At 32.1% G+C, this 72,089-nt stretch overlaps 2 protein-coding genes across 5 annotated transcripts; both read left to right on the forward strand.

Moving 5' to 3' along the window:
• The first annotated feature begins 357 nt into the window (after positions 1-357).
• Positions 358-32,864, forward strand: LOC127721325 (uncharacterized). 3 transcript variants are annotated; one of them, XM_052228061.1, is made up of 8 exons: positions 358-425; positions 18,703-18,837; positions 20,386-20,473; positions 20,798-20,838; positions 21,610-21,927; positions 22,933-23,250; positions 23,708-23,746; positions 24,465-32,864. In XM_052228061.1, exons 4-8 carry the CDS (start codon positions 20,820-20,822, stop codon positions 29,591-29,593), a joined length of 5,823 nt encoding a protein of 1,940 aa, XP_052084021.1. In that variant the 5' UTR covers positions 358-425; positions 18,703-18,837; positions 20,386-20,473; positions 20,798-20,819; the 3' UTR covers positions 29,594-32,864. The 3 variants fall into 3 exon arrangements, with proteins under 3 accessions (XP_052084021.1, XP_052084020.1, XP_052084022.1); XM_052228060.1 differs by lacking the exon at positions 358-425 and adding an exon at positions 6,585-6,603; XM_052228062.1 differs by lacking the exons at positions 358-425; positions 24,465-32,864 and adding an exon at positions 6,585-6,603 and having other exon boundaries at positions 23,708-24,318.
• Positions 32,865-43,005: 10,141 nt separating this feature from the next.
• On the forward strand, positions 43,006-47,484 carry LOC127721333 (zinc finger protein 239-like). Of its 2 annotated transcripts, none has more exons than XM_052228085.1 (2): positions 43,006-43,050; positions 45,212-47,484. In XM_052228085.1, the coding sequence occupies exon 2, from the start codon at positions 45,243-45,245 to the stop codon at positions 46,164-46,166; it is 924 nt and encodes a 307-aa protein (XP_052084045.1). In that variant the 5' UTR covers positions 43,006-43,050; positions 45,212-45,242; the 3' UTR covers positions 46,167-47,484. The 2 variants fall into 2 exon arrangements, with proteins under 2 accessions (XP_052084045.1, XP_052084046.1); XM_052228086.1 differs by having other exon boundaries at positions 43,013-43,050; positions 45,219-47,484.
• Positions 47,485-72,089: the final 24,605 nt, after the last annotated feature.

Below are 72,089 nucleotides of genomic sequence, written 5' to 3' on the forward strand. Positions count from 1 at the left end.
TGGAAAGTCAAAGAAGACATGACTTGTTCAATGCCAAAAATAAATGTATCGACAGACAGTAGGACAGTTAGGAGTTTAACCTCTTTATAGATCAAAATGAACGTGGGTGTGTCTTTATACATACATGTTTGTAAACCCTCAATCCTCATATTCGATATTCATTTTTTACTTGTACAAATTAATTGTCGAAACATGAAATTGATGTTTATTTAAAGAAGACACAGAAAAGATCAAACATAAAGAATGGACATTAACTACCTTATTGATAAAAACACAAACACATTTTTATTTCATTGTCATTTATACAAAAGACATCCCTTTAAATGTATCATGTATGTAACTTAAACAATCTACAAAGTTTAAACTTTAAATATGTATTTAGTTAAGCGCCATGTTAATTTATGGAAAACTTTTAGAATTATAAGGTAAGTAATGCAAACACTGATTTGTTTTCAAACATTTTGTGAATGTAGAAAATAAATAAATGTAGTTTGAGACATTGCAGTAGTACATCAGGATAGATTAATCTAGTCAATATGCATGCATATTCATAATCAACTACCGAAACAGGTTAATGTACGAAGGTATGGTATTCGGCCCTATCTTGTTGTTAATGAATATGTTAAAAGAAATTTAATAGTAACGTATTCATATGTTAAATGATGAGAATCACCTAGTAAATAAAAGATATTGATATATTGTATTTTCAATCATTTTAGGTCAATGTAGTTTGGGAAATTTCAGTGATTAATCAGAATAGGTGAATCTAGTTAATATCTAATAATACTAATGATCAAGTATCAAAGGGAGTTAATGTATAAAGGTATATCATTTGGCCTTATTCAGCCTTATTCTGTTGTTAATGATGAATAAATTAAAAGAAATTTAATAATAACGTATTCATATCTTATGTGATATGAATCACCCATATGAAAATATGGATATATTGGCTGATTGCGAATAAGACAACTATTTATCTTGTCCTTTTAAACACATTTATACTACTAAAATACCGAAGTCAAATATGTTAGCCGGCATGACGTAAAAACTAGGAATCAAAGATTTCAACTTAATATATCACTTATATAGGACAGAGTTGTTAATTAAAAATTACATCATTTCAGGCCCTTTTGCTTTCCACATAATTAATATTACCAATGATTAGCATGTTCTTGGTCGAATCCGATACCAATAACCATAGTATATGTTACATGTAGTTTCTGGTTGTATGAATGTATGCATATATGTGTGCGCTGTATCTTCCTCCTTTATTAGGAGCACCACCATTGGTTATGGTGTAAATGAAGGACATTTAAAACACAGCCTGGCCGTTACAGGTCGGGTCTTATTACAATAAAGTTAACCTTCCACAAAACAATAAGTACAATTCAATAAAACATAGGAACACACACTTACCTGATTCGCTCACTCTCCTCAAAAATAAAAATAAAATGCAAAATATAAAAACAATTAAATAGAAAATAAGGGATAGTTTCACCCCGGATGCCGCACAAATGTCATTGCAACGAACGGGAAATCGGTAAGGACATACTGTAGTAAGGAAACCAGGACGGGTTCAATCAAAAAGATTTTTAAAGCAGAGAAAAAAATGATTTTATCAGATGACATTACGAATACTAAAAATCAGGCTAAAAATAAAGCGTAGGTATTTCAATTCATTCATGGACCCAGGATGTTGTGGTAGTGGTCGAGTTATTAATGAAACCTAGAACCATCTACAACTATTTTTGGATTTCAAGTGGTACTTTATGGAAGATAAATCTAGGCAAGATATATTTATGTATGTGGCGGGGTTAAACATGTTTGTAAACCCTCAATCCTCATATTCGATATTAATTTTTTACTTGGACAAATCAATTGTCGAAACATGAAATTAATGTTTATTTAAAGAATACCCAGTAAAGATCAAACATAAAGTCTTGACTTTAACTACCTTTAGTTATTGATGTAATCACAAACACATTTTTATTTCATGGTCATTTATTCAAAAGACATTCCTTTAAATGTATCATGTATGTAACCTAAAACAATCTACAAAGTTTAAACCTTAAATATGTATTTAGTTAAGCCCTATTTTAGTTTATGGAAAACTTTTACAATTATAAGGTAAGTAATGCAAACACTGATTTGTTTTCAAACATTTTGTGAATGTTGAAAAATAAATACATGCAGTTTGAGACATTGCAGTAGTACATCAGGATAGATTAATCTAGTCAATATGCATGCATATTCATAATCAACTACCGAAACAGGTTAATGTACGAAGGTATGGCATTCGGCCCTATCCTGTTGTTAATGAATATAATAAATTTTATAGTAACGTATTCATATGTTAAATGATGAGAATCACCTAGTAAATAAAATATATTGTAAGATTGCCATGAAACAACTATTTACCTCATCCTTTTAAACATATTTTTAACGAAACCTGAAATCATCTACACAGTTTAAAATTTAAATGTGAATTTCGTTGAGCGCTATATTGTTTTATGGGGGATTTTTAAAAGTGAAGGGTAAGTAATGCAAACACTGATTTGTACTTAAACGTTTTCTGATTGTAGAAAAAAATCAATGTAGTTTTATGATTTTCAGTGGTACACAATGGAAGATGAATCTAGGCACGACATATTAATGTATCATTAACTTCTGAACCCATCCTTAAAACAAAAATCTTCGTTTAAATATTCAAATTACCTTTCAATTTCGTCCATTGTCTAAATTTCTGTAGACATCAATCGGCCACATTCTTGTATTATCAAATCATATCAAAAGAGATATAAGAAAACTGATAGAAATCACCTATATAAAATAAGGTGATATGATATGATTGCCAATAGGAAAACTATCTAACAGAGTTCAACTATAGCTCATCGTACAGCCTTCAACAATGAGTAATATCCATACCGGATATACAGCCAGAAAAGGCCGTGACATGACATAATGACCGGATTAATAACATAACATTTTACGAAAAACATACATGACAGGCCATGGAACGGTCACATAAAGAATGTTGCGGGGTTAAACATGTTTGTGAAAAGTAAAGAATAACAAAAATACCGAACTCCAAGGGAAATTCAAAACGGACAGTCCTTTATAAAATGGCAAAATCAAAAGCTCATACACATCAAACGAATGGAAGACAACTGTTATATTCCTGACTTGGTACAGGCATTTTCTAATGTAGAAAATGGTTTTATAGCTAGCTAAACCATTCACGTGTATGACAGGTGAGCGTTTAAACATCTCCATAACTTTTAACAACTGTTCGGTCTATTCAAAATGAGACGTAACAAGAATATATCATGAGGTTAGAGTTTTTATTTTCAAGGGAAACGCGAGATATTAAATTTACATCAGTGTTTACAATATTATAATATTTTCTTAAATAAAACATAATTAAATATAATTGTCTGTTGTTCAGATTGTGAATTAGTTTGAAGTTTTTGCATGTACACGGGTAAAAGTAATGAGTGCAGCCCCCAAACAGGGATAATACAATCAGTTTAAACATTGAAATCCGTGTTTTGTTCCATATTATAGATTATGTAGCATATTTATTTTTCATTTGTACATGATGTGATTGTCGAAACATAAAATTAATGTTTATTTCGGTTATTTTAACCTTTATCCAGTTGATTGAACAAAGAAAAAACAGTAGATTATCAAACATGAAAAATTGTCTGCAACTTCCAAATAAATATAAACACAAACACATTTTTATTTCTTTGTCATTTATACAAAAGACATCCATTTAAATCCATCATGAATGAAACCGTAAAACCTCTTCAAAGTTTAAACTTTAAATGTGTATTTCGTTAATGCGCCATGTTGTTTTATGGAAAACTTTAAAAATTTAACGGTAAGTAATGCAAACACTGATTTTCTGAATGTACAACAATAAGTAAATGTAGTTTGAGACATTTCAGTAGTACATCAGGATAGATTTATCTAGTCAATATTCATTCATATTCATGATCAACTACCGAAACAGGTTAATGTACGAAAATGAAAATGTTTAAATAAATTTAAAAATAACGCATTCATTTCTTAAATGATGGGAATCACCTAAATAAAAGATATTGAGATATGGGCTGAGTGCCATAACAAAACTATTTACCTTGTCCTTTTAAACATATTATTAGTGAAACCTGAAACTATCTACACAGTTTAAACTTTAAATGTGTAAGTTGTTGAGCGCAATGTTGGTTTATTGAGGACTTTGAAAGTAAAGGGTAAGTAAGGCAAAAACTGATTTGTATTCAAACGTTTTCTGATTGTAGAAAAAATTATCAAAGTAGTTTTAGGATTTTTTAGTGGTACATTATAGAAGACGAATCTAGGCACGACATATTAATGTATTACTAATTTCTGACCCCATGATTAAAACAAAAAATGTACGTTTAGATATTCTAAATGCCATTCAATTTTGTCAATTGTCTAAATTTCTGTAGACATCAGTCGGCCATATTCTTTTATTATCAAATCATATCAAAAGAGATATAAGAAAAACTAGAACACATCCGCTACATCGCGGTTTCGTGACTAAATTACAGTACCTAAACCTTATTCATATTGTCATCTGATAAAGTCTTGCTGATTAAAAGGTGAACAGTTTTCTCTGTTTAAAAATCTTTTTGTTTGAACCCGTCCTGGTGTTCTTACAAAAACTGGAACCTACATGTGACATTGATTAAATTTAGTAGTGTCAATTCCTGTATAATAAGGAAGTTCAAATGTGATAACGACCGTGTACATAGCAAATCCCAAATACACCGTTTGATGGTGCGCCTGACAGAGGCGGAATGTACAGATTAGGTAACAGGTGACATATATTAATGGTATGGGTGTCGGATTCGACCCAGAAGCTGTTAATTATTGGTAATATTAATCACGTGGAAAGCAAAAGGGCCTGGAATGGTGTAATTTTTAATCAACACCATTGTCCTATATTAGTTATATATAAAGTTGAATTCATGGATTTATCGTTTTACTTCATGCCGGCTAAAAAATTGGACCTCGTTATTGTAATAGTATAAATGATAGAAATCACCTATTTAAAAATAAGGTGATATGGTATGATTGCCAATATGATAACTACTTGTATCCAACAGAGTTTAACTATTGCTCATCGTACAGCCTTCATCAATAAGTAATATCCATACCAGATATACAGCCACAAATGGCCGTTGCATGACGTAATGACCTGATTAATAATACAACATTTAAGGAAAATCATACATAGCAGACAATAACAAATGACAACTACTTATTAACCGGCCCCGGAACAGTCACATTTATCGTTTCACTTCATGCCGGCTAACAAATTGGACCTCGTTATTTAAGTAGTATAAATGATAGATATCTTCCACATGAAGAGAAAGTCTGGGAACCAGATCCTCGATTAATAAATACAGGGGGTTGGGTTCATTAGAACAATTGAAACAAAAAGGTAGGGCCTAAATTCCCACGTTATTCGGGTAATTTTAACCTATTGCATTTGTATTTAGATCATGTTATTTTGATTGATCAATTTTAATATAGTTAACACAGATTTAAATCTACTAATTAATATGTCGCGTTTCCCAAGACCCAAACCTCATGCAATATTCTTGTTACGTTCTATTTTGAATCGGCCGAAGAACTATCGAAAGTTATGGAGAAGGTTGAGAGCTTATAAACATGGTTAATCCCGCCACATTTTTTAATGTGACTGTACCGGGGCCGGTAAATCAGTGCCTGTCATTTGTCATTGTCTGCTATGTATGATATTCCTTAATTGGTGTATTATTAATCAGGCCATTACGTCATGGAAAGGCCTTTTGTGGCTGTATATCTGGTATAGATATTACTCATTGATGGAAACTGTACGATGAGCAATAGTTCAACTCTGTTGGATAGAAGTGGTTTTCATAATGGCAATCATACCATATCACCTTATTTTTAAATAGGTGATATCTATCATTTATACTACTAAAATAACGAGGTCCAATTTGTTAGCCGGCATGAAGTAAAACTATAAATCCATGAATTCAACTTTATATATAAACGGGTCATAATCAAGGTAAATAATTGTGTGATGGCACAAACCATTAAATTTATGCTTCGACAATAACATCTTGTACAAGTAAAAAATGGATATCGAATATGACGATTGAGCGTTCATAAACAAGTTTGACCCCTCGAAACATAAATATGTTTGGCTTAGATTTATCTTCCATAATGTACCACTTGAAATCCAAAAATAGTCGTAGATGGTTCTAGATTTCATTAATAACTCAAACACTTTCGCGAAATCCCGGGTCCATGAATAAATTGAAATACCTTACTATACTTTTAGCCTGGATTTTTAGTATTCGTAATTTCATCTGATAAAATTATGCTGATTATAAGGTGCATAGTTTTCTCTGCTTCATAAATCTTTTTGTTTGAACCTGTCCTTGTTTTCGTACTACAGCATGTTCTTGCAGGTTTTCCGTTCGTTGTCATGAATTTTGAGTTGCATCCGGAGTGAAATATTCCTTATTTTGTATTTAATTTATTTAATATTTTGCATTTTTTTTAGGAGAGTGAGTGAATCAGGTAAGTGTGTGTTCGTATATTTTATTGAATTGTACTTATTGTTTTTTGGAAGCTTACCTTTCTTGTAGTAAGACCCGCCATGGATTGGCTGGGAAACTGTGTAGGCAAAAAGTAAGTCCCGCCACGGCCAGGCTGGGAAACTGTGTCAGCAAATGCTCAATACAATGTGTTAAATATCCTTCATTTACACCATAACCCTAGTGGTGCTCCTAATAAAGGAGGAAGATACAGAATACACAAATATGCAAACATTCATACATACATACAATCGGAAACTACATGTGATATATACTACACTACAAAAGTCTAAAAGTCTGAAAAGACCAGTTTTTGTCTTAATTTGCATGAACTTTTACTCGACATTCTCCAAAAGTATGACTTGTGTCTTAATTTTTCTTGACAAATTCTCATTTATATTAAATTTGTATGAAATTTACTCGACATATTCTCGACATTCTGAATATGGTCTTAAAATTTCTTGACAAATTCTTGACATTTGAATACTGTCTTGAAATTTCTCGACATATTCTCGACATTCTTATTTTTTCTCAGTATGGCTTGACATATTCTGAGCATTTTGAATCGTGTCTTAAATTTACTTGACAGTTCTGAGTTTTACAAATCATGACCAATATTCATGATATAACTTTAATCTTTATTTCTCTTTATATGATATACTGTTGTTTCAAGTTACACTTTTTTACAACAAAAATAAAAGTTGGGCATGTAAAATAATTGAAAATTTGGGTATATAAATATTTTTACAAATGCAAATATGGCTATGAATTCAAATCTAAAGTATAAAATAATTCAAATGTGGGTGTGTTGATATAAAACAATTTCAATGTGGGTTTTTAAATAATTACAAATTTTGATTCCTAAATCTTATAAATTAAATGATTCAAACCAATCATACTGTAGACATATCTCATTCTACATTCCTAATATTCAATGCTGATATGGTAATTAATTAATATACCAAAATGTGGTTTATATAAATAGCAAATTATGATGATATACAAATCATTCATTTAACAGAAGAAAAATTAGTGTTATGTTATCTGTTGGAATATATTAAGTATTACACATGGACAGGATGTTCCCCATAAAATTAAGGTATTCCACACCCCAGAGTACACGCAACTGTCAAATAGAAGTTATTGCTTTACCTGTAATCAGCCATACAACTTATCAGTTGACCGACCATGCCACTACAATTTAAAAAGTTTGTTGATAGATGAAAATGAAAATCATCATTTTGATGAAAAAAAATTGAATTGAAATGGATTTTCTTCATCAAAATTATGAAGTTAATTATTTAAACATAAAAACAAATTGAATAATTCCCAAAGATTAAAAGAAAATTATTATCTACTCCAGGAATAATAAAAAAAATGTATTTATAATGGGTCCCATCAATGATTTCTATAGAAATCATCGGTCTTATGAAATGGTTCTCAAACAGACATGCATAATATAGATCTAAACATTTTTTTCTTTTCAGGAAGGAGTTATCACAAATATTTATTTTTGATAAAAAATTATAAAATTCAACACTCACATTTGAATAAAAAATGTTTTTGGGTTGTTCTAAAAAATGAATAAGGTTTTTGAATCAAGATGGGAACAAATTCTTTGACCTAAACGAAAGCCCCCCCCCCCCTCTTTTTTTAGCCACACAAACCCAAAAGATGAATTGTGGGGTCCAAAAGAGATACAAGACACCTATTTTAGTAAAGCAAATTTGACTGGCAGTTTTGCGAACGACAAAAATCTAAATGCTGTTTGTCAATACCTTCGACTTATATTCCAAGTGAAAACAATTACTTAAATGTTTAATAAAAATAAATCAAAATTAAACTACATGGGGGATTATTCAGGGTATTCCAACTTAGTTGCACCAAATGGGTATCTTACTATACCAAATTAGTCCTTGATTCTTCAAAGTTTAGTTTAGCCATAATAAAAAGGAGTATACAACAGCAATAGAATGTCATAAACAGTGCAGAATAAGTCTGTTCACATTTCAGGCAAAATTTATACTGTTGAGATAGTGTCAAGACATATTTAAGACTGTCAAGAATGTGTCGAGACATATTCAGACATTATTTAGAATGTCAAGAAAATGTCGAGACATATTCAGACATTATTAAGAATGTCAAGAATATGTCAAGACAGATCGAGACAAATTTAAGACAGTCAAGAATTGTTCGAGACTAATCCAGACTCTTATCAGATGATACAGGAAGTGTCGAGAAATTTTAAGACAATGTTCATACTGTCAAGACACTTGTCAAGAAAAATCAAGAACCTTATTAGACAAATTCATACTATGTCAAGAATTTTTAAAAATTATTCAGACAAATTAAGAATGTCGAGTAAAAATTCATGCAAATTCAGACAAAAACTGGTCTTTTCAGACTTTTTGACTTTTGTAGTGCTATTGGTATTGGTATCGGATTCGACCCGGAATATGCTAATTACTGGTAATATTAATCATGTGGAAAACAAAAGGGTCTGAAATGGTGAAATTTTTAATTAACAACACTGTCCTATATTAGTGATATATGAAGTTGAAATCTTTGATTCGTAGTATTTACGTCATGCCGGCTAGCACATTTGATCTCGGTATTTTAGTAGTATTGATGTATTTTAAAGGACAAGATAATACATGTAGTTGTTTATTCGCAATCAGCCCATATATCCATATTTTTTATATAAGTGATTCATATCACTTAAGATATGAATACGTTATTATTAAATTTCTTTTAACTTATTCATCATTTACAGCGAATAAGGGCGAATGATATACCTTCGTACATTAAGTTCCTTCGATACTTGATCATTAGTATTAATAGATATTGACTAGAATCACCCATCCGGATTTATCGCTGAATTTCCAAAACTGCATTGACCTAAAACGTTTTTAAAAAGTAGGTTTTGAATTACTCACAACTAAATCCTAAACGTCCTCAATAAAACATAATGGTATTCAAAGGAATACATATTTAAAAGTTTTAACTTTGTAATACATGTACGTTCCAGGTTTCATTAATAATATGCTTAAAAGGATGTCTTTTGAATAAAGGGACACAGACATACAGGTATTTGTCCTTTTATTGATACGGAAGTTGTAAACTATTTTACTTTTTGATATTTTTTTCACCTCACTAGATGAAAGTAAAAATAATCGAATAAAGATGTATGTTTCAATACTCACATCATGTAAAATGCTTCAATTTGTGAGCCATTCAAGGCGGAATACAGTCGACCAAAGATAAATAAAAAAGTAGCTAGTGTTATTGTTTAAACATTAAAACTTCGGTAACAACCATGAGTAATAGAAAGATGTATGTTGGAATTAATTTTCACTGTTGTAACTTGAAATGCAAAGCAACTGCATGTATTCATTATTTCAACATAAACAAGGAAATAGACTACAATGAGCATATTACCCTGAAGTTCTGAAATTGTTTATCATTTTCGCATCATTTCTAATATTTTCGATTGTATCCTTTGTTCACCCTTCCAGAGCACCTGAGACCAACCCATGTATTGAATGGGGTTCGTGTTGCTCGGTCATTAGTTTTCTATGTTGCGGGTTTTTTTGTTTGTCTTTTGGTCTTGTGTAGCCATGGTCTTGTCCGTTTATTTTCGACTTATGAATTTGAATGTCATTTTGGTATATTTCGCCTGTCTTTAACTGTTTGTACAATGTTGATTAAATATATCTGAGTTTATACAACGTTGATAGTAAATATATTGTTAATACCTTAAAGCAATTGTAAAAGATCTCCACAGAAAAAAAAATATTTTGCTGTATTATAATAATGTTTAAAATAATGACTTTTGAGTAAGGACAGTGAAACAAACACTTGTTTATGTTTAAGTTAATTCCGAAGTAATAGTTCATTCTGTGTGTTGAATATGTAGTGTCGTACAAAAATACCGTTATGTTTTGACTTGACAACTACTTCAAATGCAATTGATTTGTGGAATAGAACTCCTGATTCAAAGTCCCGTTCTTTATTGTGTTAAATTCTGTAATTTCAAGCTTCCATAGTAACTTTGTCCACTCTTCAAATTTCTTTATAGAAATAAAGAGTTATTTTCTTATTTTCATATGGACGTTTTCCCCTTTTGAATATTTCCATTTGCATTCTCTTTAAAAGTGTGTACACCTTGAAATAATTCTAAAGGAAGTAATGCGATATTGGATGTAAACTTAGTAAATCAGCTGATGTCTTTGTTGGGATTGGATCGTAGTAATACAATGTACATTCAATATGTCATTATTCATTGCAGTTTTACAACAATATCCGCAGTTTTTTAGAGGTAAATCTTGGCTGAATTTCTGTCGCAGATACATGTAGTATCCATTCAGTGATATTCATCTTCTGTTTGAACTGAATTGAATTCTTTTTGTAATATTGAACAGATGTACGGAACTTGGATGTCTTCTTCCATCTTGGATTTTGAAATAGTAGATAACAATCGGTCATGATCTTCAATGAAATGTACAAATACTGAGGGTACTATGTAATTCATGTGTGAGACTTTTCATGCTTATTACGTTAATATAGAAAATTGTGTTTTATCATATGTTACGGCTGTATTTTACAAAAAGGAGAACAGTTTTGTCTGATTCATTTTTTCAACTATGCCATATAAGGAGAGATTACTCAGAATAGTCACATTCATAATAGAATGCGTTGTGATTTTACCAAATAGATGGTATCATGTAGCAAGAAAACGACTCGGGTAACATTTTGTTATTGTTCTTATCTGAAAGGATATAGAGGTATTTCCGCATCATTATTTAAAAATTCTATGGTGAACTTTTTTTGTTCACTCAAAATTAGGATTATCATGCAGACACCATACAAAATATGAAAAGTTTGCACAACTTGTACCGTGGAAAACAATCACCTAGACAAATTATTGTTATTACATTTTTAAAAAAACAACATGATATGAACCACATTTTGACAAATCTATGGATTTTAATTTAGACACCCATTAATCTACCTCATTATTATTCAATTATGAATATCCCATTGTTTGCTGCATTTTACTATAAACATTTCAAACAGAAGAGTTACTCAGATAGTTTCTACAATAATATTGCGGTTTTATAGAATGAAAAGATCAGGACACTGAAATGGTTAAAATTGCGTATTCATAATATTATTTATATATTCGTCGTTATAATTTAAAAACAAGTACAAATGTATAGAATTAGAGGGATATGGTCAGAATTTGAATAAGGCCCCTATTAAATAGTGGGTGCGGTTTACAGTTAACTACGACAGAAACTCGTAGCATAATCAAATTCATTCGCAGTTTGTATGGATTGCTATCTAAGACTCATCTAAGAAATGCATAAAATTGGTGTTCGATGTAATGAGCAAAGAGAAAAAAAGTTGCTTATGAATGAAACATTGTTTTCATTTTAATTTATCTAATATAATTGCTTGAAATATAGAATCATGTTTTGTTTCCGAAAATACTTATAATCGAGCACACACTTACTAATTAAATAACCTAGACCTAAATGTACATACATGGAAATTCATTCGAGCCGTACCGTTTCATTTTTCATAGAAGATTCTGCATTTAATATTTATCTAAACATTAGGGTTGTTTCCTACCGAAATACTACCTAAAGCGCAAATAAATATTCTTTCAATCCATCTACAAGAAAGAGGTGTGTATAGAATGACTTACAACATGAATATGGATGAATTTATTCCAGATCTTTTTACAGTAATTGTTCTACTGTTAATAATAACGTTTGATACGTGAGTAGAGCTGGTCAGCTTCATCTTAAGATTTTGATTTTAGTTTATTGGGAACAGCATGAGGAAAATGAAAAGAAAACGAGGTTTGATTCACCATTTTCCACATAAAGAAATGCATGTACCAAGTCAGGAATATTGTTCCTTTCCTTTCGTTTGATGTGTTTCAGCTTTTGATTCTGCCATTTGATAATGGAATTTCTGTCTTGAATTTCACATGAATTGCAGTAATTAATTTTATTTTGCTTTTGTCTATTGAAAATGAAGATAGTGAATGTCAAAAATAACTGCCCTCTCCTACATTATTTCTCATAACTGGATAGGTTTTTGGACTTTCTCTATAATATAAAGTGTCAGTTATTACATTTCAAAACTATAACTTATTTGACTTGTGCTGAAAATTCAATATACCTGTAATTGCATATTAGAGCGTACTGGTGTGAGGAAGTTTTGTAGTACAAAAACAGCTGATTGTGATCTTTGCAAGAAGGCAAATATACCCCCTTTCTACATAGTGACATCTCCTGGTATCTATGATGAGTTTATAGACATATATCTTTGAAAATAAGTGTGTGATGTCAGGATAAGCGTCTTGTGCTATGTTTGAATCACCCGCATGTACAGTCACAATCAGGCCAAATTTCACAATTGGGAATAAGACATAAAAGACAATTTCACAGTTAACATGATTTTACGGGTATCTCAAAATCAAAGACCATGCAATATGTCTATAGAAAATTGAGACATATTCTTAATGATGACCGTAAAACTAGTATATACAAGTCAATGTAATTAAATCTCATCATTCTTCATTTTTTTTTATTAAGCAAATCATTATAAAAAGGTTACATAACTTTATAAGCAATACATCTTATTACACATGTTTTTTTTTCTTTTTGGCTGACCACATGTCATTACGTTGTCTTATTTCATTTTTATCACAATATTATTTGCATCCATTCTCAAATTTTATTTACAAATTATGTGCATTCAAATATAATCTTATTGAAATAAAAAAAAAAAAAATGAAATAGAAGGTAGAAATAATGATGGATCATTGTTCTATTTATCTATCTTTTTAAATTTATATATTAACCATCACAAAAAGTACTGTGGATTCATTTATTTTCGTGGGTACCAATTTTCGTGGATTTAGGAAAACTTGCCTTTTCTTGGATATGTGAGTTCGTGGTTTTGCCAAAGTCTGCATACAACCTGATAGAAATTTTTTTTTAGTTGAACATTTAATTTCGTGGTTCACCTTTACTTACGAAAATCACGAAAATTTGTATCCAACGAATAATAAAGAATCCACAGTATTACTTCAATAGTTACAAAATGAACATCGGTCGAAACTCTGCTATAAAATTAAGGAATCAAAAACTAAATCAATTATTTACACTACAAATCTATAAAATAAAAAATGTATATAATAATATACAAAAACGCATATTGCTCAAACAAAGATTCTGATAACAAGGTATATTAAAGAAATTCCGGTTTTAAGCGAGGTTATTGAGTTAAAAGATTATGTTAAAAAATGTATAAAAAGTTAATGAACAAAGGAATCTTTGAATCTGTCATTTTCGTTGACCAAAGATACAACTATTGACATGTACATATATTTTCATAATATTCTTTATAAAAAAACAAAAAAGTTTGTTCCCTTAATTTATCACACTGTCCTATAGGTAAAGTCTTAGTTTAAGATACTCATGTAAGATAAATCCAATAATAATAAAAATAAGTTGACAAAATTAATAAAAACGGTCACGTCAATGTTAAAGTAATATCTATCTTTATACATACTATTAATACTAAATAAAAGATAGAAACACTTTTGCTATTAGATATAACGAATTTTTAAAGATTGAATTCAAATAACTACAATTTCTGTTCTAAAAGAAAACATACATCCTATACAAATATAACAACACCAAAAAACAATAAAAAAGACAATAAACAATGAAATAAACAACTGTAATTTGAAAAATATTAATTGTTAATCGTTAAAATGTCAAACTGGCCTAAAAGAAAGGCGTTCTGTTTATACAAGTGACTATAATGCATTATCACCAACGGTCTCATAACTATTTAAATAGAAAGATATCTATTGATTGTTTTAACGACAATTTTGTGAAATTAGGCTGTTTTATAAAATGTTGAATTATTAAGTTACTAAGGTTCTTCTAGCATAATTTGGAACATAATTTTCCGAAAGTTTGGAATAAGTTTATAAAAACATTTATTTATTAGGTTTTCAATGCTCTTTAATTTCTTATTTGGTCTGGTATTCCAACGGTTTTAGTTTAAGCCATTGATGTGAACTTCAGTAGACGGCTTGCCAGCCAAAGTTTTGTAGTGAATTATACGACAACAATGTTACAGCATTACCTCTTTTCATATAAGGGTTAAAAAATTAGATCAAAGATACCAAACTTAATGATACATTCGTTCGTTGCAAAGTGAAGAAAAGTCAGAAAAACATGGTTATCGTTTAATGTTTTTGAGCTTTTGATTTTGCCATTTAATTTGGGACTTTCCGCTTTGAGTTTCCCTTGGAGTTCAGTATTTTTGTGATTTTACTTTTTGATAATTGATATATTAAAGATGCAAAGTTGATCTTCGATGCAGAATTTTTTTAATAGTTGTTATTGGCTTTTAGCTAGCTGTCAGTAACTGCGAGTACTCTCAGATCTGTTCTTAGTGTCTTTTTGTTGTTGCGATGTACAAGTACCCGTCAACGTCTACTCTGTGTTTTTATTAGATGTATGTCTATTTGTATTCATATGATGAATTAAGCCTTTTCAATCTGATTTTTATAGTTTGTTCTTATGTTGTACTGTTACACAACTGTCCCATGTAAGGGGGAGGATTGGGTGCCTGCTAACATGTTTAACCCCACCAGATTCTAGATGTGCCTATCCCAAGCCAGGAGCCTGTAATTTAGTGGTTGTCGTTTGTTGCTGTGTTACATATAGTTTTTCGCTCAATATGGTGTACATGACTTAGGCCGTTAGTTTTCTCGTTTGAATTTATTTACATTTGTCATTTCGGTTCCTTTTATAGCTGACTAAGCGTTTAGGGCTTTGTTCATTGTTGACGGATGTATGGTGACCTAAAGTTGTAAATTTCTGTGTCATTTGGTCTCTTGTTGAGAGTTGTCTCATTGAAAATCATACCACATCTTTTTTTCAATATATGTTGTCATAACATATTCTCCAGCTGTTATACAGTTGAACAGGAATGAAAATATTCTATCAGCATATTGTTTTAAAAAAGAAGAGTGTTTCGTATCAGTTGAAAATATAATAATGACACCCTTAGTAATATTTCATGTGAATATCTGAACACGATTTTAACATACCTGATTTCAGATCTTTTCAATTAATCATTAAATCGATTGAATTGGTGACACATATTGAAAGCTTGTTGTGTGTTGATGATGTTTGAAGATCTTATTGTAATTGACGTGATATGTCATATATATTTCACCAACTTATAATAATATCAAATGTTTCTCCCAACACTAGGCACATACATCCAAAACATTCCATTTTCTCTAATGTCGATCAGTTTGTTATGATTCAAGGCTAAAAGCAGATGTAGAGCACTACCAAACAATAAAAACAAAAAACAATAGAAACATAAAAGTCAGTAAACAAAGTCAACGATTCTTTATAATAAGAAGTATCAGTATAAAATGGCGATAAGAGTGTTAAACAGTATTACTGTTTGAATAAAAGATGCGAATCTTTTGGAATATTAATGCCCTTTATAAATATTCAAAAGTGTTTCATGTATCTGTCCCCGGGGTTGTACTTGGTTTAAATGTACGAGGACTCTGTATAAGATTTAAAATGTGCTTAAGTAGTGGTATTCGAACATCATTGCATAATTCAAGTCTTTTTAAAATTGAAATGGGAGATTTCTTATTCATCTGATTTATGTATAAACAAAATTAATTCACCTAGTACGTATTTAACTTATGAAAATACATTTAGATATAACTAGGACGGATGCAAATACTTATGATGTATCCAGAACGGAAAAACAACTAAATACATTAGTTAAACTTTATAGTACAAAATATCGTTTTCTACATTTGAAAAAACTGATATATTCCGTCGACTGTTATATAGACTGTTGAACAAAAAGACTTACGGAAGGATTCCTTAACGTAAACACCAATTCTTCATAAAATTGGTTTATGACAAAAAAAAGTTACATTTTAATTTTCATTTCTGTGAAATCTTATATGATAAATTGAATGGCAAGTCCGTTAAAATTGAAGTTATTTTTTGTTTATTTATCCCATAATGCAGACATTTTTACAAGTGATTTCGAGAAAGTGGTCCCTTTTCGATAAATGTATTGTTCATTATTAATTTTTGTACAGGTCAATCAGTATAATTTTACAAATTAATCCTACACCTGTAAATCATGCATACTGAAGAAAAGGAAAAAAGAATAACAAAGAGTATAATTTATTCATACTAATTATTTTCAGATAATGACCTTTAAAAATTGTCTCTTCATGCTAATTGTAGCGTGTTTATATAAGCATAACATTGTCTAAAGTGTAAGAAAACACTTTTAAAATTGTGCTTTGAAATCGTTTCCGTTGACTTTCGGTGTCCTACATTTATATCTACCATAAAGAAAACTCAAAGACAAAACATATATCAAAACATTTTGAGCTTTCGCTATAACAAAAGTATGACGATCATGACATGTAATAAGGTTAAGAATGGGGTAAGCATTATCTTTTTTTATATAACAATGTACTAGGGTTGACAAAATAGATTAAAGAACAAAATGATACATTCGTTCGTTTAATTTAATATTAGTATACAAAATATAATAAGGCAACCCGCCATAATGTTTCATATGAATATCTGTACACAATTTTAGTATATCTGATTCTTTTATTTAATCATTTAGTCGATTGAATGGATTACACATATTAGATGCAGAAGAATGTCTTGATTTTTGTTGATGACATTTGAGGTTTAATTGTAATTGAGGTCATATGTGGAATCTATTTCCCCAATTTTAAATATCAAATGTTCCCCTCACACTATGCGTATACATCCCGAACATTCAATTTTTATCTAATATCGAGCAGCTAGTAAGGATCCAAGGCTGGCAGAACATGTTTGAGCACTGCCAAAAAACAAAAACAAGAGAAACATAAATGAAAATAAAGTCAATGCTTTTTTTGTTAAAAGGAATATTAGTATAAAATAGCAACAGGATTGTTAAACATGATTACTATTTGAAATATAAAAGATGCGATTCGTTAGGAATATTTATGCCCTCAATAAAGTTCAGAGGTGTTTCGTGTATCTGTTCCTCGGATTCTACTGGTTTTAAATGTACAAATTTGAAGACTATATATAGGATTTGAATTCTGATGAAGTGAGTATTCGAACATCAATGTTAAATACAAATCTTTTGAATTTTGAAAAGGGAGTTTCCTTATTCATCTGATTATATATCAAAATAAATACAGCTTATACGTATTTTTAAATGTTATGAGCATAAAATAAAAATATAACAAGGAGGGATGCAAATACTTATGATTTATACAGAACGAAACTAACAACTCAATACATTAGATTAACCTTCATCGTACAAAGCATTGCTTTCTACATTTTGTCACAACTAATATATCGTCGACTGTTAAATACTTGAACTGTTTTCCGTACATATTAAATTAGATTTGTAGTATGTAAAATATGAAATAAAAAATCTATCAATCTGTCGATTATATTTATATAGACTCAGCTTTCAATATAGTAGATGTATTCCTATCATGTTAAAAAGTAGATATTTTACGAGTAAAGATCAACTAATGATACCCTTGCAAAACTTAATCATAAATTAATGTCATTTTAAAAAATGAGGTACTAAGAACTGGGTACTAGACAGATTGATACCTATGCCATTTGAAAAATCACGAAAGTTCCAAACCGGGGTATATTTATATTGAGGTTTAAAGTTTCTCAGCCCCTCTTCTTATATAGTCAATGTAATAAAAAAAAATAGTTTAAAATAAAGTGCCTCTTATAAATCAATATATAACATGAAAACCTGTCTTAGTCCTTTACTATGTATCGCTTTACACAAGTTTAACATACATTCCTAAGTTCTGTTGAATTAACCATTTAATGGATTGAATGTGCTACTTTTATCAAAATCAATGTTTGTTTTATTGTTTATATGGGACATTGGTATTTAAATGATTTCCCCCCAAAAAATATCAATCTATAAAAAAAAATGTTTTTCTCCACTCTAGGGCTATCTATCCCGACATTCCACTTAGTTTTTTTATGTCGACCAGTTGCATATCAAAGGTTAGATGAAAATGTTGGACACTGCCAAAAGCCACAAAAAGAGGGAATTACCAAGGCAAATATAGTTATAGAATCAGGTAATGATTTCATAATAATTATGATAGTATTAGTGTTAGACTTATTCTTCCATAAACCGCAAATGACATTCTGATCTTTCTCAGATCTTGGCAAGAATGATAAAAATTACTATTAAAAGAAGTAAGTTCTATGAGGTTTGTGGGTTGTTAAATGTAATAATACGTGGACTCTTGATAGTATTTTAACTGTGACAAACAAGTGATATTTGAACAGTTTTCTGATTATTTGATAATATATACAACATATGAAACAACAATACGTATTAAAGAGGTGAACAGAAAATTAAATATAACAAGGACGGATGTAAAAACTTACGTTTTATCCAGAACGGAAAAAAACAACTTAGTTCATAAATTTCACCTTTCTCCTTACAATGTTTTGTTTTCTACTTTTTTAGATCGAACATTTTCTATCGTCTGTTATATTTAGGTATTCAGTTATTTTTTATTATATTCCGCACAATGATATAATGATATACTATGAACACTGCAAAATGAAACAATGAACTGTCTGATTTAGGCCGGACGATAAGTAGGACGGAAGACAATACGAACAGCCTCCCCATAAATAATACATAATCAAAAAGGTGGTTTCCTAATGATAAACAAATCCATAATATTCTTTATTTCTGTGTTATCTAATAAATTGAATACAACATTTATATAACTTTTCTTTGCGTTTAGCCCCAAAGCAGTGTATAGCTATAGGATACACCAAACGGAAAAAGCTTTGTAACAATCAGAATTTTTAGAACAAAGATAATGTTTCTGTTGAAATGTGACTATTGTGCATTATTATCATTGAAAAAATAAACATACAAAATAAAAATGGCGGTGTTCCTTAAGTTGCAGACAGATAAAACGTTTACTTTTGCCTGAACATATTTGATGTCCATTTAATTTGTTTTTAAATCAGAAGGAATCTATACATGTTATATAGTTTATAACAAGAGAACTGATTAAGACTTTAGGGTATTGTGTTTTGTGCTAGGGGCCGTCTTAAATTTACAGTGAAATGAGAGTTTGTTATGCTCCGTGTTGAAGGCCTCACAGTGATTTTGAGATAAACAACAGCAATAAAAGCGCCGTTTCTTTGCTTTGTGTGTGATTTTTGTTGTTGCTGTGCATGTATTGATTTTTGTGTCATGAATGGATACTCCATATCCTTTGTTTTTCTATTTTATTGAACAAAAGGTAACTTTGAGACGGTATTTTCTCGTGGAGGGTCACTAATCTTTGTACTGGAAAGTAAATTTCGACTGGAATTATTTGAATCTTCAATAAGCAATATATCATTGGTTTTGATTTCTAAGTATATGATAATGAAACCATACTTTAAGTTAATTGAAAGTGAGCCACATTTAAAGACGTCGCACATTATGTTTTTAACTGGCGCTACAAGACCCAGTGTTTTTATTAGCATACACATGCGATATAACCATGAATTATTATAGTTTTTTCACTCGACGATATAACAAAAGATCAAAGTTTTAATATTTGTAAACTTTTGCAAAGTTGGACATATATGGATTTGGCTTTTTGTTTTAGGTCCAATTTAGTAATAAGCTGCTCACATATTTAAATAGTCACACATCCTTGTCAATAAAAGATATGGATTTAAGCGTTTCTGATAAAGGTAAATCCAGAAAAGCACAACTGTTACACAGTATTATTTTCATGATAATTCTTACAAATAAGCAGGAACATATAGCAAGTATCATTTTTTAAGCGGACTCAGAAAGCCATGATTAAGTTAATCGTCACTACATAGGATGGATAATTCTTAACATTGAAAGAAAATTGTATTTTCACAAGATTTTTTCATATTCATAAATTTTTCGATTTGAAATATATCACTAGATGTTAACTACGGTTTAGAAAAGAAATGTTGAAATATATTGAAAACCATTAATATTTTTAAATACGCTATACACGTATGACTTCACGTAATTTGTTGTAGAACGACTGTAGCAGCAAAGACCATGGAGGCTAACGATAGAAGTAAGTTCACATATTTCGTCTACAAAAGACTCATCAGTGACGATCGATTCAAAAAGATAAATTGTAAATTGCAAATTGCAAAAAGTTAAAGTAGTTAACGATGTTAATAACTGTTGCATATGTTTTCATCACGTGATATTATTGATGACCGAATAGTAACCACATAGTTTTCCTGCTTTTTTTGAAATTGTACTGACATTTATCATTAATTGAATCAATTTAATTCACCTTTTATACATAAGAAAATGCCTGTACCAAGTCAGGAATATGACAGTTGTTATCCATTCGTTTGAGGTGTTTGAGCTTTTGATTTTGCCATTTGCTTAGGGACTTTCCGTTTAGAATTTTCTTCGGAGTTCGGTATTTGTTATTTTACTTTTTACAGCGACCAATAAAAAACCGCATTCTGAACCTTTTTGATAAATTAGTGACATCACACAATAACTGTGCTGCCCTAACATAACAAATCTATATTATGCTATGCATTCATGATTGGAATAATTTTCAAAGAATTAAAGATTTTTTACCATAACTGCCATCTGAAGAAACATATGTGATCTCAAGACTTTAGAAATAAGTTATTCTTGACTTAGGTATAGGACTTATCAGACAAACTATGACGAAAAAAGGGACTCCAATTTGATTCATATTTCATCGTCCTTACAAATGTTTTACCTATATGCCTATAAGGTACGATATGTAAAAAAATTGTGACTATTGCCAATTTTTTCTAATACAGCACTTATTATTAATCACCAATTTTTATTCCAGGCGCTTACCAAGAATTCAAAGTTGACCTTATACAGTCAACAATTCTTGATACGGATGTGTTAGATAACTTGATTTCTAAATGCGTTCTTACTCTTGACGACAGAGAGGAGATTGATAGCCTTTCAGACCAATCAAATCGTAACCAGAAACTCTTAGAAATAGTGATGCATCGACCATACAACACCTTTACTATATTTGTTGACGCGATGAAAAATTCTGATCAAAAGTGTCACACTTCTCTTGTTGAAAGGATGGAGGCCATAGTCTTGGACAAAGACTTGACTCTTAGGAATGCACAACTCACAGATGAAACAACAGGTAATGTACCATATTTTAAATGAGTGAAAAAAAGTACTTTTTGTCATGTCAAAGGCTTTCATATTTTACTAGATTGTATGGATGGTGCTCATTGTCGTGTTACTGAGCTAACACTAGCTTTTGATTGTTCAAAGTACGACCACTCCAAAGTTTATGGATAAACACTAAGTTCTATGCTGAGCCATTCACCGTTTTTAGATTTTTTCATGTCTTACGCTTTTTTTTTATAATAACCCAATAATAAATTGACTTAGACAGATTTGTAACAACATTTTTACAATTTGGTGTTTAATGCTCTTTAAATTCGTTATTATTTCCGTATAACAGCTGTTTTGTTTCAAGAACCAATGATTATTCTTATATAATATCACTTAATAACAGTGACTTATAGTTGCTTAGCTCCAGTTCTGTTAGTTTTTTGTAAGAATATGACAGGCGATCGTAACTACATTGAACGATGCTTATTATATTGAACAAGTGTTGTAATAAACTTTTAAGATATATCTTCTCATTCAGGTCAAAACAGTATGTTTGAAAGATTGAATGTATTTTTACTGATATCCAGTGTACGTGCTTATGTTTGACCTATTGCAGTGTATTTGTTTAGATCGTTTGATGAACACTTTCTTTGGTTAAATTTGAACCTTTAACTGATGTTTTTGATAGTTTAAAGCTGCAACTTATGTTTCACGAATTGTAAAAACGGGAAAAGATTTTTGTTTTTATTAAACAACAATTTATAATCACTTGAAGCTCAATTGCAGTGTAGTTACCCCGACCCACGAAATTAATAGTATAGATAATATCATTTTATTTTAAATCGATACTCGTATATGGCGGAGTGGCGACCATAGTTTGTTTTATGTTTTGCAAGATACATATGCTAAATTATTGTCGTAATCAACATATTGACATCTGCGTTAAATTTTTAAAAGCAAGCACATACTGTGCTTTCGTAAATATTTGCTTTCAATTACGCTTATATTGTAATCTTATATCTTTCAGGTAATAAAGATGCTGTTAGATTAATCAGATGGTATAAAACTATAGTTCGTGAAATTAACATCAACAAAACTGGAATTCTTGACAAACTTTTTGCAAGAGATGTTATAGATCGTGAAGTTAATGAAAAACTTTCATCAGAAAAGATGACTTCGTATGAGAAAAATAGAAGACTTTTAGGAACAATTGTTAGAAAAGATATTTCGTCTGCCTTTCCAATTTTCCTTGAAGTTCTGAGAGAAGATAGCTGTTATAAGGATTATGCCAACAAAATAGAAGAAACACATGTTACAGAGAAAGACTTAGAATTGTTGAGTATTGGTAGGTTATAAATATTTTGAATATGTATCATAATAAGATAGTATTTGTGAAAATATTTATGTTCAATATTACTTCATAACTTCCTAATATCTACAATAAGTGAGGTATGGTTATATCCACGTTTTTGATGAGTGGTTATTTATATAGTAAATTGATAGAAATAATGTATACCTACATCTCTCTTTTCGACGTTTTGGAATCTAAAGCATTCTGGTTAATAAGTTCAAAAGAGTAATCGAAACGTTTTGATTGGTTAAAAAAGGTCTTGAAAATGGACATTTCACCAATGACGTTACGTGTTTTTCCTTTCGGGGTACAAACAATGAAATCATCCACAGTCCTTTAGCTTCTGAAACGCCGAATTTCGTTTACATTCGTACTTTTTATTATAGTGTATAGTTGGTAACTGCTTATATACAAGTATATAAATATATCTAATAATTCTATTATTTTAAAGGAAACAGAATTAGAGAACGGAAAAGAAATGGAATGAGTGGTAAATATATATTTTGTACCATTATTAATAAAATCAATACAATGTCAACTGAGAGGAAAAACTGTGTTTGAAGATATGGAAAGATGATAGAGTTTGGTTTGACCTTGTTTAATTTATTGACTACTTATCAACTAATTGAGATTTATGAAATACTTCAATTAAACTGCTACCAACCTGCACAACAGACAAACCTTTTAATAGGTCATCATACAGTGTTAAACGTTTGACTTGTTTCTTACAGTTTTATTCTAAATTATTGAATCGCTTAGACAAATACACATAGTAAATATACGTACTAAATTAATAAAGCCATTTTGTTTTGTCATTCATGTCAAGGAAAGTAATAAACAGTTATAGTTACATAGCATACAGGCTATCCTGAACAAAACTGGTCGCATTTTGAAAATTTTCTAGTGGATAACGGGTTTCTTCATGCATGTCAAGTAGAATAATGAAAACAGTTATTTTAACATAAAATGGCCGCCATTTTAAATTTCCAGTGCTTAACGGGATTGTCCAAATAGGTAGACCTAAATGAGTCTCTATCTAAATATTGGTGCTTGTACAACAATGTGAACGATTTTTTTTCCTTATCTGTCTGTTCAAATATATGTTTATTTTCTTAAGTATACATTATAAATGACACTTTCGCTGTTTATCTACAATTAAAAATATAAACAAGTAACTAAACTATAATTTTATTTCAAAATCTGCTAAGATCTTATGGTCGATCAAATAGAGAAATGGAAGATTGAGAGCAATATCTATGTCCAAACCAGAGCGACTAATCATGTGCTTACAAGTATCAACAGCAACAACTGTGTAAGTGTTATAGGACCAGCTGGAAGTGGGAAAACTGCAATAGCTAGACACGTAGCTCTCCAAATGGAAAGACTTGGATACACAATACTAACTGTGACTGATGCAAAAGAGATAAAAGATCAATACAAATCAGACAGAAAAACGTTGTACGTTGTTGACGATTTGTGTGGAAATTTTACAGCCAGCCAAAGTCGGATAGAAGAATGGAAGAAATCAATGAACGACATTAAGGGTATTCTAGAAAATGGTAATTGTAAGTTGATTATAACATGTAGACTTCAAGTTTTTCAAGATAAAGGGTTTACAAATTTAGAAATCTTCAAAACATGCGTATGTAACCTAAGGTCACAGAGTTTATCTTTAACATCTAAGGAAAAGGAAAATATGACGGCAAAGTATTTTAAGGAACATGCAGTAGAAGCATTGGAAAGTTTGAGTGAATATGAGTTTCTACCATTTTTATGTAAATTATATTATGTACAGAGAAACAATCCACAATTTAATGTCCAACTATTTTTGGATGATCCATTTTCATTTTACAAAAAAGAGTTGCCAAGCATGTATAATGACTGTGCAGAAGGTAGGTACAAATACTGTGCTCTGCTTTTGTTAGTTATATTCAACAACATGTTAAAAGAGAAACATCTTACAGGTAAGGATCCTAAAGTTAAAGAGATAATTGAAGTCATTATAGAAGTATGTGAAATAGACGAACATATTACAGGTAGGAAACTAAAGTCCCAACTTGAAATACTGACTGGGACGTTTGTGACTTATGATGCAAGCATCTACAAAACCATCCATGACAAGCTGTTTGATTTCTTGGCTGTTTATTTTGGAACACAAGAAGAACTTATAAGCATATTGATAAAGTATGCTGAACCTAGATTTGTTCGTGAAAGATTTGTTGTTACAAACGACAACGAAAGTGAACATCATTTAATACCTATATCTGATGACAAATTGCAAATGTACATGAAACGGGTTTTTGATGATATGGTATGTTCATGTGATGTAAATACCAACATAATAGAAAACATGAATTTAAAGAACACCAAACTATGCACTATGCTCCATGACTTTATGAGAAATCTTAACAATCACGAAATAATTGCCTTATTGAAGACAGCGAGCACAAATTTCTTAAATGTAATGTTTGTCATGAGAGAAACAGACATCAAAGACAAGGTTGAAAATAGGTTTCGGAAATATCAAAGTTTTAGTATTATTTTACCTGATGATTTATTACAGGAATACATTAAAAGGTGGTTTGGTGATTTGACAAAGACTATTACCACGGAGGCACATTTTGAGGATAATAGGCTTTTAAAAAGTGTTACTTTCCGTAAAGCTTTAAATTCCTTTATGAGACAAATAAACCCAGATAGCGTTGCTTCTATCATTCAAACTGGAAGTAAGGATTTCCTCAACACAATGTTTGTCATTACAGAACATGATATCGAAAACTTTCCAGAGAAACAATATGAACGCTTTGGTATTGTTATTCCTGAGAGAATGTTACAGCATTACATTAATAGGTGGTTTGACGATCTGACAAGATGCAGCAGGCTTTTTTTACTGGATGAAATGTTAATTGGGATGAATACTTCCATGTATTTCACTTTTGCTAAAATAGTGATGTTTGATTCATTCATCTTCAAAGAAAATAGACTATTGATGAATCTTTCATTTCGTGATGCCGTACGTACTTCCATGAGACAACTTACCACGGACAAAATTACTTCACTCATTAATACAGCAGGAGACACTTTTCTCAATACAATGTTTGTCATGACAGAGGATGATATCATTGACAACGCTAAGAACCGATATAAAATGTTTGGTATTGTAATCCCTGATGACTTGCTTCAGCAATACATTGAACAGTATTTTAATCGCCTGACAAACACAAATTGGATGATGCCAATCATTAATAAAAATAGAGCTTTTCAAAATGTTGATGGTCGCACGGCCCTGCGTAAATATATGAAACAACTAACCAAAGAGAAAATTGCTTCACTCATTCAGAATGCAGCGCATACTTTTTTCATTGCAATGTTTGTCATGACAGAGGAGGATATCAAAGACAACGCTGAGAACCGATATGAATGTTTTGGTATTGTTATTCCTTATGATCTATTACAGCAGTACATTCAGAGGTGGTTTGATCACTTGACCAACGCAACATTTTTCGACGATGTCATACATAAAAATAGACTATTTTTTAATGTTTCATTTCGTTGTGCTCTACGTAACTTCATGAGGCTATTACCTACAGAAAAAATCGCTTCAATCATTCAGACATCAAAGGATAACTTGTTTAATCAAATGTTTGTCATGACAGAGGCTGACATCAAAGACAACTCTGAGAACAGACATGAATGTTTTGGTATTGTGATTCCTAATGAAGTTTTACAGCAATACATTCAGAGATGGCTTGATGATTTGACTAAAACGAAATCGATAGAAACCACTTTTGATGAAAATAGAACAATGAAAAATGACATATTTCGTAAATATATACGTAACCACTTGAGACAACTAACATTAGACAAAATTGCTTTAATCATTCAGAATTCAAGTGCTGATTTTATAAATAAAATGTTTGTCATGACAGAGGAGGACATACATGACAACGCTGGGAAGCGATATAAATGTGTAGGTATTGTTATTCCTGATAATTTACTACAACATTACTTTGAGAGATGGTTAAAATGTTTGGCTAAAACCAGTGAGTTAGAGAAATGCATAGATGAAAATAGAGCATTGGAAAATGTTGCATTTCGTGCTGCCTTAAATGACCATTTGAGACAACTTAGCATTGCAAATATAGCTTCTCTAATTGGGGATGCAAATGACGATTTTCTCAACAGAATGTTTGTCATGACAGATGATAACATCAGAAACGACACTGAGAACCGATATGAATGTTTTGGCATTGTTGTTCCTTATGATCTACTGCAGCAGTACATTGACAGATGGTTGAAATGTTTGACTGACACCAGTGATTTAGAGAAATGCATGGATAGAAATAGACTATTTAAGAATTCTACTTTCTGTACTGCCGTGTGTAACTACATGAGACAACTGAACACAGAAACAATCGCTTCACTTATTTGGGACGCAGAGGTTGAGTTTCTCAATAAAATGTTTGTCATGACAAAGGATGACATAAAACACATCGCTGAGAATCAATATGAATGTTTTAGTTTTGTTATTCCTGCTTATTTACTTCAGCATTACACTGAGAAATGGTTAACATGTTTGACTAAAACAAGTGAGTTAGAGAAATGCATAGATGCAAATAGACCATTTAAGAACAATACATTTCGTACTACCTTGTGTAACTACATAAGACAACTGAACACAGAAACAATCGCTTCACTCATTTTGAACGCAGAGGATGAGTTTCTCAATAAAATGTTTGTCATGACAGAGGATGACATAAAACACAACGCTGAAAACCACTATGAATGTTTTGGTATTGTTATTCCTGATAATTTACTTCAGCATTACATTGAGATATGGTTAAAACGTTTGACTAAAACCAGTAAGTTAGAGAAATGCATACATGAAAATAGACCATTGAAAAATGATACATTTCGTACTTCCTTATGTGATCACATGAGACAGTTAAATACAGAAAAGATCGCTCCTCTAATTTGGGACGCCAATGATGATTTTCTCAACAAAATGTTTGTCATGACAGAGGATGACATCAGAGCCAACACTGAGAACCGATATGAATGTTTTGGTATTGTTATTCCTGCTGATCTGCTAAAGCCTTACATTGATATTTGGTTAAAACGTCTGACTAAAACAGAGGAGTTAGAGAAAAGCATAGATCAAAATAGACCACAAAAGAATGCCTTATTTCGTAATGCATTTCAAATTTACATGGAAAAGACAAACGCAGAAACAATTCCTTATCTGATTCAGACTGGAAGCACAGATTTCCTCAATACAATGTTTATCATGACGGCAGATGAAATCAAGGACAACGTCGAGACCAGATATGCATGTGTTGGCATTGAAATTCCTCAAGATCTACTACAGCAATACATTAAGAAGTGGTTTGAATGTTTAACTATAACCAGTGAGTTGGAGAAATTCATAGATAAAAATAGACCATTGAAGACCGTTAAATTTCGTACTGCCTTGTGTACCTACATAAGACAACTAAACCCAGAAAAAATTGCTTCTTTAATTTTAGAAAGTGAGGGTGATTATCTCAATAAAATGTTTGTCATGACATATGATGACATCAACGAAAAGGCTGAGGACCGATATGAATGTTTTGGTATTGTTATTCCTGATGATATGTTACAGCACTACATTGCAAGATGGTTTCTTCATTTGTCTGATAGATCTCAGACAAAGAGTTTTTTGGATGGAAACAGACTTTTGATGAATGTTACATTTTGTACTGCCTTGCGAACCTTCATGAAACAGTTAAACAGAGAACAAATTGCCTATTTCATTCAGACAGGAAGCACAGATTTCCTCAATACAATGTTTGTCATGACAGATGATGACATTAAAGACGAGGGTGGTAATCGATATGAATGGTTTGGGATTGTAATTCCTGATGATCTTCTTCTGTTACAGCAATACATAGAAAGATGGTTCAATAGTGTGACAGAAGCCATTTCGGTAAAGGAATATATGAATGCTAATAGGCCTTTGACGAATGCTTCCTTCCGGACTGCACTTCGTACATACATGAGCTTACTTGACACAGAAGAAATCGGAACCCTTATTTGCACTGGGAGTAGTGACTTCCTCAATACAATGTTTGTTCTGACAGAGAATGACATAGTCAGTGACAACTCTTATTGTCGATTTGAAAGTTTTGGTATTGTTATTCCTAATGATGTGTTACAGCAATACATAGAAAGATGGATGGATTGTATGACAAAGACCGACTCCGTGATGGAATTCGTAAGTGTTAATAGATCTTCTATGAGCGTTATAATGCAGACCGAATTGGAGCCATATATGAACCAGATAAATTCAGAAAAATAGTCTCTGGATAGGATTCATGGTGTAGTTGAATAGATTTGTCTTAATACGACGATGAATGAATTTCAACAGGAAAGAACTGACAAAAAGAATATTTAACTCTTCTTTTAATTTGCATTTTCAACTGAAAACTGTACCTTTCGTAGCGGTCTCCCGGGGATATTATTGTATGCAACAGACTTTACCAGTTGATGTGCGCACATTTCGTCTAACCTTTTTACCGAAGAGTAATGGTGTCAAAATCAAAACCACATATTTGTGGTAATTGTTTTTTTACAAATCATTTACACAAATGACTTTAATCTTGTCAACTGTTTTCAATGGTTTTGTTTTTGACATCTGGAGGTCGAAGGATTATATCTTGTAAACAAGAACTCTCAGTATTAATAACAGAACTGAAGCAGCAACAATATTATAGTTATTTACTAAATGAACCGTAATAGAATAAATAACAAATTGGAGAAATAACTTCTGATGCTGTTTTTCCTTATTAATAAACTTTTGTTTTTACTTTTTTTTAATTTTGCATAACCGTTTAAGGGCATACTATACAGTTTTGATCCACGGTAATTTTTTTAAGAACATTTGCGTACAACCTATTTTACACCTAGGCAATTCAAATATGTCAGAATTTCAGCCATTTAATCAAAATTTCGTTTTTTTTCTACATTTCTATCCTTTGGATAGATATACCTAACTTTTTGGTTTCAAAAGATAAACACAAGCGATTTTTTGGTAAAATCATTTGGAACATTTTATTTATATGAATATGCTGTAAATTTGTATAACAAATCTTTGAAAATAATTAATTTCTTTCAAAATTTCATCGTTTAGAAAAAGATAGGCATTTTTTACTGTATATGTCTCGACGACTTTTTATTAAACATTTGTACAAATAATCTTCATACGTAATTTAACCCAATGTCATTTTAAAAAAGAAGGGTCCATGCTTTTATTTTCAAGTTAAATCAGTCTGAATGATAAAAACCAGTTGAAAAATGCATCTTTTCCCGATATGTCAAAGTTTGAAGTCGCGAAAATAACATTTGACGTTAGCAACGTCATTACCTCCCCTGTATTTGTATCGTATGCCTTTAAACAACTATCATTATTTACAACAGTATTAAAGCATCAACACAAGTTATATAATATGATAAAATTTCGATACGACAGAAGATAGAATCACGTGATCTATTGATTTGCATATTTGTACATTATACAAGTGAGAACTGAATTAGATTATTTTAATTCAAGCGTGACGTGTAATGCACGAACTATTCCAATAAATAACTCAGTATTCCGTTTTATGGAGATATCTAATTTGTATAAAAAGTATATTCTTATAAAAATGGATGGAAAAATGAAAGTAATAACGGTATTTTGATACTTATTGTATGCAAAGCATATTTTACAAAGTATGGATGAAAAAATGAAAGTAATATAGGGAAGATTCAGGTAACTTGTTACTGATTGGTAACAACAAAGTATGAATGGAAAAATAAAATTAATGTAGTCATGTAGAAACTGATTGTGTATAAAACATATTCGACAAAATATAATTGGAAAAATGAAAGTGATATAGGTAAGTCATCATCAATGATCATTAAATAACGTTCTTGTTTTGGGTAACAAGTTTGATTGTCAAAAAGGTAACACAATTCAGTTTATCGAAGGTTGAACTGTCGTGCTGAACAAAAAAGGTGAGTCACGTATTTTTAACATATCATTATCAGCAAAATCATATTTCCGTCTGCGCCATTTAAAAATTCATTAAAAAGATATGAAAAGAGAATATATCTTCGAAAACTCCCTCCTCATTTCAACTTAATCTTATGATGAGCCATTCTTAACATAGTGTGCATCAAATGATGTGTCTATAATTAGCATCAGTAGGTTTTATCTATAGGAACAAATTATAAATGTATTCTGCCTTTTTATAGTGAATTTTATATATGTATGCCTTTTTATAATGAATTATAAATGTATGCATTTTTATAGTGAATTTTATATACATATGGGTATATGTCATCATTTTTATCTATCTACTGTCAAAGAATAACAATTGATATTTTCGATGTTTCTTTTTCCATCAACATCTCAATCATTTTAGATTTTCTAAGAAATATATATAATGTAATAACTCACTTTATGACATTTATTTGTTTCATAATGTCAGTTTAATATCGTAATTCCTAATTTTGTTAATTGAATTAACTTGTTTGTACACTAATGCAGCTGATGCAGCTTTAATAATGTGATAATGTTTTGATTGACAGTTTGCTAAATGTAAATTGCAATTGTAAATAAATGAATGATATAATTTAACCCTATTCAAAATATGTTTTGTTTTTGTTAATTCAGACGAGTGTATATTGATAAAATATTCTTTTTATTCACATGCTTTAACTAAACATTAAGTTAACATTCAGGAGATGCCTCTGTAAATAGTTTTCATTTTCATTACTTATTAACTGTGAAAAGTATTTGAAATTTTTAAGAGAAATAATCCTAATACTTAGGTCCGTCGTCTTTTAATATATCTTATTATTATTAGCATTAATTGTACAACCAATGTCGAACACTGTAAAATCATTGTTATGTTATGTTTTATATCATTACATCATGGACATTTTCACCTTATTTAGTATTATCAAAAATACAATGTATGCTTAAATAACAGTATCATTAAAGTTTACAGGGATAACTTATATATATTTGAAATCTTTTTACACCCGAGTATACCATTTCGGACAGTAAAAAATATTGTCTAGATATATATATATATATATATATATATATATATATCAAAATCGATTTTGTTCACATTTGGTCATTGGTTTTTGCTAAAAGGAAGACTTTAAAATCGGCCAACTGAGACAGTTTTTGAAAATTCATCAAAAAGGCTCAATTGGATCTGTAAAAGAACATTAGTGTCTATACTATTGATATCTGACAGATCTTTATCTAGTAAACAGATAAATAAAAATGATAATGGTGTTTGCTATTTGAATTCAAGGGAGGAAAAGGATGAAGGAGAATAAATTATCTTACTTTCTTGTCTTTTGAAAATTTCATTTCCTACTTATTGTTTATGCTTGAACATGATGAAATTAAAATTTAAATGCACCTTATGAATAAATTTGAATAATAATGTGATTAAAATGGAATTAACCATAAAAATAACATGAAGTGAACCAAAAAACTATATTTTATTGCTGTTAAAATTGTAATACGTTTCTGTAATGGTTTGATTCAATAAAAAAATAATGAATAATATGTTGATTTTATGAACTTCGATAAAATAGTTTCACGGTCACAATCACAAATTAGTTGACCGATACCATATATCGGTGTCGAACCTTACCAGCAACATGCGTTCGTGGTCTTATATCTTTAGATGCCAGTAAAGTCGCCTGATCAGTAAATTTACCAAGTGTCTCATTCCTGATTGTGGAATTTTTACTCAGTTCGGATGATTTGTGCTAAACAGGAGAAGATAACCATATCGACGCATCGGACTACGCTCTTTTTGGAGTCCTTCAGTATAAAAAAGTAAAATCACAAAAATACTGAACTCCGAGGAAAATTCAAAAAGGAAAGTCCCTAATCAAATGGCAAAATCAAAAGCTCAAACACATCAAACAATTGGATAACAAATGTCATATTCCTGACTTGGTACATGAATTATCTTATGTAAAACATTATTGATTGAACCTGGTTTCATAGCTAGCTCCTTTCACTTGTATGACAGTCGCATAAAATTCCATTATGTTGACAACGTTGCGTGAACAAAACAAACAGAAATAACAGGTAAAAATGTGAAAAATGAGGGAACAGCAGTCAACCGGGTTTTATAGCTAGCTCCTCTCACTTGTATGACAGTCGCATAAAATTCCATTATATTGACAACAATGTGAGAGCAAAACAAACAGACATAATTGGTACAAATGTCACAAAATAGAGATGTATTATGACTGCAAAAAGAAACAACAATCCACCAAAGTTCAAATGAAGTGGATATAAGAAATTATAGGCAACCGTAAGGCTTTCACCAATGAGAAACACCCATACCATAAAGTCGACTATCAAGGCCCTGACATGAAAAATATGAAGCAATTCAATTGAGAAAACTAACAGTGTTGCTAGTTACGAGTTGAGACGTTGCATTTAAACCGCGACGGATGTTCCGACATCAAATATAATATAAAGTTCATAAAAGATTCATATACACATCTTATAAAATAAATATCAGTGTTTGTTTGTGGCCTTGATTTGTGTTTTTGAAATCAATTTATGACATTAAAACATTCTATTAATAGACCATCTGATTATTTCAAGAGATCAAGAGATTTTCATCTAAATGAGCAATTCAGACATTCGTTCCGTTTTGTCAAAATTGCTCATACGTTTCAACCCACGTATATTTACACATTCATCTGTCTTTCAAAGAATTTCAATTTCCTCATATTGAACATTCCGTGACTGAGTAGCTTCATTCAATCTGCGCTGCATATGCAATTTATAACTCTCAGTCAATACAAATATATATTCAGGGGCTCTCGTTGTTTCATTTCATGATTTCCTGACCGATGGTTGCGGATAACACGGAAGCAGTTAAAGCAATAGTTTCAAATTATCAAGTTGAAATCATTTGTTCGAATGTTTTACGGACGCTAAACATGATCTGGTTGGCCGAATTCGAACACATATCGCAATTTTACTGTTCTTCGGCAACTCTTCGGCTATCACTATTGGAGAAGAAACTGCATACCCTTCAGGAGCACCCGAGTCCCTCCTATTTTAAATAATGTGCATTTAAATCAATCATTATTATTCTGTGTATTATCATAGTTTCCTTAAGAATCAGTTTAGCTGCTTGTCATATTGTAAAACGAAATGAATTGGAATTCAGCGTAACTGAACAAAATAAAATTATCCGAAATCTGCCATCAATGCCACATTCTTAGTTTGATTGATTGTTGGTTGCTTAACGTCCAGTGGCAATATTTCATAAATGTTCCAAAAAACAACATGAGTTAAGTATCATACATGTTATAGCTGGCTACGAGTTCAGTCTTTTAATATAACCCCCGAATGATGTTCCAAAAAGAGCTCTCTTACAAAGTTTTATGATATGTTTAAATACACATCTTTTAAAGGTTTTACTTATAACACTCAACAATTGGTGGATAATTTCCAAAAGTGATTCCTCTTTTTAACAGACATAAATACCTAAATAAAGGCAATAGTAGTATACCGCTGTTCAATAGTCATAAATCGATTTAACTGAAAAAAAATCTGGGTCACAAACCAAAACTGAGGGAAACACATCAACTATAAGAGGAAACAAAACGGAACAACAGAAACACTGAACTGCTACAAAAACAAACGCCAATATACATAAAAACGGACTATGTGATAACAATTGCCATATTCCTGACTTGGTACAGAACATTTTAAGAAAAAATGGTGGGTTGAACCTGGTTGTTTGGCTAGCCAAACCTCCCGCTTATATAGCAATGTTAAAAATACCGCTAAAATGACAAAATTACGTGACAGGAATAAAGTAAAAATAAATGCAAGAATATTCATGACAGAGAAATACATAGATAAATAATATAATATTCCATTTCAACATGTAAACAACAGAATAACAACGAACACCTAAAATTAATTAACGACAGAACACAAATACAGCACAATAGAATAATGAACTATGCGTCACACGAATGTATCAACGCCACAAAAAATGACGTCACAGGTAAATTTCTGAAAATTCAATATGAAATTGAGATTAAGTTTGTATTGGTGTTATTTGATGTATTTTCTAACCATTACAAGAATATTAATATAGAATTGTGTTAGTAATGGTGTAATTATTTGTATTTTATAACTATGATTTTTCTTCTAAATCAAACTGTGAAAAAACAAATGAATCCTGTGCATATAGTTGCTTTAAACCTAAAAATCTTATAAATGAACTAGGTGATTAATATCTTTACTTTTACATACATCAAGAAAAAGAAAAATAGAATTGAAACCACAAACGATAAGACATAAAACAACATCCAACCAGAATTACAAATGGAATATCATAACTAAATACATGAATGTTGGTTGTACAAATACCAAGACACGTCTAATAGCAATGCGAATTTACACTCAGTAAAACAGTCATATTCGGGAATAGGTCACGTTCGGTACTTAGAAGACCAGACGACGTAGATGGTAAACCACAATCTAAGACGTGGTAAAAATGTCGTTAGTTAGTTTAGACACAGACACATCGTATAGACCAACCAATTCGTGATGGTGTCTAAGCTAGGACCAGACGTTTTATTAACATTAATTGTTTTTAATATGCCTGTTACCTCATGTTCCTGAAGAATTATGTTATCAAGAAACGTAACGGGATGAGTATCTTCAGTAGAACCATACTGGGTCACAAACCAAAACTGAGGGAAACACATCAACTATAAGAGGAAACAAAACGGAACAACAGAAACACTGAACTGCTACAAAAACAAACGCCAATATACATAAAAACGGACTATGTGATAACAATTGCCATATTCCTGACTTGGTACAGAACATTTTAAGAAAAAATGGTGGGTTGAACCTGGTTGTTTGGCTAGCCAAACCTCCCGCTTATATAGCAATGTTAAAAATACCGCTAAAATGACAAAATTACGTGACAGGAATAAAGTAAAAATAAATGCAAGAATATTCATGACAGAGAAATACATAGATAAATAATATAATATTCCATTTCAACATGTAAACAACAGAATAACAACGAACACCTAAAATTAATTAACGACAGAACACAAATACAGCACAATAGAATAATGAACTATGCGTCACACGAATGTATCAACGCCACAAAAAATGACGTCACAGGTAAATTTCTGAAAATTCAATATGAAATTGAGATTAAGTTTGTATTGGTGTTATTTGATGTATTTTCTAACCATTACAAGAATATTAATATAGAATTGTGTTAGTAATGGTGTAATTATTTGTATTTTATAACTATGATTTTTCTTCTAAATCAAACTGTGAAAAAACAAATGAATCCTGTGCATATAGTTGCTTTAAACCTAAAAATCTTATAAATGAACTAGGTGATTAATATCTTTACTTTTACATACATCAAGAAAAAGAAAAATAGAATTGAAACCACAAACGATAAGACATAAAACAACATCCAACCAGAATTACAAATGGAATATCATAACTAAATACATGAATGTTGGTTGTACAAATACCAAGACACGTCTAATAGCAATGCGAATTTACACTCAGTAAAACAGTCATATTCGGGAATAGGTCACGTTCTGTACTTAGAAGACCAGACGACGTAGATGGTAAACCACAATCTAAGACGTGGTAAAAATGTCGTTAGTTAGTTTAGACACAGACACATCGTATAGACCAACCAATTCGTGATGGTGTCTAAGCTAGGACCAGACGTTTTATTAACATTAATTGTTTTTAATATGCCTGTTACCTCATGTTCCTGAAGAATTATGTTATCAAGAAACGTAACGGGATGAGTATCTTCAGTAGAACCATACTGTTCTCATTAGAAATGTTTGACAAAAATAAGCATTAAAAGCTTCAGCTTTATCAATGTTGTTATTATCAAGAATTAGGGGAATATCAGACTATCTGGACTTTAATCCAGCTAGATGTGATGATGTTATCCGCCGGCTACTTGTGCACAATTTGTCAGACCGTAATTTCTCAGCGAGACCGTTGATATACGTAGTCATGTTTTTGTATTTGAATTAGATTTACTATCTTGTTTCGATATTTTCTAAAATTTGACTAGTGCTCTGAAAGATAAGTCTGCTTCGCTCTATTGTTCGTCCATTTTCCCTTTCTTATTGCGCGAAGAATAGAACTGTTAGTCCACGGCAGATCCGTCTCCCTAACTTTTATACTTTTTATTAGGAATTGATTCCGCTGCGTTTTTCAATAGAATTTGGGTAAATTGTTCGACATCATTATTTCTAGCCAAATACGACTCTGTAAATACGCTCGAGAAAATAGGAAAATAGAGCACAAAAAAAGGACAGAGAATAATGGGGTACAAAAATATGAAGAATAGGGAAAAAAGGAAAACTATATAATGAATAGAGAATGATTTGCAAAATAGAAAATTTTCCGTAAAATGCATTGATTGGTCGATATACCGAAACATTTCATATTGACTGGTAATATTTTTCATACGTACATAACTTGGTTCTAGATAGTTGTAATTGAATTCCCCCCAAAATGACGTTGTTTTCAACTCCTGTATCAACAGATTGATCAAATGAGTGTCCATAAGCATGAAAGCACTATCGCCAGAGTCTGGTGGTCTATAAAACACTCATCAACATGTTTTGTAACTTTTAACTTGAATCTCTACTCATAGACCTTCATCACCCTGACACCTTTATCTTGTCTATCCACAATATGTAAATTAACTTTAACATATAAATGACCACATCCCACCGTTTTTCCCAACACGGTCATTTCGTTCTAAGTGGGGATAAAGAAGTAACCAAGAGTATGACTTGGTTATTAATATGGTGTTTAGCCATGGTTTCTAACCCGCAGAATATCAATTCTTCCCAGTTCCGAATTGATAATATCTTATTTATGTTCAAGGCTTTGAACGTTCAGATGAACAAACGAGGTATAATCACATATAAACACATTGATATCATCAAGTATTCAATCGGACACTGACGATACAGAAGATACATCACTTTTTGAATTTGGTCAATGATTTAGCTCAACATCACCAGACAAAATAATTCGATAATTTAAATAAAATATACAACTATGGTTGCTACTTAAAATATTTATCTAAAATGTAAGTATGTCCATAACCACAATGGTTAACAGCAAACAGAGTATCGTATAAGGCTACATATTTTAGCGAAATTTGGCTAGGATTTGACTTTTTTTTATTTTCATCAATGCCATCATATGACAACTTATAATAGATATGCATAATAGGAACACACTATGTACTCGGACTTATATAAAGATTAATGAATAATACATGTTCAATATTTAAACGTTTTCTTTAAACCACGTGTGTTGTTCTGTGTAATAGGGTCACACACTGACACGAAACTCATTGCTGGGGATATTTTGTCAAATAAAAACATATACTTTACACCTATTACGTGTAATCGGTATGGTTCCTTATATAATTTAATTTGATGAATGAAGAGACTCAGATGAATACAGTTAAATATTGATTGATTGTTATTTGTTTAACGTCGTGTTGCAAATAGTGCATTTATGTTCAGGACTAAAACAAATTAACCATAAGTACACTAGGCGCGTCCGGGAAGAAGATGGGGAAATTTTGACTTACACTAGAAAATAAAGGGAATTTTGGATAAGGACAGACATTTTGCCTTGCAACAGACCACAAACGAACCCACCAACGAGTTGTTGCGTGGGTTCTAAACTTTAAGAGAGCGTGGTACTTTCTTTACAGAAGGCTTCGTCCCAATTCTGACCGGACTTGGCTGCAGACTTGTACATTCCGCACAGTCAAACGGATTCCCCTCTTTGGCAAGGGATTGACTTTAGTTTGGAAGAATACCAAAGTGACCATATTTATATTCTCACGTCACACATGGGGATTATCAAAGAGGGATAACTCAAAAGTAGAATAAATCAAAAGTAGTCAATCGAGCAACCTAAGAAATAAATAGCTCAAAAAGGAAGAAATGCACGTGTCGGTGTTGTCAAAGTCCTAATCCAGAAGATGGGATAATAAATTTTAAATTAAATCACTCCCATAATTAAAGGATATATCAATATGATTATGATGATAGTGCCCCAAAAGAAAATAAGTTGAGGCAAGGAACAACAAAAAACTTTAATTTTCTCAACAAGGATGTAAATGTAGAGTACCAATATTACAAAAACAAATATTCCTCAAATATAAGGGTTATATATTCCTCATGTATGTAGATTGTTGTATGCCAGGCTGATGTTGTTTAATGGCTAAACGGCTACATTTCCCCCTAACCTGGACAGTGGTGTAATGAGGGCCTCAGGGAAGATTAGTTTATTGTAACTAACTGAGTTTACCCTCTTTAAATAAAGAATTTATTGTTATTAATATTATTATTATAATAAAACATAAGAACAAACTATAAAAAAACAGTTGAAAAAGGCTTAACTCATCAGTTGGATACAAAAAGAAATACATCTAACAAAAACACAGAGTGGACGTGGCCGGGTACTTGTACATCCCAACAACAAAAATACACTAAGTACAGATCTGAGAGAACTCGCAGTTACTGACAACAAGTTCAAAGCCAATACAAACTAATAAAGAGAATCATGTATCTAAGACAAAATTATCAATCAGTACACATCCAACATCCAATGGATTTAGTGAAAAGACGTCATAAACAGTCAAAGAAAAACATGACCTTGTGCAATGCCAAGATACAGGTATTGACAGATTGTGGAGCCATGAATGTGTATATGTATATAACAAAAATATTTAGTTTGCTTTTAATTTACTGATAACAAAATCAATACTTATACCAATAAAAACAATATTCAAAGATCTAATTACAGCGTGGAATTAGTAACCTTATAGAATAATTTTATTTAAAGGATCGATAAGTTTACCGGGATCGTTTCTAAATTTCCGGGTACGGTAAACAACATCTCCGTAGAAATGAGGATGTGCTATCCCCTTTGAAATAAGTTTTCTACAGATACAACCAAACTTCAAAACTAAATCTTTATATCTAGGGAAGAATTTAGTAAAGGTAAAATTTAAGTAATGTGTGGTAACGAAAGCCCTGACTTAATAATTTACCAGTAATGTAATACATAGATTATATGTTCATTAAAATCCAAAACATCACAACAGACACGGGCATAGCGAACGAGTTGTGATATATAAACACCGTAAGATGGTGCCAAAGGAACATCACTATCCAAAAAAGGAAAATTAACAATAGGGAACGAAAAATCGTCCTTTTTGTCGTAAATTTTAACGTGGAGTTTCCCCTGTAAAACTGAAATATCTAAATCTAGGAAAGTACAGTTATTACCGTTTACATTTGATTTATTTAAAGTAAGTTCCTTTTGGTAAATTTTCGGCAGTATATTTAGAAAATTCTTGATTATTTAACGAAACAATATCATCAAGATAATGGTAAGTGTTGTTGAATTTATCAATTAAATGCAATTAAGACGGGTATTTACTGAGTTTGGTCATAACTGTGATTCATAACAGTACAAGAACAAGTCTGCTATCAAAGGGGCGCAATTAGTGCCCATAGGAAAACCTACAACCTGTCGATAAACTTTGTTTCCGGAAAGTACATAAATATTATCAAGGAGAAAAGAAACAGCTTCAATCATCTCATCACACCTCCAGTAAGTATATCTAAATGTAGTATATTTACCTTTCTCATTAGAGAAGAAGGCTTTAAATGAGTTTCAGCAAATATATTTGCATTCAGATTTACCAAACGACCATTTAATTAAATAGGAAAACTTTTGTTTGATAAGATTGTGTGGAAATGTAGTGAAAAGTCAAAACTGTCAACAGAATCAAAAGGACCATCAAAAGCACGTAATTTATCTAAAACATCCAAAGAATTGTTTACACTCCAAAAATAGTTAAATCCACTGTTTTCATATATTTTATTACAAAAGTTAATGATAAGTTCTTTGATAGTAGTTGAACTAGTTAAAAGCACTGAAAGATTAGTTGTAGAACATTTACTAGAGGACATTTTCATTTATTTTTTTGGCATAAATGTTTTCAAAACATAAGTTGAAAGTGAAATAACAAGAAGTATCGAACTCCGAGGAAAATTCAAAACGGAAAGTCCCTAATTAAATGGCAAAATTAAAAGCTCAAACACATCAAAAGAATGGATAACAACTGTCATATTCCTGACTTGGTACGGGCATTCTTATTTAGAAAATGGTTGATTAAACCTGGTTTTATAGCTTGTTAAACCTCTCACTTGCATGACAGTCGCATAAAATTCCATTATATTGACAACGATGTGTGAACAAAACAAACAGACATAATAGGTCAAAATGCCAAAAATAGGGGTACAGCAGTCTACATTGTGTTAAAATCTAAATCATTATGAAAACAAACAAATATATCAACAAAGAAAAAGAAAAAGGCATATAGACAAAGCACATTAGTAAAAACAAAAGACAAGAATACAAAAAATTACGATAGCAAAAATGTTGTTCAAATATTAACACAAACATGATTTGTAAATACATTTTCTCAATCAAAGGCGTAACTTTTTAAAAATATGTTCATCAAATATTTGAAACAAAATGTTGTTAAAATAAAAAAAAAAAAAAAAAAAAATAAAAACATATCATCAGAACATTCTATGGAAACGTTTTATATGATGTTTATAAAACATAAAACAATATCACGTAAGAACATTTATCCATTTTTACTTTTAAAATATTTTTCAGTGGTAGAACCTTTAAGTCTTCTAAAGATCTATAAATTATTTCACCAAAATATATTAAAACGTACTTGAAAAAGCGTTGTAATTGGCAATAATATCCCATCTTCGTCAACATACTCATGAATATTTTTAAATCATTGTAAAAAATCGACATATAATCACAAATATATTTTCTCGACAACGTTTTATACAATCTTATTAAAAAAAATTTTACCTGTGGTATAAATATATAATGCATTTTCTTTTACTGTTTCCCATTGCTGTTTTATAGACTGGATACATAATGCATGTTTAGTATTGTTGCGCATGTTTTCAGGTACAACCGGAGGAAAATATTTTTAACAATAAATCCTAAATAAAGTGTTTTCGCGGACTACGTCAGGTAAGCCCAGGCCTTGTGCAGGATATCTCAGTAGTTTTAACTTTTTTACAATAAATTCTAAATAAAGTGTTTTCACGGACGACAGGTAAGCCCGTACCTTGTGCAGGATATCTTAGTAGTTTTAATTTTTTTGGAATAAATCCCACCCTCTTACCTGCTTCTATAAATCATTTTTAAGTTATAAAATACACTTATAATGTAATATTATTTATTAATCTATGTTTAAAAGTCACCAATATGTGCTAATATTAAAATTTCAGGTGTCATTCGGTCATTCCAAGTGTCATTCTGATAATAACGGTGTCATTCGGTCATTCGTGTTACCAGTGGCAAGATGCTCTGCCATTTTCCAGTGTCCCCTCTTATGTAATTTAACATAGACAAATTTAATATAAATAGGTCAGAATATTTAAAAGATAAAATATGTCAAAAGAAAAAGACAGAGCGTTGTCAAATTCCTCATATATAGTTTAATAGAAGCTTAACAGATAATTTTAAACTGCCGCTCCATATGCAGTTTATTGTAATTATCGCCCTTAGTACTGAAATAATTCGTCCTGTAAATAACTTGAAATACCTATAAACAAGTAAGTAGACGATTATACTCATGTATATCGTATTGTACACTTATTGACAGATTTCCCCAATTATTATTTAACATTATTAAAAGTACAAAACAACAACAATGCTTCGAAACATACACATTATTTTAATATTTATTTAAAAAATAGTGTTTTACTGTTTTCTTTTATACAAACAGTAAGATTAGTCTACTCTTTTATTTGCAAATGCAATGATTGTGTTTTCGCATTCAAGCACGAATTTGAGTATCATTTGCTAAAAAAGTATATTCAAAAATCCAACTTAACATACAGAAATTTATTTGTTTTGGCTCGACTTAAAAAATTTATGGAATGCCGGGATAACATTTATATTTTGTTTTCAATTAAAGTATAGATAAGGGGCATTTAAAGTGAAACTAAACCAAGAATGATATAGTGTGGAAACAATTAAAACTGAAATTTGTTGTCATTTAAAATGAATCAAAATGGATAAACATATGAATACTGTGTTCTTCCAATACACCTTATCGCTATATATTTAGTCCAATCCGGAAAAAACAGTCATTTAGGCAACTTCCTGTTTGGGTCAACAGGCCTTGAACAGGTAAACAACAAAGGTCATCAGTAACGAGCTGAGGGAGGGAAAAATTAAGAAAGCGATCAATACGAAACTTTGATAGATTATGATCCACTTTTTCGAAAATCAAATTATAGTCAAAAAATATTTTGTTAGAAGTATTTACGATGTTTTAAACAGATCTCATTAAAAAGTATCATGGATGGTGCATTGTTTAAACAGGGCCCCAGATAGCTTCAACTGGATGAAAAAGTTGTGTAATTTTAGAACTTATCCGGAATGGAATAAATAGCGATTAGGTGTATGGTACATTGTACATTATGCTGGGAAGATTCTTTGGGTATTTGAGACTTTTTAACGAAACATCTTCAAATAATGGTTAATCAACAAAATAATAAACATAAGTTACAAATGTACATGTATCACTATGATCACAGAGACAAAATTCTCTGTAATGAACTAATATATTAAAATAAGTAAATGTGGTATGATTGCCAATGAGAGTTTAAATGATATTGATGTTAACTAACACATTTGTAGCGGTCTCACCAATTGACGGCAAGAAGCGACAAGAAGAAAAAAATTAGCCACCAAAAGACAAATTTAACGACAAGAAAGTTTTATATATTATTAAAACAATGAATTTATAGAAAAGTCAAAGAAAAAGTTGATTATTTGTTGTATTATAAAGTTTCAAATTTTGTTGTATTTAGTAGCACTACGTCTTATTGAAGGCCGTACAGTTGCCTATAATTCATGTAATTGCTTACATCCACTTCATTCATTTTGTGTGTCATTTGATAGTTGTCTCATTGGCAATCATACCACATCTTCTTATTTTCATATTGTAATGAATGTTTGTAAAAATTATTTTATTACATTATTTAAAGCATGTATCAAGCTGAATATTCTTTAACAATCCCATGTCCCATCCTATATATATATATATATATATAGTGAAATAAATAAAGATGAGATTATCTTATAACTTCGTTTGAACTTTTGATACATGTATACATATCAACCAAGCCGACTCTACATATAAATAAACATATCCTTGATAACAAAACACTATTCCTACTTCTAGAACAAATTAACAAATGTTTATTTTCTTCTCTAAATATCATCAAATAATTAAAATTCGTGTATATTTAAAACAAAAACACAGACTTTAATGCATATTTCTATACCTATTAATTTCAAATAATCATTATTTAAATATCTTAACGCTAAATTTATTTTCTTGTCTCTAAATTAGTTTTCTTGTCCCTAAATTATTCCTTTTGTCGCTTCTTGATGCTTTAGTGAGACCCCATTTGGGAATTTAATATTGAAGAAACAATATATTGTAATACATAATAACATCTTATTTGTTTATTTTGTCATTATTTTTTATCTACTTTATGTACATGACATACTTTCTTTTTAATTTGAATATTTTGATGAAGATAAATAACAACCACTGAGGGAAATGCATGAAACTTCAGTATGAGCAATGCAGGGTGGTCAGAATTTAGAAAGTACATGTAACATGGATATGAAATAAACCATATTTTAATAATATTATGAACATGCAGCTTTATCATGATTTCTTTTTCTTTTTATTAGACTCCAGGCCACTAAAATTGTCAGCGAGAACATGAACAGCGAACAAGATAGTGTAGAAACAATTCAATTATCTTCCAACGAAAATACCGCTATTTCCAGGATTCTCTCCTTTGAACAAATTACAGGTCAGTTTATGCAGGAACACTTTCGTGGAAATATTTGTAAAGTATGTGGTGAAGTGTGTACTTGTAATGTGAAGTTAGAGGAACATATGACATCTCATACTAAAGATCAGACTATTAAATGTGACATATGTCTTAAAGTGTTTAGTTCGAAACATAATTTACAAAGGCACACGGTAATGCACACTGGGAATAAACCGTACACATGTGATTTTTGTGGGAAAGTATTTAGTCAGAATCAGAGCTTACAGATACACATGAGAATACACACTGGTGATAAACCTTATATATGTGATATATGCAGTAAAGGGTTTAGCCAACTTTGTTCCTTAAGGAGACACACACGTGTACACACTGGTGAAAAACCCCATACATGTGATGTATGTGGTAAAGGATTTGGTTCTAAAAATCATTTACAAACACACATGAGAACACATACTGGGGACAAACCTTATAAATGTGATATATGTGGTAAAGCATTTAATCAGCGTGGTGTCTTACAGAGACACACTAGCATACACACAGGTGATACACCTTTTAAATGTGATGGCTGTGGTAAAGCCTTTAGTACTAAACATCAATTGCAGACTCATATGAGAATACATACAGGTGATAAACCTTATAAATGCGATCTTTGCAGTAAAGAGTTTGGTCAGTTTAGTGCCATACAAAGCCACAGGAGGATACACACTGGCGATTCACCTTATAAATGTGGATTATGTGGTAAATCGTTTTTTCAGAGTCAGAATTTACAGTCTCACATGAAGACACACATTGGTGATCAACCTCGTTCATTGTACCAAACAGTGACACACGAGACTACACATGTGTGATACACCCTATTTATGTGGTTTAAGTGGTAAATCGTTTATTCAGAATCAGTCACGATAATACACACTGCTGAAAAACCCTATACGGCAGATTACATAAAAGAAAAGGAAATGTCTGTCAAAATGAATAAATAAATAAAAACAATACTATACTAACTGTCATTAGAATGATAATCTGTGAATGTTTTAATTAATAATAATGTTAAATGAAGTAGAAAAACCAATTATTGGATATGATTGTTTCCATTTAAAGTAAAAATTATCAAAACAAGTTGAAAAATGCTAAATGTTTGACAGAATTACTTCCCATTTTTTGACACAAGGTTTATGTGTTACAATGCTTTATATTGACACTGATATAATGGTTTTTATTAGTGTAGTCTGATTATATTCAAATATCCCTGTTTCCAAATCTATTGCTTTTTTAAGTAAAAAAAAACATCTGTGATATTTTTTCAATTTCAAATACCTTGCTTTATAGCTGCTTGTCTACCAATCTTATGATAGCAACTGTTTTGTTCTGTTCTAGACAGCTAGAAATCCCTCCTCCAAAGGAGCACTTCGCACAATGTCGAATAAAGTGTTTATAAAACCTAAAAAGACATACTAGGTACGCCTCGTGGGATGAGTGTTGGTTACTATTAAAGACCCTTACATTGCCTAGGTGGAAGGCCTTTGATTATACGAGTTCGTAGTCCGTGTAGAGCAAAGCATAGCTTCCTGGTTATGTATTCTATAGTGTAGCAAGCATCAGTACATTTACACTTACAACCACAAGCACAGATCATAAAGCTACTAGGATCTAATATAAAGTTTGTGTCTAGTGTGACATTTCTGTGAGGCCAACCTTAAAAATATGTTTGTTTGCAGTTTCCCCGACTGTACCTTCAGACTGAAGGGTCGGTAGGTAGGAAAAATATTTTATTTTATCAGCCAAAAAGTTTAAACAAGCAGTTACACAAACCAAGTTTCTTGTTAAGAAAAAAAACCTATTTTAAAACAACAAACACTGAAAACCAACATGAAATGAACGGGCATTGTCAAATAAAAAACAAATTTTGAAATAAAACTGAAACTTTAATTCAATTTATGACATAAAATATGGTATTATTAAATACTGAAACACTTATAAACAAGGAATGACTAGAACTGTTTTAAAGAAATATATCACAGACATATATGCTTCTTCATGTTCTTGACTAGAATGTTTTCATGAGTAGAGTATTTTCATCAGAAAAATGTAGACATTAAAGATTTATAAGACAATGTATAAACATGTTAAAGAGTTTATTTTAAATTAAAAAAATCAGCCATTGAATCTTCCTCAATTGAAAAAAAGGGCAACTTAAAAAAGATGTTTTCATATTTCTAACAATATTTAATTATATGTAATAAGATTATATTTTGAATGATATGTTGATGCCAGGCTTAAATGAAAACCAATGAAAACTTACTAGTTTTGGGTGAAATCCATAGCACCCCATTAAAGTAAATGGTCTGTACTGAAATGTTTTGACTGCATTAAAAAAATTGGCAGCATAGCTTCTAAGAACATGTTTTAATTCAATTCACACAATGACAGGCCACAAAGTTTGGGTATATTTAATATTGTAAGAAAGAGAATGATTGCAATGAGTGGGGCAACCCCCCTTATCATAAAGGAGCATACTCATTGCATTAATCGAAGATAGATTTAATATAGAGAAGAGTATATTTATTTTTCGAGCTAATCATTCATTTTCTCCACATCTTTGTGTAGTTTGGGTTGCTTCTAATTGATTTGGCATGGTCTCTATCCATTTACATTTTAAATGAGCTCTTTCTCCGTACAGGCATGTTTACAGGTATCCATATATTCACGGAGGAGTGGTTTCATCTTTGTTTTCTTCACAACGATTTATAGAAAATATGACATACTTCAAGCTGCTGTCGAATTGTTTAACCACTGAAATTGGTTCCATAAAGTCAGGCTCAAAAGATTCTGTACCCGATTTGTTTGAGACAGAAAGTTGACAAAGATGAGTTATCGTGTCGGTTGTGAATATCCGCTGCATCTTCTTCAATGATATCATCAAAGACATCATTCCATGTGCCTGAATCTGTATAAACAGTTTACTATTCAACTTTTTTGTTTGTTATTTGTCTTAAAATTGACAGAAGTCGACAGCGTAAAGTACTCCTCCATAACTTCATGGATACCTGTAAACAATTTCCATGTGCTTTATCATTAAACGGTCACATGAACGCTTGACGGGAAGGCAAGAAAAACCTAACTTAATACGTGTAATCGACCTAGACTTAAATCAATTCCGGAAAGGACCTGAATTTCCGGATCTCTCGGCAATAGAAGTTATAAAAATAATTTCTTAAAATTTAAAGCAATCAAGTTTTCACAGTCGGGGGGGGATTTTCAAGGGTCGGTCTTTTCAATATGTTGCTAACAGAAGTTCTGTCAAACTTTTGATCTTATCATGCTTATGTTAGCAACATTTGGATGTGCTACAAATTCATGAAATTAGAGTTATCAGTCCTGAGGTGAAACCTTGTTAAATGTCAGGTTGCGGTATTTTCCAGGAGTTCTAAAAATGACTTTCAACTAGGATAAGATCTCCAATGTTAGTTAAAACACCCAAATATATTGTCTATCAAATTTATCTTATGTTAGCATCAAGTCTGTCAAAATATTAATATATGTTAGCAACACTATTTAGACTGTCAAATCTTATGTTAGCAACAATAAAGTCCTTCAAATCTTATGTTAACAACAATAAAATCCGTCAAATCTTATGTTAGCAACAATGTTCATTTCTGTCTACATCGTCAAATCATATCATGCTAATGTTAGCAAATCCAAGATAATCCTTTTTAAAAAGCTATTACGATTCCTTTTTTATTGGTAAAAATGTTAAAAAATATTTTATATAATTTGTCTTTCATTTTCAAGCAAGATATACATCTTAACCTTGAAAATACTGAAGATATCAGGATTGTTCGTGTTGCTAGTATACAAATTTTCTCATGTTTCTGTCAAAATGTCTGTCCCTTTTCTTATGATAGCAACATTATATTTAACATGTACTTTATTTCAAAATTATGACATGTACATGTATGATGTGAATAGCCTTTAGAGGTTTATTTTTTGTCAAAAAGTCTTTATTAGTCCCCTACCGACGAAGTCGAAGGGGACTTTAGGTTTGTACTCCGTCCGTCTGTCATTCTGTCCATCCGTCAGTCCGGCAAATCAGCTTTCCACACTATTTTTCTTCGTTCTTGAAGATATTGATTTGATATTTGGTACATGTATATAGTTTTATCATGACAAGTTATAGATCAAGTTCGAATTTTGTTCCGGTCTGATGATTTAGTCCAGAGTTATGGACCATAACTCTGGACCATATCTAATGTTAGACTACTGTGTTAAACCATATTTCTGTACAAAGGGAGATAACTCATTTTTTAAAAGACATTCTTTGTTAAATTATTTGAAGAATTTTTTTGGCAGGTTTGTTTGTTATTTAGTATAAATTAATTTTCTGAATGCTATATATATGAAAAATAAACTGTTAACACAGAGATATGTCTCACCTATTTGTTATTTTGATAATGCAAATGTTGAAATTAACATAGCAATACTTTAACATGTAAGTTATGCAAATATTCAAAGTCAATGACCCATGACTGAAGGTACAGGGATAAACAATCTCCATGGACACATGATGGAAATGAGATACATTTTGTAAGCCACTGACAATACAAATGCAAACCAAATACCATTGACTTATTATAAGTCTTTCCCTTAGCCATGTTAACTTTAAACAAACCTAAACACAAACATTAACTTGTAAACTATGTAAAAGTTTCAAAGTCAATGAACCATAATGAGGGGGTGGGGTTATTTATCTCCATGGAAATGAAACTTGCAAATGCCAATATATTTGCATACCGAATATCATTGACTTAACATTAGTGGTTCATCTTAAACTGACCTAATCACAAACTTATACATGTAATTTAAGCAAAAGTTTCAAAGTCCATAGACCATAACTGAGGGGTAAGGACCAAATATTCTCCATGAAAATGAGATGTGTTAATGCTTATACAACTGCATACCAATTATCATTGACCTACCACTAACGGTTCCCCTAAACTGACTTAATCACATACTAATACATGAAAACTAAGCAAAAGTTTCAAAGTCAATAGACCATAAATGAGGGGGCGGAGCCAAATAATCTCCATGGAAATGAAGATATGCCAATGCTTATACAACTGCATACCAAATTTCATTAACCTACCACTAATGGTTCCCCATAAACTGACCTAATCACAAACTAATACATGTAAACTAAGCAAAGTTTCAAAGTCCATAGACCTTGACCGAGGGGGCGGGGCTAAATAATCTCCATGGTAATGAGATGTGCCAATGCCAATACAACTGCATACCAAATATCATTGACCTACCACTAGTCGTTCACCATGAACTAGACCTAATCACAAACTAATACATTGTTGACGACGCCGTCGTCGCCGACGCTAGAAACAGCATACCTATGTCTCGCTTTTTGACTCCGTCAAGGCGAGACAAAAATTATGAAGAGATTCTGAAATCCTTTAATTAGGTAATAATCTATTTTTGATTAATGTATATATTTCAATACATTACATTGTGTAGATAAAAGTTGTTGACATTTTATAGATAAGTTACAAATCTATATTAGTTTGTGACAAATGAAAGAAAAAAAGAAAAAAATATTTGGAACTATTAATTATATTTGATTATAATTTGAAAATAGATATACACTGTATTACATCATATCTAATTTTAAAGAACTATTAATCATGATATCTAATATTTTTTTCATCATGCTTATACAATGTAAGATATTGATTGATAATTGGTATATATAGTTTTATCATGACAAGTTACAATTCAAGTTCAAATTTTTGTTTCGGTCTAATAATTTTGTGCAGAGTTATGGTCCTTTGACTTGAAAAATTCACTCATATAATCAGTTTTTTTTCACTGTTTTTAGTCATGCTTGAAGATATTGACATGATATTTACTTTTTGTTTACACCATGACAAGTTATAGAACAAGTTAGCATTTTGTTCCAGTATAATGAATTTTTACCCTATAGGGGACTATGTATTGCCATGCAATAATCTCAGAATGCTTGTTTATATTAGTATAACATGTATTCCGAAACAGAAGATCATAAGTGATATCTTTACTACAAAATACCCAAGAACCATAAAACTAAAAACCTAAAACGTGCTGAAATTATATATATATTTACTTGTTTTTGTGTATCGTCTTTTTGATCGATGTAAGCCATTTCAATTGACATTTTATTGTGTGTCTCATTATGTTGTAATGTTATACCACTGTTTAAGGTTAGAGTGAAGGTTGGCGCCTGTTAAAACGTTTAGCCCCGCCACATTCTATATATGTGCCTGTCCAAAGTCAGGAGCCTGTAATTGAGTGGTTGTCTTTGTTGCTGTTTCTCATATTTGTTTTTCGTTTATTGTTTTGAATAGATTGTTCTTACATGTATGTTTTACTGTTACATCACTGTCCTAGGTTAGGGGAGGGTTTGGCGCCAAAAAACTAGTTCAAACCCGCTGCATGTTTATGCACCTGTCCTAAGTCAGGAGCCTGTTGTTCAGTGGTTGTCGTTTGTTGGTGTTGTGTTATATAGATTAGACCGTTGGCTTTCCTGTTTGAATTGTTTTACACTAGTCTTTTTTTGTGGCCCTTTATAGCTTGCTGTTCTGTGTGAGTCAAGGATCCGTGTTGAAGGCCGTACTTTGACCTATAATTGTTTACTTTTTACACATTGTGACTGGGGGGGGGGGGGGGGGTCCGGGTGTTGGAACCCCCCCTTTTTTGACGATCGACGATCAATGGCTTTTAGTATTTGGGATTTGAGCGTTCCCGATGACGATAAATACCAAAAAAGTTCTTCGAACGCACCAAGTTTATAGTGTTATTTTTTTATTTTACAAAGAGTGGAATCTGAATCAGAGACTGTGTTTTTTTATATGTCTCTGGTGGAATATATAAAACCATCTGTTTTGGTAGATAGAAAATTTTCCAGTAGTACATTGTAAGTACTATATCATATGTAATTGATTGATGGTTGCTTAACGTCCAGTAGCAAATAGTTCATGCATGTTCAGGACGATATCATATTTGAAATGCAAACACACGCAAAATTGAGTTACAGTTAATTCAGTAGAACAATAATGTTGTACTAGTAACACAAATCAGCTGATAAACATCAATGGTCATATCAACGTACATTACGATTCCAGTCACGTGACAGAAATTTGGTCTCAGTTTTAAACTACCACCCCTATTTTTTTCCCTTTCAAATGTTTCGACAGTTTAAAATTTGGAGACTCGCAATAAGTCTGATCAAAATACTGATAAAAAGAGAAGCGTGGACACACTGTCTGTAAATGTATGTCAATCAACTAAACTTTAAACTGATTGTCGAAACGGTTGATCTCAAAGAACCGATTGTAACGCTAAAACTGTTTCTATATTTGGTCTGTCATGTCGGAAAATACTGAATGACTTTCACAGTCAGATCATGTCACTAATTGTAAAATATGTAAAATGAAAAAATTACACACTACCAACATAGAATGTTGTATGTTTATACAAACCAGGGGCGGATCCAGCCATTTATAAAAGGGGGGGGGTCCTAACCCAGGATAAAGGGGGGGGGGTTCCAACTATATATCCCCATTCAAATGCATTGATCGTCAAAAAAAAGGAACCCCCCTGGATCCGCCACTGCAAACCGAATCCACTACTACATGGAGGGGGTTGACACGCTTTTGTAATGTGGGATAAAGGAGGTAAACGAGAGTATAGTGGGAATGTGGGATAAAGGAAATAAAAAGTGTATAAATTTACAATAAAATAAAATTCCTCGAAATTTCATGAATAAGCTTTTAATTGGCTCATTAACGTCATAGGAAAACTTGAGTCATACGAATGAAAACTCTGAAGATGAAGATTATTCAGTTTCTTGTACGCTTCAAATTCAAATAATATCTTAATAAAATGAATTTTTTGAAGTAGGTGTTACTTGACAATTAGAAAATTCGTTTATAATGTTTACATGTATGTACATGTATATTGTATAATCATTATAGTTGTACATTATAGGATTAAACACATTTTTTCTAGATGTGATTAATGTGTAAACTGGGTTGCTGACTCACAAACTTTACTTAGAAGGACTTTTATTCAGTTTGTAAGTTAATCGCCCCAGTTTACACATCAATAACCTCTAGAAAAATGCGTTTAATCCTATAATATACAACTGTAATAGTTATACAATATACATACATGTAAACATTATAAACGAATTTGCTAATAGACAATTTTCATATTACCGACTTTTGACTCCGGATTATATAATTTGTCGACTGGTTACCTTGGACATCATGGTACCAAGTCAGGTAAGAGCAAGCTAAAGAAGTAAAACCAAGCTTTCAAACGGTACAATTTTGGGGAAAATTACCTGGTTATTATTTTTTTTTCACTACAAAATCATCGGAAAACAGTAAACTTTCCCCTCAAATTACACCGATTATATGTTTGATTTTACTTATTTTGGCTGCTCTTACTTGACCGAGTACCATGATGTCCAAGGTAACCAGTCGACAAATTATATAATCCGGAGTCAAAAGTCGGTAATATGAAAATAGTCTATTGTCATTATTTGCCGGAAATATACATGTTTATCTTCTTATTAAACTGATCATTCCCGGGGACCGTAATTTCATATGGCATAGACACTGGGACTATAAGTAGTATGATAGTCCCAGATAGACATAAATAGAATACTCGATTATTGAATTAATTAAATTGATTTTAGGTTTTTTATTCGGGACATAATGTTAAAATATTTTTAATTAAAAGTGATCCATTTGATATGGATGTGAAGTTAGCAGCCGGTTCGTTATTCGATATTCGATATTCAATATCCAACCGGCTGCTAGCAGTCAGTTCGATATTCAAATTTAGTTGAAAATCATAAAAAATATAATATTTGATAACATTAAAAGCATGATTTTTATAGTTGAAATGAGTGAAAAGATACGTAGGAAATCATTTTATGACCCCGGGCCCATCAAGTTGTCTTAAACTCTCGTTGTCCTCAAATATAAACCCTTATCAATGCTTATGTAATTTGCATATTTGTCTTTATGTAATATAGATTTTTATCAATAAAACGACATCAAAACTGTAATTTTATATCTAATATTTCTTAAAACAAAAACAAAAACCGATCACTCTAGAAAAAATTTAGAAATATAAATAGAAATATATATGGAAAGCCCCCAAAAAAGAAATACATAGTGAAAACCTACCTGAGACCGCTTAAATGACGGTGAGACCCCCCCTGTTCTTTCAATGTCCATAAAATTCATAGACTCTGTATAAATAAAGATTGTTTCAAAGGATTTCCCAGAATAATGTCATCTTCGATATCTAAGGAGGGCTTAGATTGTCACTTTTCAGCTAAAAATTGTCAAAATTTGAAGACAAAGGGCACAGGGCAATGGTGAGAACCCCATTGATCTCAAAATCTGCCTAATATTAAGCAGACAGTTAGTTAATAGGTAGATACAAACGTGACTAGAAGGAATTTGGGTACACTTCTTGTCTTCTATGTTTACGGAGGCCCAAAGTGCCAGTTGCATAGCCAGAAATTAATAGTACTTTTGCTAATCAATATTCATAATATGTAAATGAGAATTGTACCACGTGATAATAGTTTGAAAAGGACTGGCTTGATGTCATTAAAATCATTAAAACACGGATATTATAAGTTGCCCGTCACAGAGTCCTTGTTTATAATCACTCTGATATTTCCGTAAAGTTGTCAGGCGGTCAAAATCAAAACAATGAACGCGAGTTTAGTGAATTTTTCGTGTTTTCGTGGGTTTATTCTTCTTGAAATAGAGGCATTTTAACTTTACGTGGGAACCTAGAGTTCAACGACTACACATACAAGGTTTGGACTTGCTTATTCTTTGGACATTCAAGTTTCAAGTTTCACCCCGGCAACCTGTATTTCTAATGACCTTGTTAGCCAATTTTCAACACGAAGTTTGCAAATTTGACGTTTCAGCCATTTTATCCTGTATTTTATACTGCAATGTTAAAAGCCTCTCGCTTCGATTTTTAAAATAGCTCAGGAACCTTGATTTTTGCAACGCCAGTCATTATATTTCGTTTAAATGGTGTATATTTATTTTCTGCCCCGGCAACCTGTCTATCACTTAAATCAAAGTAAAAACAGACATTTTTTCTAAATTCCCTATCATTTCAATATAATTTCCGTGACCCGTATCCGATTTCTTTAGTATAATATTCAAATAAGCAAAGTGGCGTTGATTTCTGGATATGTGGATATTCAAAAGATATAGCGAAAACCTACCTTAGACCGCTTAAATGACGGTGAGACCCCCTGTTCTTTCAATGTCCATAAAATTCATAGACTCTGTATAAATAAAGATTGTTTCAAAAGGATTTCCCAGAAAAATGTCATCTTCGATATCTACGGAGGGTTTAGATTGTCACTTTTCAGCTAAAAATTGTCAAAATTTCAGGACAAAGGGCACAGGGCAATGGTGAGAGCCCCCTGATCTCAAAATCTGCCTAATATTAAGCAGACAGTTAGTAAATAGGTAGATACAAACGTGACTAAAAGGAATTTGGGTACACTTTCTGTCTTCTATGTTTACGGAGGGCCCAAAGTGCCAGTTTGATATTCAAAATATTTAGCGAAAACCTACCTGAGACCGCTTAAATGACGGTGAGACCCCCCTGTTCTTTCAATGTCCATAAAATTCGACGAATTCATAGACTCTGTATAAATAAAGATTGTTTCAAAAGGATTTCTCAGAATAATGCCATCTTCGATATCTACGGAGGGCTTAGACTGTCACTTTTCAGCTAAAAATTGTCAAAATTTCAGGACAAAGGGCACAGGGCAATGGTGAGAGCCCCCTGATCTCAAAATCTGCCTAATATTAAGCAGACAGTTAGTTAATAGGTAGATACAAACGTGACTAAAAGAAATTTGGGTACACTTCCTGTCTTATATGTTTACGGAGGGCCCAAAGTGCCAGTTGGATATTCAAAATATATAGCGAAAACCTACCTGAGACCGCTTAAATGACGGTGAGACCCCCCTGTTCTTTCAATGTCCATAAAATTCGACGAATTCATAGACTGTATAAATAAAGATTATATCAAAAGGATTTCCCAGTAAAATGTCGATCATCTTCAATATCTACGGAGGTCTTAGATTGTCACTTTTCAGCTAAAAATTGTCAAAATTTCAGGACAAAGGGCACAGGGTAATGGTGAGAGCCCCCTGATCTCAAAATCTGCCTAATATTAAGCAGACAGTTAGTTAATAGGTAGATACAAACGTGACTAAAAGGAATTTGGGTACACTTTCTGTCTTCTATGTTTACGGAGGGCCCAAAGTGCCAGTTTGATATTCAAAATATATAGCGAAAACCTACCTGAGACCGCTTAAATGACGATGAGACCCCCCTGTTCTTTCAATGTCTATAAAATTCGACGAATTCATAGACTCTATATAAATAAAGATTGCTTCAAAAGGATTTCTCAGAATAATGTCATCTTCGATATCTACGGAGGGCTTAGACTGTCACTTTTCAGCTAAAAATTGTCAAAATTTCAGGACAAAGGGCACAGGGCAATGGTGAGAGCCCCCTGATCTCAAAATCTGCCTAATATTAAGCAGACAGTTAGTTAATAGGTAGATACAAACGTGACTAAAAGGAATTTGGGTACACTTTCTGTCTTCTATGTTTACGGAGGGCCCAAAGTGCCAGTTCGATATTCAAAATATTTAGCGAAAACCTACCTGAGACCGCTTAAATGACGGTGAGACCCCCCTGTTCTTTCAATGTCCATAAAATTCGACGAATTCATAGACTCTGTATAAATAAAGATTGTTTCAAAAGGTTTTCTCAGAAAAATGTCATCTTCGATATCTACGGAGGGCTTAGACTGTCACTTATCAGCTAAAAATTGTCAAAATTTCAGGACAAAGGGCACAGGGTAATGGTGAGACCCACCTGATCTCTCAATCTGCCTAATATTAAGCAGACATTTAGTTAATAGGTATATACAAACGTGACTAAAAGGAATTAGGGTACACTTTCTGTCTTATATGTTTACGGAGGGCCCAAAGTGCCAGTTTGATATTCAAAATATATAGTGAAAACCTACATGAGACCGCTTAAATGACGGTGAGACCCCCCTGTTCTTTCAATGTCCAGAAATTTCGACTAATTCATAGACTGTGTATAAATAAATATTGTATCAAAAAGATTTCCCAGAATAATGTCATCTTTAATATCTACGGAGGGCTTAGATTGTCACTTTTCAGCTAAAAATTGTCAAAATTTCAGGACAAAAGGCACAGGGCGATGGTGAGAGCCCCCTGATCTCAAAATCTGCCTAATATTAAAAAGATAGTTAGTTAATAGGTATATACAAACGTGACTTAAAGGAATTTGGGTACACTTCTTGTCTTCTATGTTTACGGAGGGCCCAAAGTGCCAGTTGGATATTCAAAATATATAGTGAAAACCTACCTGAGACCGCTTAAATGACGGTGAGACCCCCTGTTCTTTATTGTCCATAAAAATCGACGAATTCATAGACTCTGTATAAATAAAGATTGTATCAAAAGGATTTCCCAGAAAAATGTCATCTTCAATATCTACGGAGGTCTTAGATTGTCACTTTTCAGCTAAAAATTGTCAAAAATTCAGTACAAAGGGCACAGGGCAATGATCAGAGCCCCCTGATCTCAAAATCTGCCTAATATTAAGCAGACAGTTAGTGAATAGGTAGATACAAACGTGACTAAAAGGAATTTGGGTACACTTCTTGTCTTCTATGTTTACGGAGGGCCCAAAGTGCCAGTTGGATATTGAAAAGATATAGCGAAAACCTGACTTAAACCGCTTAAATGACGGTGAGACCCCCCTGTTCTTTCAATGTCCAGAAATTTCAACGAATTCATAGACTCTGTATAAATAAAGATTGTATCAAAAAGATTTCCCAGAATAATGTCATCTTCAATATCTACGGAGGGCTTAGATTGTCACTTTTCAGCTAAAAATTGTCAAAATTTCAGGACAAAAGGCACAGGGCGATGGTGAGAGCCCCCTGATCTCAAAATCTGCCTAATATTAAGCAGGTAGTTAGTTAATAGGTATATACAAACGTGACTAAAAGGAATTTGGGTGCACTTCTTGTCTTCTATGTTTACGGAGGGCCCAAAGTGTCAGTTGGATATTGAAAAGATATAGCGAAAACCTACCTTAGACCACTTAAATGACGGTGAGATCCCCCCTGTTCTTTCAATGTCCATAAAATTCGACGAATTCATAGACTCTGTATAAATAAAGATTGTATCAAAAGAATTTCCCAGAATAATGTCATCTTCGATATCTACGGAGGGCTTAGATTGTCACTTTTCAGCTAAAAATTGTCAAAATTTCAGGACAAAGGGCACAGGGCAATGGTGAGAGGCCCCTGATCTCAAAATCTGCCTAATATTAAGCAGACAGTTAATTAATAGGTAGATACAAACGTGACTAAAAGGAGTTTGGGTACACTTTCTGTCTTCTATGTTTACGGAGGGCCCAAAGTGCCAGTTTGATATTCAAAATATTTAGCGAAAACCTACCTGAGACCGCTTAAATGACGGTGAGACCCCCCTGTTCTTTCAATGTCCATAAAATTCGACGAATTCATAGACTCTGTATAAATAAAGATTGTTTCAAAAGGATTTCTCAGAATAATGTCATCTTCGATATCTACGGAGGGCTTAGATTGTCACTTTTCAGCTAAAAATTGTCAAAATTTCAGGACAAAGGGCACAGGGCAATGGTGAGAGGCCCCTGATCTCAAAATCTGCCTAATATTAAGCAGACAGTTAGTTAATAGGTAGATACAAACGTGACTAAAAGGAGTTTGGGTACACTTTCTGTCTTCTATGTTTACGGAGGGCCCAAAGTGCCAGTTTGATATTCAAAATATTTAGCGAAAACCTACCTTAGACCGCTTAAATGACGGTGAGACCCCCCTGTTCTTTCAATGTCCATAAAATTCGACGAATTCATAGACTCTGTATAAATAAAGATTGTTTCAAAAGGATTTCTCAGAATAATGTCATCTTCGATATCTACGGAGGGCTTAGACTGTCACTTTTCAGCTAAAAATTGTCAAAATTTCAGGACAAAGGGCACAGGGCAATGGTGAGAGCCCCCTGATCTCAAAATCTGCCTAATATTAAGCAGACAGTTAGTTAATAGGTAGATACAAACGTGACTAAAAGAAATTTGGGTACACTTCCTGTCTTATATGTTTACGGAGGGCCCAAAGTGTCAGTTGGATATTGAAAAGATATAGCGAAAACCTACCTTAGACCACTTAAATGACGGTGAGACCCCCCCTGTTCTTTCAATGTCCATAAAATTCGACGAATTCATAGACTTTGTATAAATAAAGATTGTATCAAAAGAATTTCCCAGAATAATGTCATCTTCGATATCTACGGAGGGCTTAGATTGTCACTTTTCAGCTAAAAATTGTCAAAATTTCAGGACAAAGGGCACAGGGCAATGGTGAGAGGCCCCTGATCTCAAAATCTGCCTAATATTAAGCAGACAGTTAATTAATAGGTAGATACAAACGTGACTAAAAGGAGTTTGGGTACACTTCTTGTCTTCTGTGTTAACGGAGGGCCCAAAGTTCCAGTTGGATATTCAAAATATATATAGCGAAAACCTACCTTAGACCGCTTAAATGACGGTGAGACCCCCTGTTCTTTCAATGTCCATTTTTATCTGAAAAGTGACTATCTAAGCCCTCCGTAGATATCGAAGATGACATTATTCTGGGAAATCCTTCTAATACAACCTTTACATATACAAAGTCTATGATTAAGTTGAATTTTATGGACATTGAAAGACCAGGGGGGTCTCACCCTCATTTAAGCGGTCTCAGGTAGGTTTTCACTATATATTTTGAATATCCATCTGGAATTTTGGGCGCTCCGTAAACATAGAAGACAGGAAGTGTACCCAAATTCCTTTTAGTCTCGTTTGTATCTACCTATTAACTAAATGTCTGCATAATATTAGAAAGATTGAGAGATCAGGGGGCTCTCACCATTGCCCTGTGCCCTTTGTCCTAAAATTTTGACAATTTTTAGCTGAAAATCGACAATCTAAGCCCTCCGTAGATACCGAAGATGACATTATTCTAGGAAATCCTTCTAATACAACCTTTACATATACAGAGTCTATGATTAAGTTGAATTTTATGGACATTGAAAGGCCAGGGGGGTCTCACCCTCATTTAAGCGGTCTCAGGTAGGTTTTCACTATATATTTTGAATATCCAACTGGCACTTTGGGTGCTCCGTAAACATAGAAGACAGGAAGTGTACCCAAATTCCTTTTAGTCTCGTTTGTATCTACCTATTAACTAAATGTCTGCATAATATTTGAAAGATTGAGAGATCAGGGGGCTCTCACAATTGCCCTATGCCCTTTGTCCTAAAATTTTGACAATTTTTAGCTGAAAAGTGACAATCTAAGCCCTCCGTAGATATCGAAGATGACATTATTCTAGGAAATCCTTCTAATACAACCTTTACATATACAGAGTCTATGATTAAGTTGAATTTTATGGACATTGAAAGACCAGGGGGGTCTCACCCTCATTTAAGCGGTCTCAGGTAGGTTTTCACTATATATTTTGAATATCCAACTGGCACTTTGGGCGCTCCGTAAACATAGAAGACAGAAAGTCTACCCAAATTCCTTTTAGTATCGTTTGTATCTACCTATTAACTAAATGTCTGCATAATATATGAAAAATTGAGAGATCAGGGGGCTCTCACCATCGCCCTGTGCCCTTTGTCCTAAAATTTTGACAATTTTTAGCTGAAAAGTGACAATCTAAGCCCTCCGTAGATATCGAAGATGACATTATTCTAGGAAATCCTTCTAATACAACCTTTACATATACAGAGTCTATGATTAAGTTGAATTTTATGGACATTGAAAGACCAGGGGGGTCTTACCCTCAGTTAAGCGGTCTCAGGTAGGTTTTCACTATATATTTTGAATATCCAACTGGCACTTTGGGCGCTCCGTAAACATAGAAGACAGGAAGTGTACCCAAATTCCTTTTAGTCTCAAAGTATCTACCTATTAACTAAATGTCTGCATAATTTTAGAAAGATTGAGAGATCAGGGGGCTCTCACCATTGCCCTGTGCCCTTTGTCCTAAAATTTTGACAATTTTTAGCTGAAAAGTGACAATCTAAGCCCTCCGTAGATATCGAAGATGACATTATTCTGGGAAATCCTTCTAATACAACCTTTACATATACAGAGTCTATGATTAACTTGAATTTTGTGGACATTGAAAGACCAGGGGGTTCTTACTCTCATTTAAGCGGTCTCATGTAGGTTTTCACTATATATTTTGAATATCCAACTTGCACTTTGGGCGCTCCGTAAACATTGAAGACAGGAAGTGTACCCAAATTCCTTTTAGTCACGTTTGTATCTACCTATTAACTAAATGTCTGCATAATATTAGAAAGATTGAGAGATCAGGGGGCTCTCACCATTGCCCTGTGCCCTTTGTCCTAAAATTTTGACAATTTTTAGCTGAAAAGTGACAATCTAAGCCCTCCGTAGATATCGAAGATGACATTATTCTAGGAAATCCTTCTAATACAACCTTAACATATACAGAGTCTATGATTAAGTTGAATTTTATGGACATTGAAAGACCAGGGGGGTCTCACCCTCATTTAAGCGGTCTCAGGTAGGTTTTCACTATATATTTCTTTTTTGGGCTTTCCATAAATATTTCTATTTATATTTCTAAATGTTTCTAGAGTTATAGGTTTTTCTTTTCGTTTTAAGAAATATCATATATAAAAGTACATATTTGAAGTTGTTTTATCGATAAAAATCTATATTACATACAGACAAATATGCAAATTAGAATTTACGACAGCTTGAAGAGGTCATTTAAGAGATAACTGTATTGTATTTGAAGCTTTGCGGTCGTCCATCGGTAGTTTTACTGTCGCAAATTTAGTTTACCTGGCGACGCGTAGCGGAGACAGGTAAACGGGTATTTGCGACAGTAAAACTACCGATGGACGTCCGCAAAGCTTCAAATACAATACAGTTATCTCTATTCTAATGCAAAACAAGTACATAATTCAATTTCAATCATTATTTCAGTGCAAAATTCTCATTAAAGAAAATTCCACGAAAAGATGTTATCTTCTTTGGCCCCAAACTAGGTGACGTCTTAGGTATGCTTCCGGCGTCAAACGTAAACACCGGGCGTTTTCTGGCTTCTTGGCCGCTTCAGAATGTAATAAAATTTGATAAAAAGAAGATTTCTGGGTGCAACATGTGAGTTTTTTTGCTTATTATTGTAAAAATTACATGTCAATACATTCCGCAATTCAAAATGTCGGCTTCCTTAGTTACAGACAAGGAGATAGAGAATTGTACGCTAACTGTCATCCAATCAGAACCATTGATACAAAATAATTGCATTAGAATAAACGATTTCCTACTTATCATATCAGTCCTCTTAACTATGAAAATCGTGCTTTTAATGTTATCAAGTATTTAAATTTTTTATGATTTTCAACTAAATTTTGAATATCCAATATCGAATAACGAACCGGCTGCTAACTTCACATACAAGATAATTCTTGAAATTTCATAATAGTTATGCATCTTTTTATTAATTTTTTCCCAACATTTTAAGACCGTATCTCACTTCTGAGAATAATTTAAAAAAACTGAATTTCCATGAAATGTATTGTTATTATTCTATCTTCAAAACTTGTTCATTAGATAAATTGTGACCAACATGACCAGAAATTCTAGAATAAAAAGTGGTCATGCATGACGTATCCAGAAGTATGACACGGGCCGATAAAAACCTGTATAACTTTATAAATATTGTTTTGATAATCTTACATCCAATTTATTTGAACTTGACCGCCTCGGTAGAGTGTACATGTTCGCCTCCAGTGCAGAAAGTCGTGGGTCCGGCGGGGTCAAACCAAAGACTTTAAAATTGGTATTTGTTGCTACTCCGCTAAGCATGCGTCATTAAGGAGTATGAGCAAAGACTGGTCGGCTCAGAGTCCGGATAGTGTGTCCGGATATGGTGAGATGTCTTCCTCAGACTGTTACCTTGTGAACTAGCACGTTAAAAATCTGACTCAGTGATATGAGTCAATATTTATTTTACATTAACATGCTTTCGTCCTGAATATGTATATTAATTTACCCCTGGACTTTAAGCAGCCATCCATCATCATCATCAAAAGAACTTGGATGGATAGCTGTCTCATTGGTAATCATATCACATCTCCTTATTATTATATATCAATTTAAGAAATAATTTATATATCGAATGAATGTACTTTATTAGGGCCCGCATAGTGGCGGGTCGCCCTATAGTAATCAGTCTGTCCGTACGGTCGTCCGTCCGTCCGTCCGTAACAAATTGTGTCCGCTCTATATCTAGAGAACCGTTATAATTTCATACTCTATACTTTACATGTATATTAACCAACACCAGAGGGTGTGTCATAATGTTTGTACAACTTCCTAGGTCAAAGTTCAAGGTCAAAACTTAATAAAGTGCTTCATATCAGCTTATCGATACAAATTTTTTACCACACGTTATTTACAGCGGGCCCACAGAGATGGCTCCCATCTCAATGATGTCTAGTTTTTTTATGTTAAGATTTAATTATATGTCCTGAGTGCAGTTTATGTCATGAGCGGTGTTTAGACGTTCCACGATGTAACTTTAAATTATATTATTGTTTTGTTAAAAGTAATCAAAACGCTATACTGAGGCTGAGAGTCTTGATGGTGGTGATTCTTTTTTGTATTCTTTATTTTTTTAAATCATTTTCTCTATTCTTTATTTTGCCCATTATTCTCTAGACTTTATATCTTATAGCACCCTACTTATTCTTTATTCCATATTTTTGGGGTCTATTTTTCTCTATTCTGTATTTTTGGGCCCATTTTCTGTTGTATTGGCCCATTATTCACTATTCTTTAAACCACATCCAGACCCTCTATAATGGCTTGATTCTTCTTAATTTCATAACAATTGCGATTTTCAATAAAGCTGAGAATGGAAATGGGGAATGAATGTGTCAAACAGACAACAACCCGACCAAAGAGCAGAAAACAGCACACGGCCACCAATGGGTCTTCAACACAGCGATAAAATCCCGCACCCGGAGGCGGGCTTCAGTTGGCTCCTAAACTAACATGTGAACTAGTTAAGTGAAAATGGACGTGACACTGAACTGCGAAACATATAAATAAACTAAAATGAAAAAACAAAAACAAAAACAAAAAACATACAAGACTCACAAAGGCCAGAGGCTCCTGACTTGGGACAGGCGCAAAAATGTGGCGGGGTTAACCATGTTTTGTGAGATCTCAACCCCTCCTCTATACATCTAGCCAATGTAGAATAACCAAACACACAGCAATACGCACAGTAAAACTCAGCTTAAAAGATACATGTTTTTAAAGTTATGAATTTTTTTTTATAAAAGTTTGTTTTTCGTTTTCAAGCCTCTGTATATTACAGCTTGTGAGTAGGTCTAAATTTACATTAAATGTATAGTAATATTTCATTTTCAAAACGTCTTTATTCTTTAAAATCATAAGCATCATCTATTTAATAATTCCCAGTTAACATGATTATTGATATTTACAATACACACTGGTCGTACATGACATATGCGAGAGGTATGGCACGTGTCGGAATAAAACCGGCATCTATAATACTAAAATAACGAGGTCTAATTTGTTAGCCGGCATGACGTTAAATCGACGAATCAAATAACCCACCTTGATATATATAACTAATATAAGACAATGGGGATGATTTAAAATTACACCATTCCTGGCCCTTTTGTTTTCCACATGATTAATATTACCAATAATTAACAAGTCCCGGGTCGAATCCGATACCGATATCAAAAGTATATGTCACATGTAGTTTTCGGTTGTAGTTTGTATGTTTGTTCTGTATCTTCCTCCTTTATTTTGAGCACCACCATAGGCTATGGTGTAAAGGAAGACATTTAACCCACGGTATCGGTACAGATTTAATGTGAGCATTTAGAGTAGAAAGATATTTAGGACGGGTTCAAACAAAAATATTTGGAGAGCAAAGAAAACTGTGCACTTTATGATCAGCATGACGTTATCAGATGACAATACGAATACTAAATATCCAGCCTAAAAATAAGGTGTATGTACTTTAATTCAGTCACTGACCCGCGGGTGTGTTCTTGAAGCTTTATAAATCTAGAAACATATATATTTTCAATTAACGTGATTTCAGGGTCTTGTCAATCTCTGTGTACCAATGTCTCTGATAAATCATAAAAGAAAAAAAACAAAAATTGATAATTGATAACAAGGACGTATCTTAGATGTAAGTTATACGTCCTTGTTGATAACAAATGATATTTTCTTTTGAAGAGTGAACATATATTTAATTTAAAGCTGAATTAAATATGTCATGGATACTTTTTTGTGTGTTGGGAGTCCCCCTGTTTATGATAAGGCCACAGAAGCAACATCAATTTCCTATACATCGTCAAAAGATGTTATAAGTCGTTGCCAGTGTTCAAGCATCATCGCACACCGGTTGCCGATCGGAGATAAGTGACAGCCACGCCTACATTAAACTGATGTCCAATCAACTGCCTTCAGAAACACAGATTACATAAATCAAACATAAATAAAGTTACAGCTGAGATCTGGTTGCGCATTCAATATTTGAAAAATATTATATACTGCCTTAATTAGCTAATATTGTGCAATAAAACGTGTAAAGTTAAATTGTGGGAAATTTTTGTGTACACCACCCCCTTTAGACTCTTTATTTTAATATTATTTTAACTGATAAATACAAAATCTGACCGTACTGCAAGTTTAAAGCATAGATGCCAACCCCCTTTGGATGCAATCAGTAAAAAAGCATTGCAATTTCCGTAATTTGTGTCTTTGTTCAGTAATATTTACGTAAAATTTTATAATAATCATATAAACAATTTGGCACACAGTGATATGCTTGGTTAATTATTGTTTTGCATATCGTCCAGTGGCAAATATGTCATGCATGTACAGGAAGAGAAAAAAATAACAATAAATACTAAAGGTAGATCCTTTAATAGAGGTCGTCCGGGATGAGGGTCGGGAAAGTTTAAGTTTATCTTAGACTCTCTCATCTTGCAATAGTGTTAAAACATTTGACTTTTCTACACTTTACACAAGTATTCCCCATTCCAAACTAAAAGACAAATTGAAAGAGTTGGTATTACTTTGTTTCATTAAAAAGAATGGCGAACGTAGATACAAGTATCTTGTCTTGGGGAGGGATAAATCCTACTTTGTAAAGAATCACTCTGATTGAAACAAAAAATTCTCTGAAACTGACATTATCAAGATACTTGATTTCTTGATTGACAACATATTTGTTACGTTTGGAGGACATGTTTTTCAACAGACTGTTGGAATTCCAATGGGAACCAATTGTGCCCCTCTTCTTGCCGATTTGTTTCTTTATTATTATGAGGCTGACTTCATACAGGAACTTCTTAGGAAGAAAGATAAGAAGTTAGCAATATCCTTTAACTCTATGTTCCGCTATATAGATGATGTTCTCTCACTAAATAATACAAAATTTGGTGACTATGTTGAACGAATCTATCCCATCGAACTAGAGATAAAGGATACTACAGACACAGTTAAGTCCGCCTCATATCTTGACTTACATCTAGAAATTGACAATGAGGTACCGGTCGGTTGAAAACAAAACTTTACGACAAAAGAGATGATTTCAGCTTCCCAATTGTGAACTTTCCATTTCTATGTAGCAACATTCCAGTAGCGCCTGCATACGGAGTATATATCTCCCAATTGATACGATATTCCCGGGCTTGTGTTTCCTATCATGATTTCCTTGATAGAGAATTGCTGCTCACAAGGAAGCTATTAAACCGAGAGTTCCAAATGGTGAAGTTGAAGTCATCCCTTCGTAAATTTTACGGACGCCATCACGAGTTGGTTGACCGTTATGGAATAACCGTTTCAGAGATGATATCGGATATGTTCCATATGTCGTAACTACAATACCCTCCCTTTTCACGAATGTACTTACCGAATTAGACTATTTACCGGATTTGTAATAACATAAGCAACACGACGGGTGCCACATGTGGAGCAGGATCTGCTTTCCCTTCCGGACCACCTGAGATCACCCCCAGTTTTTGGTAGGGTTCGTGTTGCTTAGTCTTTGGTTTTCTATGTTGTGTCATCTGTACTATTATTTGTCTGTTTGTCTTTTTATTTTTGGTCATGGCGTTGTCAGTTTGTTTTCGATCTATGAGTTTGACTGTCCCTCTGGTATCTTTCGTCCCACTTTTACACTGCTACTGGAAAATGAGGGTATATGGGATATGGGACAGAAATTTAGCATTGCAACAGGCCCAACTACGGACCTATCAAAGAGTTGTTTCAACGGTTCTTAACGTACACAGTGTGTACCACTCTTTCTTCAAGAGTCATATCAATTAACGTCTCCGTTCCGACCGGTCGTGGCTGCGTACTTGTACATCCACCACAGCCAAACGGACGCCTTTCTTTGGCAAGAGTATTACTGCCTATTGGAAGAAAACCTGTAGTGACCATATTTCTATTCTTCAGTCAGTCATCATTTAGGATGACACTCATTGACAAAATTAATTCCTTTATTTATCAGAACTACGATTCAAAGTTGATGAGCAAATGAGGAATACTGACCATCGCGCTAAATGGAAATCTTTTTCATAATATATACAAAAGGTATAATGGTCCGGATTTCTAGTTTTCTTTCTTTGCTTAAGAAATTTAAATTGTTCAACACAGAAAAACAAAATTAGCACATTGACAAAGCACGCAAGCAAAAAAACAACTGTTTAAAAAACTAAAACCCAGCATAACAATAAATCTGACAAAAACACCAACAATAAACTGATTATTTAATACTGTATTGTGAAACATAATTTCATATACACCTTCATGATTATTTGGATACAGCAGAGGTTACTTTTATATTTTATGGATACATACGTATATCTTTATACGGCCTCCTAGAGAAAAAAAAATATATCCTTTAAAGACTTTGAATGAACTAATTTAACAGATAAATAATGTTTTGAAAAACTTCACCAATATTGCTGCAACTATACTTAAGGAAAAAAAACAACAAAAAAAAAAACAACAAAACAACAAAACAAAAAAACAAAAAATACATCATATTTAGCTGTAAGAAAAACAAAATGCTTGACTTGAAAATAAGGGTACAAAATTTCTAACGTTTGACAATTCTTTTAAATAATTCTATAAATTCTATTTTTGTATTAAATTCACACTATAGAAGAATCTTGACTCATTAGGATATTACACATAGTTTACATAAGGAAAATAAACATTCCAAAGGACGGTCATGTAGATTTAAAGCATATAGAGGAATGTAAAAATACGAGCAAAATAAACCCCCCGAAAAACTGACACATCCGTTAAGTATTATGAAAAATTATTATAAAACGAAACGAAAAAATAGATTATAAAAATAAGTTGTGTCATACAAAAGATTGAATAAAAATGATAAAAAATATAGAAACTTATATTTAAAAATAAATTTTATATCACCAGAACTCATATTAAGTGATAATAATTCATTGATAGAAAAATGGAAACGCCTATCAATTCCGAGAAAAAAACGTTCATGTCAGTTCTGCAATACAGTTGAAGATGAGAAACAGTTTCTTTAATACTGCAGGGAAAAAACTTAAACATTAGACCAGTTTTTATTGAAAAAATAATCAAAATTAATTGTATAGAACATTTTGATAATTGAGATATATTCTCTATACATCAACACAAAAACAGGTTCCATTACAAAATAGTCGTCAGTATGAAGGGTAGGGGACTAGTGAATGAATTATAAACTATAATGAGTATATACATATATTGTCATAAGTGAGCTTAACTATACAGTGTTTGCCATCTTCTGACCATTTCTAAATGTGTGTTATTTATTCCAAAAGTAAATCAGTTGATGTATATGGCAATACAATTTTGAATTTAAAAAAACTAAATATATTTTTATAACTGTTGTCAATACGAGGAGGCGGTACCTCACAGATTTTTTATTACACAACAAAGCATGTATGGTGCTATTAATATCACTAATTAATGTTATAGTTATTCTAATCCACAAGTATATATAAAATTAGTTTATGAAAGAGGAAACTACTTTACTTATTTTAGAAAATAAATCTTCTCTAATTATGTTTTGTTCATTAAAGTGTGAAAAAAGATCCTGGTCTACTTTCTAAACACACAAGGGACACATTTGCTCTTCTACAGGGGCTTGTTATTCCAACTTGTTCAATTTTAAGGACATTATTGTAACGTTTGTGGGTCACTATATTTGGTTCATTTAATTATTTCGTTATTAGTGTTTTTAATTATTTTCCCAGAAAGATTTATTATTATTTTATTACTTTCTGATTTTGTTTTCATTCATTAAATATTAGTGACGTAACGAACCTCTCATTAGCCTTCAAAATATTTTTCCTTTCTCATCCAATCAGAGAGCTCAATTGAATTCCCGGGGAAAATTAGCTCGTGCAGTGATTGTCTTCTGGTAATCATTCCCAGCTCAGATTCACAGGGGTGTAGACGTAAGTTAAAGAGGGAATTTTCAACCATGTGCGCGATTTTTTGGAAGTGGTCTCGGTGAGGAATCTCGCGCTATTCTATATGCTATAACTAGTGTATTGAAGAAAATGTGTATTACAGTATTTTTAGGTAAGAAGTTTCCCCCCTCCTATTTATGTATATATTTTGATTGACTAACACTGGCTAGTTTTTGATCAGGGTTTGCATAAGCCATTGGATATTTAGCGGAAACTTACATATCCAACTATCGCGGTCATCACGTGACTTTTACAATTCAGTTGTATATCATTAATGGCCGATTGATTATCAATGAAAATGAACGGGCTACATAGATTAAACGATCATAATTTTTTTATTACATTGTGTATTTTACCTTCCAACCCCGCGTTTTACAGTAATTTCATTTTTACAATTAAAAATGTTTTAAGTTTCAGTTCAGAAATATGAATTCTTGCTTCAAATTAAGATTGAAAGTTGAGGTGACATAACCACAAAGCCTCCGTTGACTTCTTCGTTAAAACTCGATAAAATTGCAATAAGACCTTCTTATACAATCAATTTTCGCAACTTATCTATTGTTAATAATATCCTTCCAACCCCTAAATAGATCGACAACACATTCATTTAAATGAAATCGAAAACCAAATCAGTTTAGGTAACAAACTTTTTGCTTCAAAATTTGATTGAAAAATTCACATTTTGGCATTCGTTAGCAATATTTTGAAAATGGCGGCCGCTGTCGGAAGTAAACATCGACTCGACATGTATTCATTCAGTTATTAATTTAAAAGTAATATTTGAAATATTTATTCAAGTGTCTTATTGTTTTTAAGAAATTTTTTATTTCACCTTTACTTTAATATATTTATTAAAAACAGTCTCTCGCACTCAAAATAAAGATTTATATGCATCAACCATGCACTGCTTACATTGACAGCGTAGGCCGACATGTGAAAATATATTTTGTAAGATTTTTAAGATGAAAATCAAATAACTGTTGGATGCATGCGTTTTCAGTCATTGTCTTACCTTAGAGCAGCATATAATCAAACATTGATTCTTTTTGATAAATTAGATACATGCTGTTTGTTTTGATAAAATTTCGAAGTTACGAAAAAAAATGGCGACCATATAATTTTCAAACGTAGAAGATGTTCGACACTAATTTTGCCCATGCAAATAATGTCATTTAATTTTCACTGTTTATATTGCAATGAAATATGACACGTTATTGTCACTCTAATAATACCCAAGGACATAGCTAGATTAAGGAGATATTAAGTCATCAACGTGATCAAAGAAAACAAACATGGCACTTAATCACGATGTATGTTTTGACAAGACCTATGCAGATTAGTATTGTCCGATTCTTAATGAAATTATTTTATGATATTATTTTATATCAATAAAAGTAAACCTCGAATGGATGTTAACCGAGGTCGCTGGTTAAAGAAAGTAAAAGTTCGGGGTCATTATCTGTTGACATTCACGTGCGTGTCTCAAATCTATGACTTGAACTTAAAGTCGGTAAATTTAAGAATTGAAGTGCTAACTAGCGAGTTCTAAATGCAAACCCTGAGCAGAACGGCAGAGTGAGTCGTTAGAGAAAATTGCAGATACTAAAACAATTTATTTCTTGGTCTAGGACACTATTATAGAGACTGCAGAATTAGACCATTGACTCACCAAAAACTGTAACAAATTAACTGTGCAGCTGATTCATATACGTGTTTTCAAAACGTCTTATTACTTATCTTTACATTTGTGGTGCCGTGCTTGAAACGTCCACAATTGTTAGGTCGGGCTAGTTACTTTTGGTCCGTCGGTCTGTCGCCCTTTTATTCATTGTTTAACCCCAGGCTTATTTGAAATGTTTTAGTTTTTACCCTATCACATACAAAAGTCTATGCCATAGTGTGTGTGTGGGATTGTACTTCATATTTGAGTGGAAATATACTGAGAGATTCATATATATTTCTGGACTACTACCAGAACTACTGAGTTTGGGATTGT

Source organism: Mytilus californianus, unplaced genomic scaffold (assembly GCF_021869535.1).
Source record: "Mytilus californianus isolate M0D057914Y unplaced genomic scaffold, xbMytCali1.0.p SCAF_12, whole genome shotgun sequence".
NCBI lineage: Eukaryota > Metazoa > Mollusca > Bivalvia > Mytilida > Mytilidae > Mytilus > Mytilus californianus.

What these genes read in the sequence shown, in the direction of transcription:
- LOC127721325 (XM_052228061.1), top strand. An exon ending in ACTCACAGATGAAACAACAG is followed by an intron (nt 21,928 to 22,932) that starts GTAATGTACCAT and finishes TATATCTTTCAG; the next exon opens with GTAATAAAGATGCTGTTAGA. An exon ending in GAAAAGAAATGGAATGAGTG is followed by an intron (nt 23,747 to 24,464) that starts GTAAATATATAT and finishes AAATCTGCTAAG; the next exon opens with ATCTTATGGTCGATCAAATA.
- LOC127721333 (XM_052228085.1), top strand. Translation starts at nt 45,243, where the DNA reads ATGAACAGCGAACAAGATAGTGTAGAAACAATTCAATTATCTTCCAAC.